At 45.5% G+C, this 72,089-nt stretch overlaps 1 protein-coding gene across 1 annotated transcript; it reads right to left on the minus strand.

Moving 5' to 3' along the window:
• Positions 1–30,122: 30,122 nt before the first annotated feature.
• On the minus strand, positions 30,123–49,176 carry LOC138568718 (vomeronasal type-2 receptor 26-like). The gene is made up of 3 exons (XM_069646501.1): positions 48,976–49,176; positions 41,677–41,800; positions 30,123–31,042 (listed from the first exon to the last, which is right to left on the minus strand). Exons 1-3 carry the CDS (start codon positions 49,174–49,176, stop codon positions 30,123–30,125), a joined length of 1,245 nt encoding a protein of 414 aa, XP_069502602.1.
• Positions 49,177–72,089: the final 22,913 nt, after the last annotated feature.

The raw sequence follows: 72,089 nt of genomic DNA on the forward strand, positions 1-72,089 counted from the left end.
AGACTAACATATAAAGGTCGGTGTAGTAAGGCCGTCCCTGGTGAATGAATAAAAATGGCGCTAGTTGATGGAAACTAGAGCCTATGTCCGAGTAAAAAAAAGGGGCCAGGACGCACGGTTGGTGAAGCTAGGGCTGTAAGAACTTACCAACTGAGGCTGAGTATCAGATGAAAGTAGCGCTTCTGGTCGTGAGACGAGAGCGGTGCACGAAAAATGAGCTGTCTCCAGCTGGGGGAGCTAGGAGGTGCTATAAACTGCGCATGCGCGTAATCGGACCGCAAGGAAGCTGATCGCGCGCATCTGCGGTGGATGATACTAGTCAGCGGGGCATGCCAGACCCAGGGGTAACAGGGCGCAGTGGCAAGGAAATACGAAACTTACAGGTTACATCATGGCAAAATGTACATTAAAATTACATTGGGTTAGAGAGATCAGGCATACAGTAATTACAGCAAGTATACAAGTTCAAGGGGGTCAAGATGCTCGTAGGAAGTAGAAGCCCCCGGTCAGCAAAGGTCAGTCGAGGTGAGGAGTTGAATAACTTTTTTCCTGAAGCAACGATAGGGCATGTCTGCTCTCAGGTCTTGTGGTAGAGAATTCCAAGTTTTAGCCGCCTTTACTGGGAAACTGTTTCCTCCGATAGTGTTCAGTCTAAAGTTTGGTATTGTCAAACAGTTGAAGTTACCAGCTCTGGTGGGTCTGGAAGATGTTCTCCTATGGAGTTTGTCAGACAAGTAACTAGGGGCAGAGTTATTGAGGGCTTTGTGGGTCAAGGATAGCATCTTGAGTTTTATTTTGTTCTCTGTAGACAGCCAGTTGTGATGTCGTCTGGTGGACGAGATATGGGACTGTTTGTTAATGCCTAGTGCCGCTCTCAAGGCATTATTTTGTAATGTTTGTAGTCTCTGGGTTATTTTTTTATTAGCTCCAGAGTATAGGGCATTACAATAATCTACTCTGGAAAGAATTAAGGCTCTGGCCAGGATTAGACAACTCTTGTTGGAGAGGAAAGGTTTACTGGCTCTAATCAGTTTGCACGTGTAGGCCGTGGAGGAGGCAAGGGATTTTAGCTGTTTGTCAAAAGATAGGGTAGAATCAAGATAGAATCCCAGGGTTTTAACATCCTTGGATACTTGGATGATGTTCCCGTCTATGTTGAAGGAGGCAAATTCCTGTCCTAGTTTTTTGATATTGGCTCGGGTACCTAAGATGATCAACTCTGTCTTATCATCGTTTAGACAAAGGCCGTGAGTAGCCATCCATGCCTGGATGATAAGGTATACCTTGTTCACCAATTCCGTGTCCTTAGCATGATCCCCAGAAAGCGGGAGGAGGATCTGTGTATCATCTGCGTAGTTAGTATAGGTGATACCAAGATGATCCAGATCGTCGAACAATGGCTTGGTGAAAATGTTGTATAGAGTTGGGGATACGCAGGAGCCCTGAGGGACACCACACGAGATCGGGGTGGGATCTGCCTCCGCGGAGGGAGAGAAGACTCGCATCGTTCTCTCGCTCAGGAAAGACTTGATCCATCCAATAGCTTCTGCCGAGAAATGAGCGGCGGAGTCCAGGTGGCTACAGAGGACTCTGTGATCCACCAAATCAAAGGCCGCTGAGAGGTCCAGGAGTAGTAGGAGTACTGTTCTCCCTTTGTCTCTTAGCTCATCGATTTGGGACTTCAAGTCTATAAGGGCAGTTTCTGTTCCGTGTAGGGGTCGGAAGCCCGATTGTCTTTCTCCTAATAGGTTGTGTAGTTCCAGGTGCCTTTGAATTTGGATATAGGCAGCTTTATCCAGAATCTTAAGGAGAAACGGTACCGTCGTGATAGGGCGGTAGTTAGTAGGGATGAGAGGGTCTAATGTCTGCTTCTTTAGGAGAGGGAGAACCCAGGACTGTTTAAGGTTGGCCGGGATCGTACCTAAAGCGAAGGAAGCGTTGATCAGTTTAGCAATAAAGGGGGATAATTCTCTGGCAGCGTCTTTTATCAGCTGTGCTGGGCAGATGTCACCTTTACAGTTTGAAGGTTTAAGCGACAGGATAACTTTTTCTACTTCCAGGGTGGTCATTTTGGAGAAGTGGAAGGTGTTACTATGCCCCAATGAGTTCTTGGTATGAGGCGGATCCTGAATTTTGAGTGCATTTTTTTTTTGCTTGATTTTATTTTGGAGTGTGATGATTTTATTGGTAAGGGCTTGCTGGATATCCGTACACCAAGGTTTGTCCTTGGTGCAGGTGTCCTGAATGGCAATGGGGGACTCAAGTTCCTTTAGAATCGAGAAGAGCTCTTTCATACTGGAGTTGGATTTCGCTATGCGGTCATCATATGAATTACGTTTTGCTTGGCAGACTTCTTTTTTATACAGTGAGGAGAGAGTGGAACGTTTGGCTTTGTTGTCCGCTGATGGGCAAAGCCTCCAAGCGGTTTCACTCTTTCTTTTTAAGATACGTAGATCTTTTAACTGTGGAGTAAACCATTTGTTTAGATGAGCTTTCGGCTTACTCGGTCTAAGCTTGAGAGGGGCCACTTTGTCTAAGGTAGTGAGCATGATGGTGTTAAATTCTTGCACTAGGATACTGGGGCTTAGGTTCTCTGATAGCGCATTAAGGGTTGGTAATATAGCTGGGATTACTTTCTCTAGGGTGATGCATTTTTTATTTCTTGTTAAGCAAGGAGGTGCTGGTGGGGGGGCCGTGGGGTTGGGTCTGGCGGTAACTAAATTAAAGGACACCAGGGAATGGTCTGTCCAGGGTAGGGGCATTATAGATGAGATAGACGTTGTACAGTTACAGTCAGCTATCCAGTCCAAGGTTCTTCCCTTCAGATGCGTAGGCTTATCAACTCTTTGAGTTAAGCCGAGTGAGTGAATAGAATTGGCTACCAGTGTAGCATTAGTATCTGTAGTATCATGGAGGCCTAAGTTAAAGTCCCCAAGAAGGATCGATTGAGAGCAAGGTTTAAGGTTATTTGTAAGTAAGATGTGGAGGTCATCTTCGAAAGTGCCTAATGGACCAGGAGGTCTATATAGGAGGTGGATGATAAGGGTTTGGTTATTATTTAGTTGGAGTTTAGCAGCAATATGTTGCTGTTATATATTGATTTATCTTCAAAAAAATCCATGAAAAGGTTTGCTACATCAGGTGCAAAAGTGGCTCCCATGGATGTGCCGTGGCATTGTTGATAGAAAGTTTTCTCGTAGATAAAGTAATTTTCCATGAGAGCAAGGCGAATGCATTCGAGTAGGAAGGCAGTTGGAGGCTCCATATTGGTTCTGCGATTGAGGTAAGTCGCTAGGACATCTATACATTCGCGCTGGGGGATACTGGTGTATAAAGATTCGACATCTAAGGTGACCAAGAGGTCGTTTTGTCCTACGTAGAGGGTCTCTAGTTTCTTTATGGTTGATGTTGTATCTTGTACATAGGAGCGCATTTGTCCGATAAAAGGTCTTAGGAAGTAATCAATGTAGATGGAAAGTGGTTCTAGGATAGATCCTATTCCAGCTACTATCGGTCGGCCTGGTGGGTTGGTGGCGTCCTTATGGATTTTTGGTAACAGGTAGAAAGCTGGTAAAATTGGGTTTCGATTTATCAGAAAAAGTTTTTCGTCATCGTCGATCCAGCCTTCTTGCCAGGCATGGCACATCAAGCTCTCTATTTCGGAGAGCAGTCTAGTAGTGGGGTCGATAGCAATCTGTCTGTAAAATTTTTTGTTTCTCAGGTGTTTCTGAACTTCTGTATCATATAATGTATTGGCCCAGAGGACTATGCCTCCACCTTTGTCGGCAGGTTTGATAAGGAATTCTAGATTGTTTTCGAGGTTGTTGAGTGCCGAACGTTCTTTTTTATCTAGATTATCTGGGTATCTGATTTTTTTGTCAAAAAGTTGGTTTACTTCCAGAAGGATACGATTTTCATAGGCCAAGATTTCAGGGCACACCATGTGGGATAGTGGCGTAAAGGTGGAGGGTGGTCTTAGACCTGTGGAGTTGGAAGGGACTTGCTCTGGTTTATTCATGAAGAAGTATTTAAGCCTGATGGTTCGGAAGAATTTTCGTAATTCGACTTCGGTTGACATACCTTTAACTTAATAACACTTACTCCCCTGTTTGCGACTCTTTCCATCGCGCATGCCCCGCTGACTAGTATCATCCACCGCACATGCGCGCGATCAGCTTCCTTGCGGTCCGATTACGCGCATGCGCAGTTTATAGCACCTCCTAGCTCCCCCAGCTGGAGACAGCTCATTTTTCGTGCACCGCTCTCATCTCACGACCAGAAGCGCTACTTTCATCTGATACTCAGCCTCAGTTGGTAAGTTCTTACAGCCCTAGCTTCACCAACCGTGCGTCCTGGCCCCTTTTTTTACTCGGACATAGGCTCTAGTTTCCATCAACTAGCGCCATTTTTGTTCATTCACCAGGGACGGCCTTACTACACCGCCCTTTATATGTTAGTCTTTACAACATCCCACTGCAGTGACTTAATCGTGCACTGTTTATTTATTTATTTATCAATTTCTATTTCTATTTTATTTTGACCAATATGTTTTCGGTTGTGCACTTTAGGACACTTTTCCCTTAAGTAACTTTGTCACCACCATTTTTTCAGTACCATCAACGTTTGGACACGGCATTCAACTGCCTCCGCTTTACAGCCTCGCATTTCCTCTTTTGACTAAGGTAACCCTTTAAATTATATGATATGTTCGCCATCCTGTAGAATTCTCTGCACTCAGATAACTTGCCGTTATCCATTTTCCCTGTAGACTCCGGCTACAGCGTTCCGCCTAGCTCATTACGCAGGCCTTCTTCAAAAGATTATCCATTCTGATCGTTCATGTTGCACAAGGTAGGCTCCGACCTCGCAGTTTTTGAGGCTCCTTTCCCCCCTTTCCCCTTTTTTCTAAACACTATTTTAACCTTTCCTATCCTTTTGTAGATACCCACCCCCTTGAACCACGTCCTGATGAAAGTCCGGACCCTTCACTAAACTACACCACAACGCTCAAGTGAAGTCATATTTCCATCCCGGACTGGAAACATATTTATGTGTCGGCAACCAATACTACTATATGTTCAAAGTAGTAATGCAAACCTTTTTTTCCACTTAATATGTTACTAACCTCCACCCATTCCAAACTGTGATGTTTAAAAACAATACTAATGTTGTGTTGAGGTTTTGGCTCAAGAAACCCTTAAATAGGTTTTGTGTTTAGACCCATTGTTTTTAAAAATGTGTAAATAAATTGTTGTTTTTGCTGTAATCTCCTCAGCCTCTCTACTCTTTCGCCAGCATTTATACACTGGCTATCTGCTTCCTCTCAGCCTACCTTTCTATATGGTCAGACTAGGGGTAGCCTATGACTCTTCCTTTTTCTTCCTATACTATTAGCCTTTTTGAGTCAGGCCCCCCTTCAACAAAAAAGAAGGCTCTAAGCCCCCCCTGTTTCTACGCATTTAAACACATGCAACAACCGTGCGGTTCACACATTACTGGTCGCACATGCATTACCATGATGTCCCTGCACACATACATGCGTACATGGCCTATGTCACACATGCAGGCAAGTATCAGACAACCAGCACACTGCAACATGCCCTGTCTTACACAGCAATGCTTGGCCACTTACCGCTCAACTCCAGACGGGTCTCCCTCTCAAGGACCTGGGCGTGGAGCGCTGGGTGTACGCGTTCCAGGACCCTCATCTGGATGGAACTCATGCGGCCCCGGCCCCCCTCCACGAGGCGCCGGGCCTTTATGAGGGTCCTGGACTTCAAGTCCTCCCAGCGCTTCTTGACCTTCTGGATGGTGCGGGTTGCCACCCCCTCCGCGTTGATGGCAACCACACAGTCGGCCCAGATCCTCTCCCGTCCTTCCTTGTTGGCGCGGGACGATCCAAAGAGGGCATCATACTGCCCCAGGACTTGGTCCACCAGGACACCAACTTCGGTGGCAGTGAAGCTGGTGCCCCTCTGCCCCTCTGGCCAGGGGTTGCCACTGGTGCCAGATGTTGATGTGCCCGACATGGCAACCCCAGGGGCAGGAGTGGATGGGCAACTGGGTCCTGGGGCTGGGCTGTGGAGCGATGTTATCCGAGTCAGGAGTCTTCTGCTCCAGCAGGGGTGGACACAGCAACTGGACCCCTGCAGATGGCTGATGTGCAGGCACCAAATGGCAGGGCACGGTGGCAGCAGGCAGGCAGCAGCAGATGGCACGTGGGAGGCTGCTCGGGGCACTGGGGGGCAGTGATTTGGCCTTCTGGGCAGGAGCGTGGTCTTCCGTGTGTTTTCGCGTGGCCAGCTTGATACGGAGTGATTTGGCACGTGAAAATCCTGCACGTCAGCGTGAAATTCAAGGAAAGGGCCTTAGCGCGTAGGCGCGTCAGCATGCGTACGCGATTTCATTGGACCAAAGGCCCTTACAGCGTAAGCGTGTCTGTGGCGTTTCGCGCACGGGCGTTGCCCTAGCAGGGCTTGGATTTCCCGCGTGCCTTTACACTGCTCTGTACGTGCTTTTCGTGCGTTGCGTGTGTTTTCCATCCGTTGGGGTTCACACGCTATTACTTCACAGCGGGTGTTGGCTACGCGTTCTTCTACACGCAAGGCAGACGGTGAGTGGTATCCCGCTCCCCCCCAGGCCTGATCGCGTGAAAAACTTCACACGAACCCCTGGAATACACGCGCCCAGGCCAATCGTGTGTGAGAAGCTTCTCGCGCAGCCCTGTAATACCCGCACGCAGCCCAATCGCCTGTGGAACTTCACACGCACCCCTGAAATACACGCATACGCTCCCCCAGGCCTGATAGCGTGTGTAAACACCCGCGAGCCCCTGAAATACATGTACCCCGCTCCCCCAGGCCCGATCGCGTGTAAAAACACCCGCGAGCCCCTGGAATACACGTACCCCGCTCCCCCAGACCCGATCGCGTGTGAAAACACCCGCGAGCCCCTGAAATACACGCGCCCAGGCCAATCGCGTGTGAGAAGCTTCTCGCACACGCCTGAAATACACACGCCCAGGCCAATCGCGTGGGGAACTTCACGCGCACCCCTGTAATACACGCACACGCTCCCCCAGGCCAGATTGCGTGTAAAACTTTGCGCGCACACCTGAAATACACGCACACGCTCCCCCATGCCCGATCGCGTGTGTAAACACCTGCGAGCCCCTGAAATACACGTACCCCGCTCCCCCAGGCCCGATCGCGTGTAAAAACACCCACGAGCCCCTGAAATACACGTGCCCAGGCCAATCGCGTGTGGAACTTCACGCGCACCCCTGAAATACACGCACACGCTCCCCCAGGCCCGATCGCGTGTGGGCCTTCTCGCGCGTGTAGGACTTTGGCGCACATTTTTTTCCTGCGCATGGACGCTACCGCCTGCTTTCGTGTGGCGGACATGTATGGGCCTGTGCGCGTCTTTGGCCGTGCTCTGTTTTTCCCTATTCGATTCCATGAATACATGTTGTAGGCGAGCGTGTGGGCGTTCTGCGCACTTGCCTCCTGTACTTCCCCCGTGACGCCCACATTTTCACGAGTTGTTCCCCATTCTGCGTGTGACGCCCCTTGTTACGCCTACTTTTGTTATGTGCGCCGCGCTATGTGCGAATTCGCTGTGGCCTTATCGCACATCGTTCGTTGACCCGTGCGCCAGCGTGCGCCAGCATGCGCCGCGCACTTTCTCAGCGCACATCCCACATTTCGCGCGTGCACGGACTTCCATGAATTGATGTGCAATGTTTTCTGTGCGATAATCGCACTTGCACTGCGATTTTCGCTGTTTCTCTGCGAATCGCACGTTTTCGCACGCGTGCGCCGTCTTTTCGGCGCACGTTGATTCCATGAATCGGCCTGTAGGTCTCCATTAAAAAGATCAAATAAAAAAGCATTAATAACTTTTAAGACCACAATTCATTAATACACTATCTTAATGCTCATGAAGTAATTTTATCATGCGTAAACATTGGTAGGGGGCTTTGCAAGCAAGATGATAAAGCCATCAACTGTCTTCACAGGAAATCCCAAGGCTCATATCTCAGATCTTTAACATACCATTTGAAGCAGTTTAGACAATGGGTTGTAAGAGCTTCACAATGAATAACCAGATGTCTAATTGTTTCTACATTTTTGCCACTGTAGTGGCAGTTATCATTATCACAATGATCCCTCTTCCACAATAAACAGCAGAACTCAACACACCACTCTTCACTATAGAAAAGATCGAAAATATAATTAAAAAATGTGCAGGAACCTTATTACCAGAGGTGACCTGCATATTTCCTTATCACAAAGGATGAGGTTCTCAGCCCCTTGTAGACAATAGCTATGGGTGCGCTTGCCTGACAAACAGGCTCCCACCATGTATACAGGCTCTGGACACTAATTTTACCAAGACAGGCCTCGAGAAGAAAAATGCCTTTTTGTCCCTCTAAACGTGATAACAAATGTTTAGCAAATGGAACAGTTTATATAGCTGCTATCCCGAGTTCAAGAGGAAATCTTCAAAATAATTAGTTATAACTCATCTGTGGATCCCTTATGTAGGTGAATGTTTGCAGTTTTTTTACACATAAAAGCACATTGTATTTCGGAATACTGTATAGGGGTCATTTTAAATCTGGAGTAGCAGCACAGCATGGTGTAACAACAAGGCATAAAGACATGTATATGATATGATATGATGAGTCATTTATAATGCCCCTGTACACGACTGTTTCTTGGCGTGACAAGACAAGGTAGGGAGACACAGGGAGGATAAAACAAACAATCTTACCAGGCTTTGTGTTATTCAGATCATGCAAGTGCAGAGGGGGGGGGGTGCCAGGGGGAGGAGGAAAGGGTGGTGCGGTCAGGGAAGCAATTGCTCTGAGTAGAGAACTGGGGGTGCCAACAATGGGAAGTGCATAAGGGGGTTGTGTGGGATGTAGAGTTACAGCTGCAGCCCCTAAGTGCGCAGCGGCCCAGAGGCAGTGCAGGTGCTTGCAGGCCGTGGAGGAAGCCTGGTGCCCGTTGAGTTCAGAGGGTGGCCAGGTGACCTGCTAGTGAGTCAGACAGGTGGTCAGCAACAGAGAGAAAGAGAGAAAGCAGAGGCAAAAAGGAAGGTCTTGAGCTGCTTCCGGAATCTGAGGTGGTCGGGCTTGAGTTTGAGAGGGGCAGGGAGGCCATTCCAGAGAGAGGCCCCTGGAGAGGAGAGGGATCTACCTCAAACTCTCTTCTTGGATAAGCATTTGACCGCCAGAGAGTTAGAGGTAGCTGAGCGAAGGGCTCGGGAAGGAAGATGTTTAGGAAGAGAGAGCTGGACGTAATGGGGGCCCGGCCCCAGACAACCTTGTGGACATTGCAGAGGGTCTTGAACTTGATCCTTGCAGCCACCGGGAACCAGGGGAGAGATTTCAGGGCTGGAGAGATACGATCCCTGTGCTTGAGCCCAAGGACAAGTCTCACAGACCGGTTCTGGATTAGGTGCAGAGGGCGGAGAGTAGAGGAAGGCAGGTTGAGATAGAGGCTGTTGTGGTAGTCCAGCCTAGAGAGAACCATGGCTCTGGAGATATTGAGCTTCTGGGGAAAAGGGAAAAAAGGGAGAAAACCTCTGAGGAGGTGCAGCCGATAGTGGTACTTGTTCGAGAGGTCTATGATGTGAAGGGAGAAGGAGAGAGTGGAGTCGAAGATGACCCTATTTATTTTTTGCATTACAGGAATGTGCTGGGAGAGGGTCCAAAGAGGGGAGCCACATTGAAAGATCGAAAGCGGGATGAGGGGTCCCAATGAGGAGGATCTCTGTCTTGCTGGCAATGAGGCAGAGACCGTTGCAGGCACACCATTCCTGAATTGCGGATAGACAGTCCAGAATGAGTGAGAGAGCAGAGACGGCAGAGGGGAGCCTGAAGGAGAGCTGAGTTTCATCTACATAACACTGAAAGTTAGAGGATAAGGAATAGATGAGGTGGGCCAAGGGGCCACGTTTAAGTTGAAAAGCCAGCGAGAGAGGTTGGGATCCTGGTGAACAACACAAGTCGAGAGAGAAGTGGTCGAGAGAAAGGACCCCAGTTGGACCTGAGAGGGATGGTCCAGTAGGAAGGAAACTAACCAGGCAAAGGCCTGATCCATGATGCCCAGGTTCTCACAGGATTGATCAGGATGGCATGGTTTACGATGTTGAAAGCAGAGGAAAGGAGGATGAGAACAGAAGGAAGGCGATAAACAAGATTAGTGAACAGGTCTTCACGGGTGTTCAGGAGAGCAGGTTTCATGCTTTTGGCAGCCCTGAAACAAGACTAATGGTCATTTAGACAAGCAACAGATTCAGTGTGGAGAGTTAGCTGGGAGATGGCCAGCTTTTCCAAGAGTTTGCCCAAGAAAGGAGTGATAAAGGTTGGGCGGTAGTTTGCCAGACGGGAAATATCGGTGGATGGTTTCTTCAGGTGGGGATGCACAAGGGAGTGCTTAAGGGGGAGGTTAAAGTTCCAGTAGCAAAAGAATGATTGCAGAAATTGACCAAGGCTGTGGTGAAGGCGTCAATGTGGTCCTTAATAATCCTGCAGGAGCAGGGGAGCACCTGCTTGGATGACACTTTCATAGATTGGACTAGTATAGAAACATAATCAGGAATGATCACAGGAAAACAGGAGAAAAGTGAAGGACAGAGAGAGGCAGCCAGAAGAGGGCCAGGAGAGGGAGAGGGGGAGGAAAGAGATGAGGAGAGGACAGGATGTCCATGGTTTTAGTAAAGAAGTGAGAGGCCAGAGACATGCAGGAGAAGTGGAGACTGCAACAGGATTGGCCAGCTCTTTACAGATTTAGAAGAGTTGAGCCATGTTGTTTGATGCTGCATAGATGGAGGCTTGGATGTAGGCTCTCTGCTTGGATGGTACATAGAGTCTGTATTGTCTTGGGATCAGGCGACAGGCCAGTTTGGCAGATGATGTGCCCGATGCCCTCCACTTCCTCTCAGGCACCCTACACTTGCGTTTTAGGGTGGCGAAGTTGGAGTCATACCAAGAGTTGCACTTGGAATTAGGCTTCAGGTGGATTTGCATGACATGGGCAAGGACAGTGAAAGTGTTAGTGATAGAAAGATGCAAGCTAGGGAGGGTTGTGTCAGAGTGTGAGCCAGCCACAGGAGTAGGGGGAGGAGAGAAAGTAGCAGCAAAGGCCTCTACTGACACCCGCTTCATGCGCCTATGACCGGAAGGTTGGTGGCAGTGCAGGAGTAGGCTTCACCTGGGGGACAGAGAGTGTGAGTGTAACGCTCACCTGATTCCCGTAGAGGCGCCGGTCTTGACTGGGCGTATACCGTATCTGCAAAGGTGATGTGTAACACACGGCTGGCTCTTTGGGCTGGACCTCTGTGCACTGTATGTCTGACTTGAAGGGTAAGATGTCTGCAGATAGAAAATATGGGATTAAGGAACTGGGTTATTGAATGTCTCTCTCTTCTTCCCTTTCTCTTCTCCTGTAGAACCCCAAAGGTTAACGCTCTCACCTTAGGTAAGGGAACGCCGTGCTCTCCATCTGCCTCGGGGCAGGGTGCTGTAACCAGTTTCTTCACTGGATAAGGGGAGCAGGCCTCTTGACGTCAGAGGACTGCTGTCCGTCGTTTACTGCACGAACGGTAAGTTTCGAGTAATTCTAATGTCTTTAAAGTCTTTAGTAATGATGTTTCTTGTTTTGCAGGATTCCGGCGATGGCGGATGACGGGCTGAAGTGAGTTGAAGATGGAGCCCGTGTGATGAATAGAAGCGCCTGGAAGCACGTAAGTAAGCGCTTGTTGCCTGCTTCACGATGCGCTCTAACTGTCTTTTTATTTTGCAGGTACAAGTTCGGAGCGGCTGCAGGGTGCCGGAATACCCACTGGGTTAGATGTGGAAAGGAGTAATGGCACGTGAGTATTAAAGTTCCCCAATGTCTTTAAACGCACCTTGTTTTGTCTTTCAGATGCGGGATGCAGCGCCGAAGGCCTCCGGAGCGTGCAAAGAGTTGGCAAGCTTTTGTCTTTCAGATGCCGGAATGCAGTGTGAAGACCTCCGGAGCGCACGAAGAGTAGGTAAGCCTTTGTCTTTCAGATGCCGGAATGCAGCGCGAGGCGTTGGTGACAGCCGATAGACCAGGTAAGTGAAGAGCTGTCACTGAAGACCGTAATGCTAACCTGTTCTTTCTTGTCTTTATAGGTGTTGCTGAAGACTGGATTCAGGATGGTAAGCCTTTTTCCTTAGGCCCAGGATCAGATGCAGAAGACACGATGAGCGTTCTGCTGCAGAGGATGCAGAATAACGCAAAGCAAGATTCATCCATCGGGTGTGGTTTAAATAGCCTCCTGTAGTGCTTAGGTTTCTCCTTCCACAGCCACGCCTAGGTAAGAAAAGAGTTCCTGCTTTCCAGAAGAGTTCCAGTGTTCTGAATCTAGGGAGTGGCTCCTGCCCCACCCAACAGGAAAAGTAGTGCCAAACAGAAGAGGATCAGAGGCTCAACTGGCAGGCAAGTAAGCAGCATGGTCTGCTGCAGGTAAGTCCACCCAAGCATTATGAGCCCGGCGCTTCCAGCGCTGGGACTGGCCATATTTATGAGCCTGGTGCCACTGGCGCCAGGACTGGGTCCAAAAGGTCCCAATTGGGACTGGTTGGCACTCGGAACCTGGATTATGGATCTGCTTCCAAGGGAGTTGGGAAAACCCTGACCTTTTGGAAGCAGAGATCATGACAGTACCCCCCCTCAAGGCCCCTCCCAAACCGGGCTTCTCCGGGGGTTTTGGCTTGTCAGGAAATGTTCGGTGAAATTTTTTGATTAGGCGAGGAGCGTGGACATATTCAGCAGGTTCCCAGGATCTCTCTTGGGGGCCGTAGCCTTTCCAGTCAATTAGGTAAAATAGTTTAGATTTGGAGATTTTGGAGTCCAGAATGCTTTTGACTTCAAACTCGAGTTCTCCATCAACTAGGATAGGTTTTGGAGATTTAGTTAGTCGGGTTTGAGGTTGCACGGGTTTTAATAGAGAGACGTGGAAGACCGGATGTATCTTCATGTGCGGGGGCAAGTCCAACTTGACCGCTACTGGGTTTACTATGGTAGTGATGGAATAGGGACCAAGGTATCTTGGGTTGAATGTGCGTGGCCCTTTTAGAGATAGATATTTGGTGGATAACCAGACTTGATCCCCTACTTGATATTGAGGGGCTTCCTTCCGATGTTGATCTGCTCCTTTCTTGTATTGTTCTTTAGCCCTTTGAAGGTGAGAAACAGCTTCCTTAAAGGCTTGGGTAATTGTAGAATGCAGGTAGTCTACTGCTGGTGTTTCAAGATCTTGGAGGGGATCCAACTCCGAGGTTGGAGGGTGACTGCCGTACAAAAGAAAAAACGGGGTTTTCCCAGTTCCCGAATGGACAGAGTTATTGTAGGCATATTCGGCTATCCAAAGGATGTCTTTCCAAGTTTTTTCAGTTTGTTGCAGCATGCAGCGTTAATACTGTTCCAGAGTTTGATTGGTCCTCTCGGTTTGTCCGTCGGTCTGAGGGTGGTGACTGGTCGATAGTCTCACATCAATTTGAGCCGACCGACAGCAACTTCGCCAAAAATGAGAAATAAATTGACTACCTCGATCCGAAATTAGAACCGAAGGAAAACCGTGCAGTCGGACGATGTTTTCGAGAAATTCTCGGGCCAGAGTTGCTGCTGTTGGCAAGCCTTTGAGCGGAATGAAATGCGCCATCTTGGAGAATAAGTCCACGATTACTAGAATCGTATTTTATCCGGAGCATGGAGGAAGATCGGTGATGAAGTCCATAGAAAGCGTATGCCAAGGGCGAGGTGGGATGTCAATAGGGCGTAAGAGGCCTGCTGGTCTTTCCTTTTGACTCTTGTTTTGGGCGCATACTCCACAGGACATTATAAAGTCTCTGATATCTTTTTTCCAAGACGGCCACCAGAAGTAGCGCTTGATCTTTTCTGAGGTCTTGGCCATACCGGGATGTCCTTCCATTAAAGAATCGTGATAACAAGAGATTACTTTTTTCTGTAAATCTGTGCTGGGTAGGTATAATCGTTCTTGGAAATACAATAAGTTGTCCTTTACTGCAAAGTCCTTTCCCTGCAGATGCCAATTCTGTATGTCTGCTGGAGTTACAAGTTGCCTGGCCTTATCCTTAACTTCCTCTATGGATTCTGTGGCGATTACACCCAGAATTCTTTGTTCGGGAATGATTGGTACAGGTTTAGGGTTGATCAAGTGTTCTTCCACTCCCATCCGAGAAAGGGCATCAGCTTTACCGTTCTTTGTACCAGGTCGATAGGTAATTATGAAGTCAAACTCGGCAAAGAATAATGCCCAACGGAGTTGTCTAGAGGATTGGGCTTTTGCGGTTTTCAAATATTGCAGGTTTCGGTGATCCGTAATCACAGTAACGGTGTGTCGGGCCCCCAGCAGATAATGCCGCCAAGCCTTAAAGGCAGACTTGATAGCCAGAAGTTCCTTGTCAGTAATCGTGTAATTGATTTCAGGAGGCGAGAATTTGCGGGACCAAAATGCCACAGGATGCAACTGATTGGTTACCGGGTCCTTTTGTGGTAGAACTGCCCCCATGGCAAGGCTTGAAGCATCAGTTTCCACGATGTAGGGGAGTTCGGGGCGAGGGTGTTTTAAGATTGGTGCAGAGATAAATTTAGTCTTCAAATCCTGGAAAGCTTGTTCCGCCTCGGTAGACCATTCAAAACGTTTGTTTTTCTTTAACAAGGCAGTGATGGGCTGGACTATTCGAGAGAATTCGGAAATAAACCTGCGGTAAAAGTTAGCGAAGCCTAACATGCTTTGCACACCTTTTACGGAGGATGGTGATGGCCATTTGAGAACTGCATCGACCTTCTTTGAATCCATACGCACTCCGCCAGGTGATAATATGAATCCCAAGAATTCAACTTCAGTCACGTTGAAAACACATTTTTCCAACTTAGCGAAAAGTTTGTGTTGACGCAATCTTTCGAGGACCATTTTCACGTGTTTCCGATGTTCAGATTCCGATGAAGAATAAACGAGGATGTCGTCAATGTAAACAACAACACACACATCTATGAGCTCTCTGAGGACATCGTTCATAAAATATTGAAAGGCGGCCGGGGCATTGCAAAGTCCGAAGGGCATGACCTGATATTCAAATAGTCCATACTTGGTGCGGAAGGTCGTCTTCCATTCATCGCCCTCTTTTACTCGTACCAAGTGGTAAGCTCCTCTAAGATCCAGCTTTGTATATATGCATGCTTTTCTGACTTGGTCCAGGAGTTCAGGGATCAAAGGTAACGGATATCTATTCTTAACGGTGATCTGGTTCAGGGAGCGATAATCTATACAAGTTCTAAGGTCTCCTTCCTTTTTTGGAACGAAGAACAAAGCTGAAGAAGCAGGGGACTTGGAAGGACGAATAAACCCATTTGCCAGGTATTGATCCAGGTATTGTCGAAGGTGAAGGTTCTCAGGCTCGGTGAGGCCATTAATTCTACTACAAGGAGGAGTAGATCCAGGTATCAGGTCTATCTGGCAGTCATAAGACCTATGAGGAGGTAGAGAGTTAGCCTGATCCTTCCGGAAAACATCTTGGTATTCTAGGTATTCGGGAGGTAACTGGGGAGTCTCTGAAGAAATTGCTGCAGTGCAACACCAGGTGGAGGGTGACAAGTAGAGACACATTCTGGAAACTGGACCGTTCTTGCTCGCCAATCGATCAGAGGATTGTGTTTCTCTAACCAAGGTATTCCTAGAATAATCTGAAACTGAGGGGCCTTGATCACATCGAACACGATCTTCTCATGGTGTCCATCTTGACTTACTAGCGTCACCTCTTGAGTGGTATGCGTTACTGGCCCGGAGGCTATCTCCGTACCATCCACCGTAGTAATGACGTCCTTTACAGCCTTGGGACAAAGAGTTAGATTCATCCTCAAAACCATTTTATGATCCACATAATTGCCGATGGCACCGCTGTCGACGTAAGCTTCAATTGCATGTAATTGATCCGGATTATCAGGGCTAATGAGGACCATAGGTATCACGAAATGCGAGGTCACGGAACTGGTTTTCACGCTCGGCAAGAGGACCTCTATTCTTGTCGGGCGAGGTTGTTTCCCTGCTCAGAGTTTGTAACTTTGGTAACTGCAGCTCCTACTGCCTTCTTGGCAGGTTTCACCGGACAGTCTCGAAGAAAGTGCCCTGAGTTTCCGCAATAGAGGCATAATTGCAACTGTTTTCTCCTTTCCCGCTCCTTTTGTGTTAGAGGACCTTTCAGACCCCCTATTTGCATGGGTTCCCCGGGGTCTACTCCTTTGGAAGGAGTTGGCGGTTTGGAAAATACTCGAGCATCAAACTTGGAACGATCGGCCTTCCTGTTCTGCAGTCTGTGATCTATTTGAACGACTAAGTCTATATAGTCCGAACAATCTTGTGGGGGATTCACTACTTGGGCTAACACATCTTTGAGCTCTCCACGTAGACCTCTATAAAACAGCGTAATCCTTTTGTCCTCAGGCCATTGAGTTTCCACTATCAGTCTGTTGAAAGACGCAATATAAGCCAAAAGGTCTTGATTATCTTGTCGCAACGAAAGAAGCTCATTGTCCAAGGCCTGCCCCTGTGAATGTCTTGCGAACAGTTTTTCCATACTGAGCTGAAAAGCTTGAAAATCATGGAGGACCGGATCATCTTGGTTTACTAGAGGGATCGACCAGTCCGCCGCATTGCCACTAAGGTACGAAAGCACGAAAGCTACTTTAGCTTGATCAGTTGGAAAGGCTGCTGGCCGGCATAAGAAATGCAACCGGCACTGATTGATAAATACTGCAAACCTCTTTGGGTCACCAGAAAATCGTTCGGGCGGAGCCAGAGGTACATTCCCAGGTAGGTTGATCTGCACTGGATTCATAGAGGATGTAGAAGGAAGATTACCCCCAGATGCGGGTAACGGGGTCTGTCCGGCTTGTGACTGTAGCAAATGTCTAGCGAGATCATCTGTTCGCTCCTTGGAAACAATCAGTTCCCTTCTTAGAGCGTTCGTTTCCTGACGGGCTGCATGCACTTCTGCCCTTAGTTCCCCAAGTAACTGCGCTAGCTGGTCTGTATCCGAGGTTTCCATAGCGCCTGGACGGGAGTTTTGTGGTAGGCTTTGCGTTCTGTAACGCTCACCTGATTCCCGTAGAGGTGCCGGTCTTGACTGGGCGTATACCGTATCTGCAAAGGTGATGTGTAACACACGGCTGGCTCTTTGGGCTGGACCTCTGTGCACTGTATGTCTGACTTGAAGGGTAAGATGTCTGCAGATAGAAAATATGGGATTAAGGAACTGGGTTATTGAATGTCTCTCTCTTCTTCCCTTTCTCTTCTCCTGTAGAACCCCAAAGGTTAACGCTCTCACCTTAGGTAAGGGAACGCTGTGCTCTCCATCTGCCTCGGGGCAGGGTGCTGTAACCAGTTTCTTCACTGGATAAGGGGAGCAGGCCTCTTGACTTCAGAGGACTGCTGTCCGTCGTTTACTGCACGAACGGTAAGTTTCGAGTAATTCTAATGTCTTTAAAGTCTTTAGTAATGATGTTTCTTGTTTTGCAGGGTTCCGGCGATGGCGGATGACGGGCTGAAGTGAGTTGAAGATGGAGCCCGTGTGATGAATAGAAGCGCCTGGAAGCACGTAAGTAAGCGCTTGTTGCCTGCTTCACGATGCGCTCTAACTGTCTTTTTATTTTGCAGGTACAAGTTCGGAGCGGCTGCAGGGTGCCGGAATACCCACTGGGTTAGATGTGGAAAGGAGTAATGGCACGTGAGTATTAAAGTTCCCCAATGTCTTTAAACGCACCTTGTTTTGTCTTTCAGATGCGGGATGCAGCGCCGAAGGCCTCCGGAGCGTGCAAAGAGTTGGTAAGCTTTTGTCTTTCAGATGCCGGAATGCAGTGTGAAGACCTCCGGAGCGCACGAAGAGTAGGTAAGCCTTTGTCTTTCAGATGCCGGAATGCAGCGCGAGGCGTTGGTGACAGCCGATGGACCAGGTAAGTGAAGAGCTGTCACTGAAGACCGTAATGCTAACCTGTTCTTTCTTGTCTTTATAGGTGTTGCTGAAGACTGGATTCAGGATGGTAAGCCTTTTTCCTTAGGCCCAGGATCAGATGCAGAAGACACGATGAGCGTTCTGCTGCAGAGGATGCAGAATAACGCAAAGCAAGATTCATCCATCGGGTGTGGTTTAAATAGCCTCCTGTAGTGCTTAGGTGTCTCCTTCCACAGCCACGCCTAGGTAAGAAAAGAGTTCCTGCTTTCCAGAAGAGTTCCAGTGTTCTGAATCTAGGGAGTGGCTCCTGCCCCACCCAACAGGAAAAGTAGTGCCAAACAGAAGAGGATCAGAGGCTCAACTGGCAGGCAAGTAAGCAGCATGGTCTGCTGCAGGTAAGTCCACCCAAGCATTATGAGCCCGGCGCTTCCAGCGCTGGGACTGGGCATATTTATGAGCCTGGTGCCACTGGCGCCAGGACTGGGTCCAAAAGGTCCCAATTGGGACTGGTTGGCACTCGGAACCTGGGTTATGGATCTGCTTCCAAGGGAGTTGGGAAAACCCTGACCTTTTGGAAGCAGAGATCATGACAGTGAGATGGGAGTAGAGCAGAAAATGGTCAGTCCAAGAGAGAGGAGTGGTGAGAGGGTTAGAGGGGAATATGTCAGAGGAGATGAGGACATCCAAGTTGTGCCCGGCAAAGTGTGTCGGACCAGAGGGTAGAATAGAGAGAGAGAGAGAGTGTGTTGCAGAGATTGGGGAAAAGCCCAGAGGAGGGATTGGAAGCATCCAGATGGATATTGAGGTTTCAAAGTAGGAGAAGTTGAGAGGTAGAGGCAAGGAGAGAAGATGAGAGGTCAGCCCATTCAGAAATGAAGAGGGTGACCTGGAAAGGTGGCCTCTGGATGGTGGCCACAGTTAGAGAGAGGCTATGAGAGACAGAGAGCCTGCAGACCAAAAGGAAGAGTAGGCCTGCATATGGGTGACAGAGGCAGGGACCTACTCCGGAAATATCAGGGCTAATCCACCTCCAGGATGGTTGTTTGAGAGAGGATCTTCTGTCCATCAGGGAGGAGAGTGTCAAAACATGTGATAGAACTGACCATGAACCATGTCTCGGTGAGAGCAAAGACATCCCAGGAGGATAGCTCAGCTGCAAAGTGTTTGCCTTGGAAGCAAGAGGACATGAAGCAACACAGGTTCAATCCCTGGGTCCACGCTTAGACACCTCTGGGTGTTTAAGCGCGTTATAAATACGCAACTAAGACAAAAAACAATTACGCAACTAACACACAACTCCTGTAACAGCGCCTCGATGCCTGCGGGCTGTGTGAGCGCTTTAAAAATGCAAATATATAAATATAATATAAGGCCAAGTTCTTCTTCGAGGAGGTGACAGATGTCAGAGGAGTGTTTAACGGCAGAACAGAAGTTGAGAGTTGCGATGTGGAGCAGGTAGTCACATTTGAAAGACTTCCATGGAGGGGTACAGACTTAAGGTACACCCTGCAGAGGTTGCAGAGGGGCCCGAGAGTGGGCTCAGGATGAAGAGGAGGGTACCATAGAGGTGGTGGAAAAAGTAGCAGGAGAAAGGAGGAAGTTGATAAGAGTTGGAAAGAATTTATAAAAAGGAGGAGATTGGGCTGAGTGGTATAACTTGCTATAACAGCCTTTTGATTTTACAAATGATTTGCATGTGGGGTGGTATCCATGAGGGATTATAGCTTTTGAGTAAAATAAATGAATACAAATCGGGGAGACGCAATGAGGGCAATGTTTTTTTTGTTGTTGCAGGAGAACTCTTGAGAAATGACATGAGGTAAATTCTCTCTGCACCTGTGATATCATGTTACCCATAAATCCCTCAGTTTTCTTTATCAAGCAGGATTTTGTTAGGCCCCCCCTCCCTATGATGGCTTGAGTCAGTACTTGTTCACTGCGAATCCGATGATGAATGCGCATCACGACTGAGGACTGTGTACTCCGGCCCCCTCAATGTTACTGGAGTAAGGTCACAGACTTTCGATCCGTAGATCAGTAGATCTGTGGCCCAATCTGGCATGAACTGGATAGAACATCAGATTGTTGATTAAACACAGATGTTGTTATGGGGGTAAAGGATCTACACCCCTTGGTTGACGAAGTAAGACCAGATGTAACCCTGGAGGAAGAGGTCCACTCCTCTTCCCAGCACACTGGACCGGAAGCACGTCACTGCACATCACTTCCATCTACGAACACTAAGAATGGACTTGTTGATATAGTGAATGGGGCCATTGTTTTGGCTGGAGGTGCGATAAGTGTGCCTGAAGTCCTAGTCATAGGGTTCACGAATCTTCCTTCGTGAGGTGATCAGTGACCTTCAAAAGAGGGCGGGTCAGGTTAGTTAGATGGGATCCCGTTAGTTGTAGGATGCTGTTTCTTTGACTTGCAAGCCAATGAATACATCACATCTGTTTACAAACAGATTCTCTGGCATTCATTTCTTCCTTGTACTTCCAACTCTCTGTTTTTCACCAGCATGAGATTTTCATGATGATGTAAAAGTAATAGATTCTTATGACATTTCCCTGCTGCTAGCACAGGTTAAAAACCAAGTGGATTCTGTAAGTATCCCATGTAAATGTCATCCACAAAGAGGAATTTGATTTGCAGACATCATTTACTTTTTTACATAAATGAGTGTAAAATGGAAGAGTAAAGACAACTGTGTGTTTCTCTTTCCACTAAACATCACCTCATTCTCTTAGGTGACATTAACCTTCCCTCTCCAACTACTTCTCAGAAATCTGAACTTCAATCTTTTCTAAGAGAGCACACACTCCATTCACTTATCAATAAACTACCAACTGGGGGGGAAGGCTAGCTCAGGGGTAACTTCTTTGTCTTGTAAGCAAGAAAAATCAGCACAACACAGGTTTGAATCCCGATCCAGTGCTTGGAAACCAATTGCTGGTATTAAGAGCATTATAAATGAACAATTATTATAATTACATACAGGTCTTTGGATATCTTATTCATCTCCATCTCTCAGCCACTAATGCTCACACCATCCATATGTTATTACTCAATTGTTTCCACCACCTTCTCCTTTGCACCCTCTGACCTTTCCTCACCACTTGCTTCACATATTACTAAAAGGAAATGTAAATCTTCTGCTAGTCCCCACTTTCTCTTTGACCTACAGCTCACTCTCCTCCTTCACACACAATGCCTCTTTCACCAACACTGCCATCTCCCATCCCATCCCTACTATATCACTAATTCTGCTCTCACTTGCCACTGCTTACTTTCACCCCTAAGTCTCAGCATCCTCAACCATGGGTCACCCCATCCATACGCTCTTTCCCACAGAGATGCATTGGCTCTGCAAATGGAGGCATACCCCCTTGCATGAGGACCTGCAACTATATCTCTCTTCCCTGAACTTTCTCAAGTACAATCTTGATAGCTCGGATAAGGAATTCTACCTAATCCTCAGTGAATCTCACCCCAACGTCCTCACCAGCTATAGGGCACCCTAAACTCACTCCTCATTCCTAAATCTATGACTATCAACTCCACTCTCGCAGCTAATTACCTAGCTGAATAACTTTCTGCAAATATTTAAAAAAATTAGAGACCCTCTCATGAACATCTTCACACTCCCTTCTGCTACTCTGCCATCATCCTCTGCCTCTATCTCCCACTTTAGTCACACTAATACTGACAAAGGATATCTCTACCGATGAAGGCTAACCTCTCTTCTGCCCCATCAGACCCTGTTGCTCCTCAACTAGTCAAGCATATTGCCCCTTTAGTGGCCTCTAACCTCACTGAACTCTTCAACCTGTCTTCAACTCTGCTTGCGTTCCCTCTGTTTGCAAAACAGCCACTCTCATTGAAGCTAGATGCTATCTTTCACCATGTGTCTCTCTTTCTGCACCACTCTAACCACAACTTTCAAGACCTCCTACAAGCAGGTTGCCACGCCTGTCACTCCATGGAAACTGCTCTCATGAATGTGTCCAACTGCATAGCCTCTGTTAAGCACTCCAACCCATCCTCTATCCTGATTCTCCTTGACCTGTCTGCTGCTTTTGCCACTGTTCATCACACTGATTTCCTTAATACTCTTTCCTCTTGGGATTCACATTCAAACCCTCGCTTGGATTGAATCATATCTTGCACCTCACCAATTATCTGCCTCTTGGAGAAACAGCACCTCTGCAGGGTCAGACTGGCGGTATCGGTCTTTCGGCCTGTGGCCGAACGACCTTGAGGACCTGGGGGCCGGTTTTTTATAAAGCCACCCCTGGGCTGGTTTTTAAAAAAAAATGAAAGTGTTTGTTTATTATTAAATTTGACTTGCTGCCGGCACGGCGCTGCACCAGCCAGCCAGTGTCACACAGTCACAGTGTGCTGTACAGTGCTGTGGGCCAAGCTGGGACTTTTTTTATTTTTTATTTGTATATTGTCTCAGCGTTTGTACAATTATGGATTGGCTTAGCTGCTGCTGAGCCGACAGTGGCCGCGCCAGTGGCCCGCCCCGAGCAGGTCGTCTTGCTAGCAGCAGGCAGCGCCAGTGGTGGAAACTGGCACTCTGCAGTAGGGGCTGGGGGCAGGGGCTGGGGCTATGCGCATAATTATTTATCAAAGCAAGGTAACAACACACACGTTGTTACCTAGCTTTGATGATTTGCATGCATCATAATTATGATGCATGCATATGGATAATGCATTATCAAGTAGCCTGGGCCCTGGGCTACGGCCGCCGACGTGGTGCAGCCACTCCAGGGGGGCCTGCGGCATGCAGTGCTAGTCGCCAATCGGGCCGGCCCGGCTCCTCTGAAATGCTAATTCAGCTACAACTACAACACCTACTGCAGCCAGGCTCAGCCTCAGACTGGCTGGCTGGCTCGCCTCCTCCTGCCTGCAGGGCTGCTGGCCTGGGGCTGGGGGCTGGGCTGACCTTTGCCCGGCACTAGGGGCACAGGGGCACCAGCCAAATGCAGTCTCATAACAAGTTGCTTTCAACTTTGCAGGAAGTAACAACACAAATTTGTTGCACTTTGCAAAGTTGAAAGCAACTTGTGCCTGGGGCTGGGGATGCGGCTGATCCGGCACAGACTCTGTGCCGCCATTGGACGTGTGACATGTGACCCTCTCTCTCTCTGGAGAGATAGGATTTTAGTTGGGCCTCTCCTCCCTGCCCAGCATGATGATTTTTGCCATGGGCCACTGCCAGCCAGCCACGACACGACACCACCACGGGCTGCGTGCAGCACAGCAGAGGCCAGCCAGCAGACTGAGGCGGTGGACCGCTACTCCACAGCGGCCGCAGGCAGTGCCCGGTCTGAACTTTTTGCAGCAACTCAGTCTGTAGCACTGGTGGCATTAGCAGGCAGGCAGCAGTGTATCATGTATGCCAGCGACTGCCGCTCAAGTCTGGCACCTCGCACCTGCGCAACCACCTCACTCGGTAGCCCTGCGGTGCTCAGCCCAGGACGGCCAGCCCCCACGGCAGCCAGCAGCAGACAGCCCAGCAGGCAGCAACCGAGAGGAGACGGAGAGAGACTCTGCAGCTAGAAGCTGGCCTTTAAGGTAAGAATAAAGTCCAGGCACTGACTGTACTGGCCTGGCAGTTCTTCTCCTCCTCTCACCTACTGACAGCCAGGACGTCAGCTGCTCATGAGTCCTCCCTCCCTGAGCGTGAGTCCCTCAGTGGGCCGGCGCCAGTGTGTGTGTCGTGTCGCCCTGCTGTGACTGGGCACGGGCATGGCACTGGCAGGCACGGCACCAGAGGTCTATTTGGCCTATTTTTTTATTTCATTTTATGTATCGTGCATTTGTGTGCACACATAGAAAGAGATGCATGCTAGACTAGAGTACAGAAATAGGTGCATTGTATGATAGAGTGCATATACAATAAGGTGCAGTACTACTGTAGTGTACTCATGATAGAAGGAATGACAGGCTGAGGCTGTCTGGACTGGCAAGCATCTATACAAAATAAGTGCTGGGTTTGATACATCGACAATCATGCAGCACAGACAGGAATGCAAAACTGCCTTATCGTGCAAAACTGCCTTATCGTGCAATGCCCAAACTGTGCAAAATCAATTGCCTTATCTATGGGATCATTAGTGGATATTGATTGGCAACCGCAAAATAACCTCAAGTAAGTACCAGGACTGGATGAAGTGATTGCACTTGCTCCGTGTATACGGAAGTGGAAAGGGGTGTTCAATGCACTGCATTATATGTAAAGCGAGTAACACATAGCCTGGGCTCATCATGACTTCCACAAGCAACACATTAAAGACCATGTGACATTATACTTTTTCTACAGTTGTTAAAAAGGAAGAGGCAATTAAACCACATTAGGTAAAGTCTACCAGCTTTACTTTGTATAAAAGAGCACAGTCAACTTTTAAAAAGGCAGGTGTCTGTTTCACTCGGACTAGACAGACGGCCTGTATGACGGCCTGCATCCCTAACTGTGTTATCTATCCGTTTTTTTGTTTCACCGGTTTTCCCCAAAGCTACATGCCAATGCAGACCTGGAGCTGGCATCTCGTGTGCCAGCGTTGCGTCACTTCCTCCTGACAGGGCAACCGTGGAATTAAAATAGAAATTGGGATCACATTGGCACTATTAGAGCTCATCCGCTTTGACCTCCAGGGAGTAGCATGCCCCCCCCCCCCAGGTGCTTATACATCAAGTAAATTGTGTTTAAGCACCCCTCTTATCAGTTCAGAAAAGAGGCATCGGGAGCAGCTGGTGCCTGGTACCCAGCCATGCAGCCGTCATCTGCCCTTCAACGTCTCCAGTCACGTTGCTGCCACTACATCTTGCTGCCTGGCATGAAGGGAGTCGGGACCAGTGGTGGACCGCCACCAGGATCTGGCCCCCTATGAAACAGTGCCTAGTCTCACCTGCTGACAGACAGCCCGTCAGCCGCCCACGAGTTCTCCATCCCTGAGTGTGACTCCCTCAGTGGGCCAGCGGCGGTGTGTGGCCGACCCCAGGCCTGTGGTTGTTCCCCCCACCGCAGGTGCCCGACTGGCCGCCCTGCTAATATTACTTGCCCAGGATGGCAGGTCCTACATTGCATTGCCCTTCACTTCTGGTGTTCTTTTGTTATTACCAAGACGTTTATTGTCTGCTATCGTTTTTTACACATTTAGTGAAGAACACACATTTTTTGTAATGATGCTGATGATGATTTAGATGCATGATTATTTTTTGTATTTAGACTAGGTTCATTATTTCGTTTTTCCTATTTCTATTGTTGCCCACTTTCTTTGCTTCCTTTTCTCTTCTATGTCTTGTACTGTGCTCTGTTGTAGGTCTCTCGCGCTGGTGTTTCTTTTTAGTTCTCTATGTTTTCTTCTGGTGGTCAGTGAGATCATCAAGGTTGGGCCACACAGTGTGCTAGCTTGCTTTTCGGATGCACTAACATCATTACATTATTTACTTACTCATGTCTTTTTTCTGTCTCATTATGCCATTCCGGATAGGTGTCACCATCTCACGACATTGAATCACACACCAAACTCGTACACTTCTCCCATATGTGACAGCTTTGAATAGTCCTTGCACCCTTTGGATCCCTTTACAGTGCATCACCCTAGTGCAGATTACCAAGCTGTGAGGCTCCTCGGAAAGAAATGTGATCTAAGGAAGGAGGGGCGGAGCGTTACTTCTTTCACTTCCGTGGATGCTTGACCTGTGGTAGGAGCTTTTTGTGGGGGTAGCTGGAAGGGCATGCGGCTGAATGAGGTGAGGGAATGGAGGAAGCGTCAATATAGAGGGAGGGGGTGGGTGACATCCTGCCCAGAAACTCCTGAATGTGGGAGAGGGACACTGCCAGGCAGGTCATGGCATGGTAAAGGTGAACTGTGACTGGACATGGCACTGGCTGGCACCAGAGGTCTTTTTGGCCTATTTATTTCATTTTATGTATCGTGCATTTGAAAGGTGCTTATACATCAAGTAAATTGTGTTTCAAAGCACCCCCCTCTCTTATCAGTTCAGAAAAATGGCATCGGGAGCAGCTGGTACCCAGCCATGCAGCCTTCATCTGCCTTATCACTTTCTGAAGCATTTTTACAAAACATAACATGCAACAGAAACATGATCCTTCCATAAGTAGCATTTTCTGTAAAGTCTTGAACTGATGCGATTCACAGATGATGCTTTGAGGGCCACTTTTTTTGAGGTGACGGTTGGGCCACTTTTTTGATGCGAGAGGTGGGCCACTATTATTTGGGTGTCCGGGCCTATTTCTTGTCCTAGTCCAACCCTGCACCTCTGAACTCACTCCGATAACTGTTGGTATTCCACAAGGCTCTGTCTTTGATCCGCTCCACTTTACACTCTACACCTCTGCTCCTGGGGTACTAATCTCCTCCTTTGGGTTCTTGTACCAACTCTTCGTGAACAACACCCAAATCGGATTCCCTTTTCATAAATTCTTTCTCTCTGCCATTAAACATTGGATGGTTGTACACTCTCTGACGGGAAACTCTCAAAGAAAAGAGGTGCATATCTCCCCTGGCAAAAGCTCTGTCGCATCTCTTCCTCTGCCTATCCAGTTCCCACCTGCCACTTCCTTTACTCTTCTTCAGGTAGAAACCTCAGCGTCATCTATGACCCTTCCAACACCTTCTCTACTTTCATCTCCAAAAATGAAACATCAGCTCACCTCAACCACCTATATATTAGGAAAACCAGGCACCTCCTTCCTTCCTTTCAACACCACCAAGCATCTCTTAACCACTCTTGTCTTCTCAAAACTAGACTACTGTGCCAGCATCCTCTTTGGTCTCCCCAACTATGTTTTCTGTCCTCTCTTGACAAGATCAATAGTTTTGCTATCGGGACTCTCTTTGAACTCCCCTACTTCACACCAACTTCCTCGTACCGTCATCAGGCTTGGTGACTGACAATGCAAAACAGGGCCAGATTTAATTGAAATGTCTTCTCCTGGTTCACAAATCTATCCATGCTAAGGCACCCCTGTATCTATCCTCCTCTATCCAACTCTACAAGCCCTCTTGTAATCTCTGCTCCGCCTCCTCAACTATACTTGTGGCTCCCCATATTCTATGTACGTCACGTCCTCTCGCTTACGCTCTTTCTCTATTCTCACTCCATTTGCATGGAATTCTCTTCCCCCACACATCCAAGAAACAGTCCACATGAATTTGTTCAAAACCAAACTAAAAGCCTACCTCCTCACCTCTGAGTTACCCTTTTTACCTACCTCTCATCTGCCTGCTTGCTAACACTGTTTCCTCACCTCTAACCTGCCTCTGTCCCTGACTTCCTCTGCCTCCACTCTAGCACTTCACCCATCATGGTCACATCCCGAGCACAGCTGGCCGTACTGCCTACCTGCACTTAAAAATGTCCAATGGTGGTTGTCCTTAATCTATGCATGTCCACTTGCGTATTATCCCCGGTGACTGTTCCATTTACTCCCCTCTACAATCTGGTCAGAATGTCACTCAAACTCACCCCATTGTAAGAAGCTCACTGCTACCCTTCAAATCTGATTCCTTATCTATGTTCTTTTGTGATGAAAAGATCATGGTATATGAATACATACATAAATAAATGTGATTTCAACCGTTTTTTACTGTTCCATTTTCCACTCGGTTTAGTAAAAGTGGAAAACTGCATGCAGGGGACGTAGAGTACATCAGTGCTAGAGTTGGTGGTCCACTGTGTGCAATGACCATGTTTTACAAAATCAGCCCATGTGCCATTCCATGTAAGGAAATCACTCAGCCACAATCAAGAGTGCACAGTTGCTCATGTGTACGGGACAAATGGTTTAGATAATGAGTATTAGATCATTGTCACTCTGTTTGAGAATCAACTTCGGGTTTTTTGGGGGGTTTTTTTGGGAAAACCGAGCGATGTTGGTGTACTGCTTTGTTTGTGTGAAAAATATTTCTGTGCATCAGGCCCAAAATTATTTTTTTTAGCCTTTGCTGCCAATGCCATTATTAATGTCAGGTGTTTTAATGGTGCACTAATTCAATGACAATGTTGTGCTGTGATATACAGTAGTGTCTGTTTTCTGAACTGTGAAAGCTACAGTAGTAAATAATACGGCAGTTCTATACTTTTTTTATTTTTTATATTTGTGTTTTGATTTCCAACTACAATAGAAAGGCATCGTTCACAATTACATACAAAATCATAAAAATGTCATAAAATGATAAAATTATACCGGGGTAAAAACAAATGGTCTTTACAAATGGGAAAGGAACACAGATGAATAATTTAAGTGTTACAGACCTTTCTTTACCCCTATCTTCGACTTTATACATAGGTCAACAAGCATATCCACCAGGTTGGAAGGGAAAGGCAAACGAGGGAGGGGAGGAAAGAACATTTCCTCCAACTAAAATAATCACTATTGTTTTATTTCCTCTTCTCCTCCCCCATTTCACCTAGTTTTTCCACAATTTTATAGAGCAGATAACATAAGGCTAGAACACGGCTCCGTCCTTGTCCCCATCAGTGACCCAGCAGGCTTCCGTGCCCTGTACCATGCCTAAACACCTCTTCCGATCTTCCTCAAATACTGTACAGCCTACGAGCACATGCTTGATAGTTTCTTTAACTACAACCCTGCCACATAGACATAGCCTGCAGCTTAAATCTCTTGTTAAGCCATACCATCTACCCACCCTCTCTTGTGTTGGGAATTGATTAATTCGAAACCGTAGGTATAAGGATCTTCTTTTGGAACATGGGAAAATAAGTACACTGCTAAAACATTAGTTCTTGCTACGTAAAAAATAATGGAAACACGTTTGTCTATTTTACAGCAGGTTGTTTTGGAAGTATTAGTACATTAATTTGCATGAAAAGTACTCTGACGCCTGGTGCCTTTCAGATTCAATCAGTAGTGTAAGAAAAATGCATCTTGAGAATAGATAAACTTGTTCATGTGAGCAGTGTCATTTCAGACTCGCACCTCACCACAGAATGCTTCTGATTTGCAATATATATTTATCTGGGCAGGATGCTGATCCAATAATACATGAGAGAAGGGTAACCAAGAAGGGCCAGATTATAGGAACTTTGCACCAGTGCAAGTGCAATTTTGGATGGTAATAGCACTAGAGCAAACATTGAGCTATTATAAAAACATATTATTTCAATGCATTTTTTCCTGAGGGCAACGGTTCGCTTGAATGCTAATCCAGAATGATAATACCACTAGGGAAAACGTTGTCTTAATGCATACATGCAATGAAAGCACATGTTGTTTGCACTATGGGAATGTTTGCCCTAGTGCTAATACTGTGCAAACTTTCACTTGCACCAGTGCAAAGTTTCTGTAATACAGCCCACGTTTGTTGACCCATCATCGTAGGAAAATCAGCACATTACATTGTGACTGAGAACGCAAATGAGCATGATTAATGCTGCTTTTTTTGCGTGGTGTTTAGGATTGTTTTAGGAACTCTCTGTATCGGTCCATTTTAGGACCTTCTGACAGGATGGAAACATGTACATGTAGCGCAATATTTTAGCATATCTGCGTTACTAAAGCTACAGCTTTCGTGTAAAAACAGCTGGACATTTTCTTTAAGAAATGATGAAAGGATAAATAATTCAACATATTAAAAAAGGCACAGAATGTTTTGAGCAAAGTAAGTTAATACAACTAGTGCTGTTTTCTTCAAGCTTAAGTTATGAATGTTCACACTCTTGGGGAATTTTATGAAATATGTATTTTTTTAACCTCATGTCCCACTTGCTGTGTTTATATTTTGAACGTCTACCCTCATCCCTATTTGAACACATTTGGAGAACATTTCCTACTTGTTTCAGCTCACAAGGAAAATCACACCTGCCATGTAGCTGCTCATTGCACTGTAGATATACAGAATCAGTGTTCTCTGCCAATGGTATCAGAGCATCACCTTGGTTTCTGCTCAGCTGAGTTTAGTGTCTAATATTTCAAATGAAATTACATTTGGCAATTGAGTCAGAGATTTAAGGATAACCCCATACTGAAACCAACCCTTCTTAGATGGGACAAAAAACCAGTGCCATGTAATTTCCAGACTTGAATTAAGAAACACTAAACCATTATGTCTCAATTATTTATATTGCATAACATTGATTTTGAAACTATGTGCTCCCTTGTGTTCATCTCTGGCCTCATGAAAATAATGTACATTTTTGGGGCAAAGATGCAGTAGAGAAGTCCAGCGCCTGATGACAATATTGCAAAAATCTCCACGGCTACCAGATATTTTCTTTTTGTGCTGAGATAGGCCGGGATGAAAGAGAGCCAGACACTGACAAACACCAGCATGCTGAAGGTGATGAACTTTGCCTCATTGAAGGTGTCAGGCAGATTGCGGGCCAAAAAAGCAACCATAAAACTTACACATGCCAATAGTCCCATGAAGGCCAACATGCAATAGAACATCAGTATGGAACCCTCGTTGCACTCTGCAATCATCTTCTCATTGGTAACTTTTGTGTTGAGCTCAGGGTATGATGGTGCGGTCCAGAGCCATATGACGCCAATGGCAGATTGGACCAAGGTGGAAGCAAGTACAATGGAGTAAGAAGTCTTTGAGCCAACCCATCTTCTTAAGTTGCTGTTGGGTTTGGTGGCCCTGAAAGCAATGACCACTGTGATTGTTTTGGCCAATACACAGGAAACACAAAGGGAAAATGATATCCCAAAAAAGATCTGGCGGAGCATACAACTTAGCCTCCCTGGATAACCAATAAAAAGAAAGGAACAGAGGAAGCACATTATAAGGGCAACAAGTAGAATGTAGCTGAGCTGAAGGTTGTTGGCACGGACCACAGGAGTTTGCCGATAACTTATAAAAATCCAGAAGACCCAGATGGTATTAAGGATTAAAAAGATGCCGATCAAAACAAAGATGAAGCCAAGTGGTTCAATGAAGGAAAGGAACTCAATCGCCTTTGGGATACACTGATCTCTTTCCCTGTTCGACCATTCATGATCTGGGCACTTCAGACAGTCAATGGCATCTGAGGGTGATAAAACATGGTTTAGTGTCTATAGAAACCTGAACCTTATGCGATTTAGGACAACAAACCTTGGAAAATCAATGCAGCTGATTCGTCTGAGATAAGCAGGGGATGTCTTTTCAGTCTACAAAGGTTACTCCTGACTTTTCACAGTAAGTCAGGAGTAAGTAATTGTTACCAATAGTAACCAGGGAGTTCCTAAAAAAAGACTTTTTTATGAATGAAATAGCTCTTTTCGGCAGTAAAGTAATACATTTCAATACATTAGAATGGCCTGGTGTAGTCCTTGCCGATTGGTACTAAGGTTGGAGCTGACTTGCTCTTCACTTATCACTTGGCATTTACTATTTTATTCACAATGATGCCATCAGGATTTGTTTCTGCACAAAACTATAACTTGTTTGTTTTATGCACAGTCAAAAGAAAGACATACCTGTGAAATACATTAGGGCAATGCTGATGTGATTCTCCAAAGGCTTTGCACAAAGGGGCACATTCACAAACCATAGATGAGGAGGGGTTCTGTGTTTTAGGTGGCGACTCTGTTTCATGTCTTGTAGGCCCACTGGCTAGCTAGTCAGCTATATGACCTGGGTGCTTTCCGGTTACATCTCGTCCTTCTACCACCATCAATGCTGTAGACATCTCTAATACACACGTACTCCATCCCATTATCATGTCTTTATCTCTTACACGGCGTCCTATCATAGATAAACACACATTTATACTGAGCCCTGCAGCCCCAGTGAATGTATTATAATGGTATTTTCTATGTAGGCTAAATTGCCTTTATACATCATTTACATCAGATTGAGTAATTCTAGATATCTCCAATAAAAACACTGGAGCTGTTTTGGTGACACTACAGTAGGCTGTGCCCACATCCCTTGATCCCAAAGACACTCACTTGTCTCAGAGCTCAAACATTTGTGGCAGGCTCCTGATTGCCGATGGTGCTCCCATGATAATGAATAAGGGTACTTTCATAATGAGGAGTTGACTTTGCTAAATGATTGACACATCTTTCACTTTCCCTCTGAACAAAGTATGAGATGCTGCATTTGACCCCCTCACACATTACACTGACACGCTGTCCTGTCTTAAATTCTACATTTAACCATTACAGGTGAACTTTCACAATCCTGGAAAGATTTCCTTGGTGCGCCTTTACATAACCCTGATCTGAATGACTTCTCTGGTGTATTTGTTTCTGTGATGGCAACTGAATATTGCAGTTGCAAGGTGCTGTTTGTTCTCCCCAAGCTGTGCTCGAAAGTTCCTAATTGACGAATGTGTTTTCAGCCCAGTTTGCAGGATTCATGGTCTAATTCGAGTGTGCTTTCTAGCTGATCAACAAATAATAACTTCATATCCAGATTTTAGGCACGCCACATGCTTTTGGTCATTTGTGGTAACAAAATGGATTCTTTAGGCCCTTGAGTTCCTCTTTAAAAACACAGTTTATAAAAAAAAGTTTATGTCTCGCACTGCTAGATGTTATTATGCTCCCCAAACATATAGCAATAGTGCAATGAGCAGTATATCATGGCAATATTTCTAAAGGAAACACTTTATTAGACCCAGCTGCTAAACAGGCAGCCCTTTCTAGCGCGTATACAAGACGTGCACCCAGAATAAGTAAACAGGTCCTTCTAAAGGCTGGGATGTTGCCTGCACTCTGATAACCTTTGGTGGCATCAACAAGGTCAAACAAGGTCACCTGGTCACAATAAAGGTATTGTTATCCTACGTGGCTCACATTTGTGATGGACTCAGCGATGTCAGAAACGGGGGAAGATAGTTATATTCAGTTGAGATTGGTATGCACGAGACTTCTCTTCCATACCACAAATGCATTACAAACAGCATGCCATCTAACAGCAAAATAACATAGGAAAAACTGTCAAAGCAACCCCAAAAGCCCACCATCTGTCCTGTGGTCCATTTTTCAATCTGCAGACGGATTCATTCAACTCCAGAAATGTAATGGATTGCAGTTTGCCCTTGTAGTGAACAATGTCTTGGGCTAAGTAGAAGCATATCCAGGCTGTAAAGCTGATACTGTGACAGTGGCCACATTTCTAACTAGGTACTTAGTTCCTTATGCCTTGGTTTGGGGTACTCATGTGTACAAATAGTGTCAGGGATATGCAGCTCACAGGTTAGATCATCAAAAATTTATGTACTCCATTGCAAATACAACGGAAGCTACAATGCGCACATCACCCTCAGTCAGCAAGGACAGTAGAAAGGTAGAATGCAAACTTAACAAGAAGTTTGCCAAGATGTGTGTTGAAATGGGCGCACAATGTCCAGGTGTGTCACCGTTAGTGCCTGTTACCATTTGCAGGATGTTAGGCAGAATCCTGTGCACTGCTCTTAGGGACCACTACACACAATTAAGACCACAAGCGGTAATACAAGTTCACCTTTGGTACAAGCTTGTACTACTATGTGAAAGTGGTAGCAGTAGTGGAGCAGCCATGCTTATCTGAAGAGTATATGAGCAGTAGCAGAGATTACACAAAGGGACCACACTTACTGTGACTCAAGCAAACACTGACTCAAAGTTTTATGTAAAAAATATAAGTACATTTATTTTTAAACCATCTGGTACAAAATACAACAGTTCTATGAATTCAAAACCACACGTAAAATACACTACACACAACCAATTCACTTGGTACAGTATAACTCAAGGCAAGTACCCTATGTTTTAACGGACCGGTGTTGTGAAACAAAAGACGTTACCGGGAATACATATGCGATCACTTTTTGACAGTAATGACAGTTCGGTCTTACTAAAGATACGCGTATCCGCGGCAAGAAATGTTACCGGGGCAAAAACACAGTTAGCACCTGAGTTAACCAGAGAGAGTTGGGGGCAAAAATCACAAGCAATAGTTTTGTCAGGGCAGACAGAATCAGAGAAAAATCGTTGACAGAAATACAAGAGTTAATAGGCCGGAGCCAGTGTCAAGTGAAACCGGGTTCCTGTTGTCGAGGATCACACAGTCGGACAGCCCAAGATTCACTGTTGCCAGGAGTATTTAGATATTGTCAACAGAGGAAGCAAAAGTTATAAGAAGAAGCCTTGGAAGAGGAGAAAAGGGATTCACCCTAGTTCCTCAAAGCAGAACACAGTACCTTATTCAAGGGAAAAGCTGGTGCCACGGCAGTTGTTCCTGGTAGTTTCCTGCAGACCCACGGTTCCTGGAGCTTCGGTCGTGGGCGACGAGAAGGAGGACATCTGGAGGGGTCTGCACCACACAGGGATGAAGCCAGCAGCAGCGACGGTGAATAAAAGGTGCGCTCCATTAAAACAGGAGAGGATCTTCAGGTGGCTATCCGGACCACTACAGCAGTGTGCAGCGATTTCGACCACAAAGAGGATCCTCTGGCTGTGGAAGATGAGCTGGTTGACCCCACCAGGCTCAAGGGAAGAAGACTCGGGACTGGATCTTCTGTGGTCCTCGAAGGGTAGATAACTCAGGACTGCAGCAGGGCTTCACCGGGACAGGGTAGTTGCAGCAGCCGTCTTTTTCTCCGCTTCTCTTCGGTTCCTTGTAGTTCCAGTGGCGACTCTGACTTCCATCCCAAGAGTCCTGCCTTTTATGTGAAAATCCCCCATTCACACAGCCTGGCTGTCAATCACGCAGCAGGGGGGGTGCCAGACAACCACCTCAGCCAATCATGGCAAAGTGTGACTTGGGTTTCCTAGGATATCCTGTGCAGGGGGTGACTACACCCCTCCCACACATTCAGCCCACCTAGACACCCAGGCACCTATAGGGGGGCTTCTTGGCAGAAGCCCGCCAAAAGACAGTGAACAAAGGAGGCAAACCAGGTTTGCTGCGCAAAGTAAAACACAAGAATTTCTTTAACAAAAAGAAATGGCGACTTAACCCAACCGGAGCCAAAAGAAAGAGTATTTGGTCAAGCAGGATTATGTTCGAGGCTAATATAATAGCCTAAAACAGTACCACGGTTATATAGTATGAACGCGGTAGAAAAGTTAGGGTAGATACCACAGCCACCAGCCAAGTCTAAATGTTAAAAGAGCAAAACAAGGCTCTAGGAGGTACAGATAAAAAGGGCTAAGGAGTAATGCTTTCCAGTACTCCATGTAAAATGGGGTGTAGTGGATCTGTGGCTAAATGACTAGGTAAAGTTAATGGCAACTTCACCCTTTTCTGGGGGACACTAGTCAGCCCCAGAAATGGAGTCGGTGGGAAGTCTAAAAGACAACCCTGTGTCACTGCACTGAAGGTGCTGTGTAAGACACAAAAGAAGGGGGCTACTGAAGTGGTGTACTCCAGAGTCCACAACCACAAAAAAAGAGGAAATACACATGGCAAAACATGGGTAAGACTGGGGGAAAAGCTCACACTCTTACCAAGTGGACAAAATAACTCCAGAAATCCAGAAAAGCTGCTGGGGGACTCACTAGTTAAGGGAAATTAGCCATTGTATGAGAATTCTCCCTAACACAGGACTATCAGTCCGAATGAGATGCCCTATGCCACTCCCTTCATCACTGGTGCTAAAGACTGTTTGTTCAAATATTCACTTCACTCTTGACATGTTGTAAGATTACTGTCAGAAACTCATCTTCAGTATAAAGTCACTCCAAAGGCTTGGGAAACAAACCTTGCCGAAAGAACCAGAAGCAGCGTGCCACTGTTTGAATCCAGTGTATTTCAAGGAGCACCAGAGAAAAATGTCGTTGGTGCCCAGGTGGAAGGGGGCCTTTCAGGTTCTTTTCAGAAATTATACTGTAATAAAGGTGAAAGAAATCCCTTGATGTGGGCCTGCTTCCCACTGTAAAGTGGGAGAGGCCCCAAGCAATGAAGGGCTGTCGGATGCCGGCCAGTATGACGCTATTTAATGACTTAAGGCAATGGGAATGGGAGATGCAATGTGAGCTTCTGGCAGGAAACATTAGTCTAAGTAATGTTATCACCACGGCCGAAGTGAGGAGTTGACTACGGTGGAGAACATGCTAGAGTCTGGCATGACAGGGAGGAAACTGTATGCTTATGGGAAGTTGGGATTGTGAGGTGGATATTCTCTTGGGTTTTATTGCTTGGGCAGCAAAATGCAATGAGGGCCAGTTTATTTTTCTTCCAACAGATACGTACCATGCCACTGTTACACCCCAAACTGCTGATCATAATGTTAAACTTTCTCATTAGGTTGTTGTTGTTAAGACATGACTCCCACTGAACATTACAAACTCATGTAGCACAAGCCATCACATATCAGCAGTTGACTCCTTTATTGTGCTAATAATTTGAATTTTTCAGAGACTGGGCATCATTTTGAATGTTTACAAATGACGCTCGTCAGGTAAATACAGCACTACGAAGAGCATAAAGTTGCTATACATCTTAGTGTCCATCTCCCGGAAGCAGGCGACATGATGGTGATTCCCAGTCATTGTGATATAGAAAAGGAAATTGGTAACATGAATGGACCATAAGAAAAGGGTACAAGATCCATGGCACACTGCACCTGCCCATGGAGTAGGTTCAGTTAGTTTTCCAGAAAGGGTCTTTGGGTATTGCATTACTCACTCAACAAAGTCTGTGGTGGTTTCCTGATGCCAGTATGACATCTGTACCTAAGAGGGTAATTCAGCCTTGTACAAATGCACCTTATTAGATTTAGTAGGTCTTTAAGACATTCTAATGGATGAGGGTAAAGCCTTTACTAGCTTTTGTTGCAATGCAATGCATGCCAGCAGCAATGCATTTCCTGACTGGATAAATGGCTGGGGAAAGCCATGACATCTATATCATGTGGAAAGAATGTAGATGCTCTCTATAGAGTTACAGCTACACGCCTCATTATTAGTCTGTGGTTTGAGAGGTTTGGGGATCCCTAACTTTGTTAGCCTAAGTGTGGATCCATATTAGTAAACACATCTCAGGAACCTGCGAACCAGTAAGAACATCAGGGAATTAGGGTAGCCCTCTCCTGTATCCTCTGCATGCTGTGGTTGATGATATACATTCCAATCTCCATGCCAGCTGGTCTGGGTTGTAGGTAGGTTGTGTAATGTTCACCCGTCTGACAGAGCAGCATCGGACAGTTAGTCACCTGTTGAAGGTGAACTTTCCAAGGCTACACTCACCTGCTCCTTTTTCCAGAAAACGGAGGAGGGTTAAAGGGAACCTCTCACAATACCGTCTCCATACCAGACTTGACGGATGGCTGTGTGGAGAAAATTAAGCTCTCGCCACAAAACGAAATCACATCAACAATGAGAATGACAAGCTTTGCTGTAACAGTTTGACCTCTTGTTGTCTTTGATTATGGGTGAAATGCCTTCCTGCAAAGATGACAAACACCAGGGACAGTGGACCTTTACTGTGTCATATAAGGTATGTGACTGAATCGAGCATGTGGCCACTGAGAGGTTGATCCTGAGTGTGCGGTCAACCGGTTACGGTCCGTTGAGGCATGCCCCGTTTGTTTTTCACACATACCGTGTCCTAATGAGAAATGATTTTGGAGGCTACGGTTCAGGAGAACAGTACGAACAAATACGCATGATGGAAACAAACATCTTGCTGGCCACCCATATGCATGCATGTGCAACACAAGAATTTAACAAATAAAAATACAGAGCTGTGGTACACAATATCCCACACACAGAACGAGTCCAGCAGAGGATCAGGCACTAAAACAAACACTGCAGGAACATCTAATGGGGGAAGATAAACCTGACCCACCCTTCTTTAATGTTAGAATGTGTTATGGTATCTTTTGAAACCACCTTCTACCCTCCCAAGAGATGAACCTGACTGCTGAGCCATCACTACCACAAGGTTAGCTAGAGTAAGCTTGGGGGCAGGGGAACCCCTCTAGTATAGTTGTGATTCATTGACTCTCACCCACACACAACAGGGCTGATTACAAACTGTCTTAACAACATAGGGTACTTGGGCAGTGCAGCAAAAAAGGAAATCGGATTGCAAATATACTGACATTTTGGTGATTATTCATTTATTGAAAAACCTGAACACTGTATGAAAGGTTGTATATTGTGTATAATATTTGCTCCTAAATTAAGAGACTATGGGCCTCATTACACGGTAGGCAGTAAACCATGGCGCTATTAGCGCCATGGTTCATGCTGGTAATTTACCGGTACCGCCTTGGAGGAAAGGGGAATTACCACCCTATTCCAAGGTTGGGAAGGTGGTAATTCCTCCTTCCTCCATTGGCCTTCCCCATTCCCATTTTTGCCCCATAGGGCATAATGGGAATGGGGAAGGTGCTAATTACGGTACTGCAAATTGCGGTACCGTAATTAGCACCCCGGTCCCTTTGCGGGTCCGTTTTTTAACACCTGCTAAAAGCAGGCGTTATTGTACCAACCCGCAAAGGGACCTCGTAGTAAGGCGGTAAGGGTTTACCGGTACCGATAAAATACCGGTACCGGTAAACCCTTACCGCCTACCGTCTAATGAGGCCCTATGTCAATGTAATATGAATAAAATAAATATTTGTACTAAAGGTGGAGTACTCGCTTACTGCCACAAATACTGCTATGCACAAATCCTTTATAAGTTAAAGGGCCTCATTACACGGATGGCGGTGAACCATGGCGCTATTAGCGCCATGGTTCATGCCGGTAAAATACCGGCACCGCTTTGGTGGAAAGGGGAATTACCGCCCTATTCCAAGGTTGGCGGGGTGGTAATTCCCCCTTCCACCATTGCCCTTCCCCATTCCCAATTTTGCCCCATAGGGCTCTATGGGAATGGGGAAGGCGCTAATTACGGTACCGCAAATTGCAGTACCGTAATTAGCTCCCTGGTCCCTTTGCGGGTTGGTTTTTATCGCCTGCAAAAAGCAGGCGTTAAATTCCCCAACCCGCAAAGGGACCTCATAGTAAGGCGGTAGGTATTTACCGTACCGGTAAAATACTGTCACCGGTAAACCCTTACCACCATCCGTGTAATGAGGCCCAAAGACTTTTCAGGTGAAGCAGCCTCAGGCCAAGTGATGCAGTGTGAATGTACAGAAAGGACAATGCTGCCCCCCAGGAAATTATAAACTCCAGATTTGCTGATTCCTCATCTTTCTGCATAGAGCTCAGGGCAGTAACTCTACCACCACATATCAGTGCTCTCGCAGGGATCCTCCTTTCTCCTTTCCATCTCTTCTCGCTGACTCTATAGTCTTCAGCCATGTTTTTGCTTCTTGCTTGCTGGAGAGTTGTTCATATTCCTGGGGCTGCTTTGATGATGGGAACAGCTGGATTATGTGAAAATGTGTCAGGCTGCTGCCCACACATCCTTCAATAGTGATTTCCGTGTAGAGGCAGGGAGCGCACCAGAATACCGATGAACTAAGAACGCATTGTTGGGACATCTTTACAGGTATTATATTTGCCTCAGTATATTTTCAATATATTCTGGGTATATCTAGTGTTCACATGAGAGCTACGAGGAACAGAGATGTAGACTATCGAATTGAATGATCCCTTCTTGAATTTGGAACATTCTGAATTATTTCGCATGAAATATGCCTGTATGTTTCACTTTATTGATTACTTTCCCATCGCACTGATGCAGTAAAGGCATTTTGGAACTTTAAACAAATTAAACATGAAAAGTTGGTCACCAGTTACAAATTGTCAGAAGATGCAAATTCTTAAGTAGCAAATCGTTTAAATATAACATTCGTAGAGCAAAGACAAGTTCCATAGAACATTTTAGCGTCATTCTTTTAAGTAAATCAGGTACATTTTTGGTTGTTTCCTCACTCTCTCCAAGAGAAAATCACAAGTCCCAGGGCTCGTTATATAAACAATATTCTCCAAAAAAGGACCTGAGATACAGTTGCAAAGGTTTTAATGCAGACATACCCAAGCTTTACCTCTAGGAGTGGATTACAGTATCAGTCAAGTGGGTAAGAGCCCAAGGGTGTCATCGTAGAATCAAAAGATGGCCCTATGCATCTCAACAGAGGTCTGATTGTGGCTGTGATTAATCTCTCCATTATTTACTTATTTTGTATTGGTTTATTTATTGTGCATTTGTAAGGCATCAGATGCCTTGCATCAAGAAATTATGTTTCAAAACGCCCACAGAGCAAGGGGAGGTAACATAGGACATTGAGGCAATAGAATAACAATGATTAGCAAGATGGAGGTGGTCCTACTAAGCCTTGTGAGCATTCGGAACGTGCAAGTGCAAAGAGAGAGAAAGTATATGGGAAGGGGGTAAGTGCTGGGGACTCCATGGAAGAGGAAGTGCCAGGGAGTCAGTTGTCGGCAAAACGGTAAGTGCCTGGCAGGGGTCACTTGGTAGAGTGGATACCTGTCAATAAAATATGTGCACTCCTGTGAGGCAATACAGGCCAGTGGGTGCCAAAAGGCAAGTGCTGAGGGCAAGGCCAAAGGCCCAAGGGCAAGTTCTGGGAGCTGGAAGGGGCTGAGGCGATTTGGCTGAAGGCCCGGACCCAGGACCTGAATTAATATGTACCTGATGCAGGCCAATGATTGTGCTTGTTGAAGGGCAATTCTCAACTTGCCTGCATGAAGAAGCAAGTCAGACTTCCAGACTGAGTATGCAGGCACTTTCAGGAAGCATCATTCCTCTTCGTGGTGATAGATCAGGGACCCTGAGACTTTATGGCCCCTTAACTTGACTTGATTTTGTACCTTTTTCTGGATGATTTCATCCCTAAATAAATGCTCTCCTCTTTAGTATGGACTACCTTGACGCGCCATGATTCATGAGCTTTTCTTCGTAGTTCTGAGGGCACCCAAGAGGAAATGTAGACACGTGTCAACACTCCTGCCAATTAGCATAGTCTCTCCAACTCATCCTTGGACATTATTTGTTTTCCATTTTCATTTCATGTTTATTTGTCAGTTAATCTTCCATAAAACATACAAATTACGAAGAAAAATGCATTGAGCTTCTAAAAACAAAGAAAATGATTGTAGAATCTTTTTTTCCATATCATTTTATGTTTATTTCTCAGTAAATCCTCCATAAAAAAATACAAGTTAGCAAGAAAAAAATACAAAGCACATGAAAAACAATCAAAATGATTATAGGGAACATCATTAAGAAAACTATTTGAATATTAACAAGTGAAAGGGCCCACCCATTTTTAATCAGCCAAATCCTTTCATCATCCTATTGTCCGCCTTTGTCAAGTAAATCACCAGCAATATATAGCTGCAGTTGTTTATCTCATCTGGCAAGAAGAGTCACAGCTTTTCTAATGCTGAACCAGTGCAGCGCTCATTAAATGGGAGTTAGTAGCCATCTCCTGTGTATGGCAATATCCAATGAACACAAGAAAAGTAAGTGGATTGTGTCCTCTACCACTCAATATATGTAGAGGAACAGTTTGCCAACTGATATTCATGGACTTCCCATCCATGGACGTGTTCAAAGGCAGTCGGATGATACAGTTTTATTTCGTATCAAGTTCAGATAAGGGGGAATCCTTCCCACCTCTATGAGATCCCTGTACCTGAACATAGTGGTCATGTGAGTTACTGTTTATACATTATTCTAGCAACATTTTCCTACCTTTCTCCAGTTGCAGAGCTTTTTTACACTGCCTTAATAATCTTGGGGCACACTGGTGATCGCACTCACCTGACTGGTTGGCAATGCTTCCATCAGGGCAGGGTAGACAGTGGAAACAACAGGTGGGACGCCCAGCGGCAACCGATATCCTGTGTCCTGGAGCACAGCTTTCACTGCAAACCGACCTAGGCACCTGTGTGTGTGGTGTATTTATATGTGTGTGAAAGAGAGAGAGATAGAGAGAGAGAGAGAGAGAGAGAAAGAGAGAGAGAGAGAGAGAGAGAGAGGGAATGAGAGAGATGAAGCACTTCAGCATCATTCACACTGCAGCAGCAAAATATCTTATGAGAGCATCTCCCCATTGTCTGCTCGTGAACATCCACAATGCTAGGTGTGTATTTATTTTGTGGACAGTGATAAAGAACCAATGAGCAATTGTTCCCATTGAACCTTATTAAACAATAAATTCCAGCTCCTTGACTGTACCAAGAGTCAATGGGGCAGGGCTCTACGCTCAAGCCTTTAACAAGGGTCCTGAGATGTTACCATCTTGTAAGCCCCGGGGAGCTGGTGTTTGTTGCCATTAGCACCTCAGGTTAAAGTCCCAGCATATTAATAGCAATGTATTGGCAGAGTGGATAAGAGTGATAGTCTGGGCAGTCATGCTGTGTGCAGAGGTCTGTTTACTCACTCTATCATCTGGAGGCGGAGCCTAAATTACAACTACCCTAAAACACTGTGGTGCAGAGCAGTGTAGATCAGAGTGGCAGTCTGGGCAGTCCGGGCGGGCTGAGTGGCAAAGCGGAAGAGCTTCCACTGAGGACTATCAAACATCGTTCCATGCGGCAACTGGCCTCGGTAAGACTACAGCGTGAAACTGTCTTATTCTATTCTAAGACATGTGCCTATGCATGAACTTTCAAAAAGCATACAAAACACTAGGTGTGAAATTGTCATGATACGGGGTCGTAGGAAAATGCACAGCAAATCCCTGTTGCCACAAATTCCCACATGGGGGGAAACAAGAAGGGGTCAGGTGACAACATTGCGGTTGGGGAAAACCCTGACTCGAATGGCTCTGGGAGTCACGATCAAGCCCCCGCCAAAGGAAAAATCCAGGTCTGGAGGACAGACTAGAGACATGACAGCACACAAATCTGAACCGACATGGAACAGCAGCGCCCCAAGTCCTCTAAGTTGAACATGACCATCAAAGAGGACACTAAAGCAGTAAAGACCTCTCACACTGAAATTACAGGCTACTGCCTGCCTTTAAGCAATAAAAAAACATCATCTCAAGCCATAAACACGGTGGAACAGGAAGACATAATTTCACCGACACCTTTGACATCCATAGACAACAAGTCGCTCCGGAAACTATGCATGAACCTAAAACCAAGGATACTTAATACGCACCAACAAGAGGAGTTTATGCAAGGGAGTACTGCGCGGACAAACCTAGAGATATGAAGTTTATTCTGGCACGAGTTGTGGACATTATCTTGGCAAATAGCCAAGGAATGGAACCCCCCCAAACAAAGTACAGAACAGCAAAGCCAAGTCATATTCCTGAGCGACAATGGGACACCCCCTTCCTTTTCTTCTGACTCCCTGCAAAAAGGCAACGCTTTTATGGTCCTAGAAATAAGTGTGAAAATGGATCAGAATCTCTCACATAGACAGAGTATTAATTCCTTGAAGAAGATTCTGAAATAAAACACACACAAGACGACTATAAATGGAAGCGAAGAAAAACAAAGAGGCCAGGAGGATCTCAAACTCCTTAGCATTGGCAGCCTCATGAAATCAAGATCTACAGTGCATTCAAGATGGGATTGCTATATTCTAACACAAGTGAAGAAGAGAAAAAGAGCATTGCCCACGAGCAAAATAACAATTAAACACACTTTAGATATATGGTGTAAACCTGTGTCAGAAAAACTACCAGCTCATATGAGGAATGATGAGGCTAAGCAATTAGGTGAGGTTTTGACAACAACCCCCGCATCAAAAAGGGAATACAACTGTCGAGGAATCAGTCTGACAATAAGGCCAATACAAATCTGATATGGGAGCCTACAGCCAAAAGTAAAAATGCCTGTGGACAAAACCTTTATATCTGAGATACAAAGGGAACAGGAGAAGGAGAGCGAAACCTGGTACTCAAGAATGGAAGTTAAGGGTCAAAAGGCAACCGTTACAGCCTCGACAAAATACTTGGCTCTCACTGCTCCTTACAGAAGTTGCTACGTCAAACAGTAGCTAATTTCTATCTCGTTCTAAGCTACTCCAAATGATGCACTTGACACCAGATCTGAGAATAATTACTTCCAATGACATCAAAAAAGTGGAACTACCAAGATTGGGAAGTAGCTCTAATTGGGCAATCTTAACTTTTGTATCTCCCATTATTGTTTACACTATCTCCTATTACTCGGAAACCTATTACTGGGACTCCAGAAGCAGGTGAATGCACAGACCTATGATCCCTCTGGACCCTTGCAATATCCTCAATACCAAAGAAAAGGATGCTGGGAAGATAAGACAAGTGAGTCCCAGGGAAGGTTGACACAGAGCATCTATAATTGACCGAAGGAAATCAACGACCATGGGCTGAGTTTCCTATCTTGGAATACTAGGGGCTTTAACTGCTTCATGGCAAAAATTGAGTGCCAAAAAATCGTATGCGTGGCTGATATGTTTGTGCTAAAAGAAACATGGGCCTGTCATGGCCTCTTCATAAGTGGTGTTTCTCTCCTCACTCAACTGGAAAAAAAGGGAGAGAAGGTTGCCCGTATGGCGGTTTATTGCAGAGGAGCGAGAGTTCAATTTGAGATCACACCCTATACAAACTCTACTCATTAAGAATATCTTATGGCAGCGGTCATCAGTAGTTTTCATTCAACAGTAAGACATTGATCATCACCTTATATGATGCCCCAGGGAATTGCATCACTGCAGAATTACTTGAGAAAGTGGTCCAGATACTTAAATGGCGGTCTGGGCAGAGCAAAGGGGTGGAATGTGCCATCATAATTTCAGATGTTTTCAATGCCCACTCTGTTCCATTGGAAGAAATTGAACTCTATGTTGGAGGAGATGGTATAACATCTAGGACAATGAGCTCATATATGAAGAGACAGACAGTCCTAATGGAAAAAGAGAAGAAATGGGTTATGGTACTTAGTGCTTTTGAAGTGTACTTGTTACAACCCCATAACCCATCTGATGTCTCGGACTGCTCCAAATCGAGAGCTAGAGGTCAATATTCTTGCCTAGATGCTATCTTCATGTCCACTAACCTTGAAAAGCGCAGCTTGAGATGTGAGATTAAATTCAATGCCATAAGTGATCATGCTTCACTCTCAGCCAGGATAGAACATGAGAGGGTTGTGAATAAGAAGCCCTTGACGGCCCTGGCCATGGTTAACCTCCAGGGAAACAGAATCCAGTGGACAGCTATAATGTGGCATTGGCAAATACAATTCTGATTGAGGCAATAGAGTGGGATTTCTCACAAAATAGAGAGGAAAAATCCAAACTTTAAAAAAAAGTAAGAACAAAATACAAAGCAAACATCAGGCAAAAGAAATATAATAAAAATTCCAACAACTGGAAAATGATATATAGATTAATAAGGGCAAAAGACACAAAACTCTTCTGGCAGCTATTAAATACCCATATAGCAACGAGAAAACCTCAAGAATTGGCGAATATATCTGACGATCCAAAGATATGAGATATTAAAGAGAATAACCCAATAGACCAGGATATGTTGGAACGTAAGAACAGGCCAAAAATGGAAACAGGTCTAGGGTGCCTGGACTTTGACGTAGATAATATCCTACAGATAATATTGAGATAAAAAACCTCTAGAGCACCAGGCCCTGATAATCTCCCCAACATTGTAATAAAAAAAGAGCCCTGGAAGTGGGCCCAAATGATCTACAATGTGTTTAAAAACATAGAGAACAGTGCAGTGATTCCTGAAAGTTGAAAATCTTCCATTATTATACCGGTATACAAGAAGGATGCCCGAGATGACCCAAAGAACTACAGGATGCTGGCATTGTTGGATGCCAGCAGTAAAATATTTGTCAACCTCTTGTTAAGGGAACTCAACAGATGGATCAAGAGCAAGGAAATCCTGACTATGAACAAAACAGGTTTCCGAACGAGGCTGCAGTACGAGACATTGCATATGGGTGGGTGGTCAAATTAATAGCAGCAGAGATCATGAGAACCCCTGCGGGCCCAATTATATGTTGCATTCGTCGAATACTCAGGGGCATTTGACTGTGTCATTAGAAACCGCCTATGGACAAAACTAGAGGCTTGGGGAATAGACCCCCTGGTGTTACACGTTATCAAAGAACTATACACGTACACAAACATACTGGTGAGAACCTCTCAGGATGGCAGTGTGACAGAACTAATTGCCACAAATCTAGGCCTAAAATAAGGCTGTGTACTTGACTCAACTCTTTACAACCTTTATGTGTGTGAGCGACTTAGGTGTATACTTTAAGAAATGCATGAACTTTCCACCTAATTTAGCGGGCATAGCTGTACCTTACTTGTGGTACGCTGATGACACAATCCTCATGGATCAGACCCCAATAGGGCTCCAAAGAGCTCTGAATTGTCTGGAAAAACAGGCAACCACTAACGGGTTGAAAATTAACCAAAGTAAATCCAAATTTATGATTCTTGGAGGGAAATAAATTGGTTTCTGGGGGGAATCAAACTAGAAGTGGTAGAATCTTACATTTACTTAGCTAGCCCAATACTTATGACACCAAACACACACACATACAGGGAGGCAATATGAATGAAGACCATGAGCAGAAGGCACATCATGAAAAGCTATGCCTCAAAAAAGTGTGGTGGAAGTATGAACGCCATGCGTGAAGCTTATGTGAAAAGTGTAATTCCAGCAATAAAGTATGCCTTAGAAACCCTCCCCTTACAGCACGTACAGTGGCTGGATCAATTGAAGGGGAAAATGTTAAGATCAATTCTCAGAGTTCCACAGACAGTGCCGGTTGAGGCCTTGCACTTGGAATTGGGTCTAGCATCCCCATTAATGTACTGGAAAATCGCCAGTTATCTATTATATTTTACTTCAACATATGAAGTGTGAGAAGTACTTACCCTAAGAAATTCCTTGTTGGAACACTCCATTTGGTTGGCAAATAGAACTGACAAAATCAGGGGAAATTTGCCAGACACCGAATTATGTAATACTGCACTTGACTATATAGGTGCTTAAATTTGGAGTTACCTTTTCAGGGTGAAACGTAACAATTTAAAGTGAAGCTCAGAACAAAATCTATGTTTCACAATAAGGTGGTAAACGTTGATAAACTAAATACAAAACAAAGATACTTCGATTGTATAAAACAGGGATTCCCTCTAAATGTGCCCCAGCCCTATCTGGTAAAATGGACAAGTATGAAGCTATCATGCGCTTAAACATGCTACCTTCTACTAATACGCAGGATCTTGGGGGTGCATTCCGTGGGAAAAGCAGAAGTGTAGGCTAGGCAGTAAGCAGATACAGACGGAACTGCATGTCCTTTTAGGATGGGAAGTGCTGGACATATGGGAAAAGCTATGACCAATTTGTGACAGACGGCACTGGCTATAACAAAGACCAATTTTGGTGAGAGTTATTTATGGCCAATATATAACCACGGCTGCATATCAAGTTTGGATGCAATATGTGGAAAAAGTGGAAACCACGTATATAAATAGTAAGAGAGGATCTTCTAAAACAACTATCCTAACAAGTGCCAGAGGATGCCAATAAATATGCTTTCTCCCTCCCTTGACAATAGTTTTCTATGAGTTGACCTGATGAATGAATACTTTGTATTGTATTTCATTATTGAATTGTGTAATGTTTATATTGTTTTTATGAATGCATTTCTCTATTTTTTAACTTTACACACTGTAGTATTTGATGTTTTCTTTTCTTGTATTGAAAAAATGTGGTTTTTATGATGTGCAAAAGACAAAAACAAATTTGTCATAAGCACTTAATAAAAAACAAAATAGCAATGTATTTGTTTGAAACAATGGGCCCTTTGTTTCAAATACTCACCCAACATGGCTGCCATGGAAATAGAAGAGAGGCTCCAAGCTATGCCCTTCTTCAATTTCCTGGGGCATGAGAGCAGTGGGACAGTTGTACGGTAACACCAAAAGTGGGAGGTGGGAATGGAGGGCATGCAGCAGCAGAATGCCAGGGCTAGAGAGGGAAGATGATGTGTTTTTGAGAGCAGCAGTGAGCTTACTCAGAATGCGGGCTTAACCATGAGATGCAGCTCACGTTCCGAGCAACCTGATTGACAGCCACACTTGCCCCAGGTGCTAAATAAACATATAATCTTTCTCCCCTGCCATCTCATTCAAAATGAACTTTCTGCTCACCTGCTCCAAACACATCTCTTCTTCTTTCTCAGTCTCTGTCCAGAATAGGCAATTATAATACAAAAATGTCTTTCCTCATACAAACATATGCCACAGCTTTATGAACTAGCAGGATAAACCACAGAAGTCTGACAGTTTAGGCAACCTGATGAGATGTATGCCTGAAACCTGCAGTTTCCACAATGCTAGGGTTGCATTAGTCCACTGGCATATGTTACTGGAATGAACACGAGAGTGATGTTGCTAGAGGGCAGATGACTTGCATGCACAGTGAGATCATAGTCCATTCCATTATGCCCAAATACCACTCCACCACCTGCCATCCTCTCATCCGTTCTGCTATTGTTAGCAGGGTGAATAGGGGAACTGCAGGGAAGCTCATGTTATTGCGGAACTCCAGGCTGGCAAAGAGCCCTGTCCTTTCTGACATTAAACCCGGCGACATGAAGCCAGGAGTGACTTGAGGCAGAGGAGTTTGCCATGACTTCACTGCCAGAAAAGCTGGCCTAGAGGACAGGTCATCAAAGTGCTGCAGAGGCCCGGAAGAAAGCAATGCATGTCCCCCAAGTTTTCAGCAGGAGTTGCATATGGTATCCCTGCTGTCCCCTTCCTCGCTATGCTTTCATCCCGTCTGAAGCGGATGTTGTACTCTGCAAGCAGATGGGCCAAGCCAAATCAGTGAACCCTTCCACAAATGCACAACACAAGAAAGGTTTGCAGCCAGCGCTGTTTAGGCCAACTCCATGAACGACTAAACTTGAAGAAACACATGCCTACTTCGTGCACACCCAGTTCTATGTATCTTTGCGATAGAATAGTAGTACAGACTGGTCCTTACTGTGTAAACCTGTGTGCTCATTATAGACCTACAAAAGAAAAGAGATTGTTCACAAAAGTAATGTTTGCCTTGTTGATGTTGTCCAGAATTCTGACCTGTGTGTACTTTCCACCCCAGTGTATAGCGCTGCGATTAATAGTGAGCTGATGACCCGTGGGGGCTTTGGCATCGTAGGTGCCCACTCTCAAATAGCTGCTGGTGTCACTGGAAGTCATGTGCCAGTACAAAAGATCAAAGAAAGGTTGGGAGTCTCCCTTTGCATTGAAGAACGACTCGTTCCCAGCAGAGTTCTTCATCCGTGCGTTCTTCACATAATGCAACAGCTGCACACATACAAAAAAAAAAAGTTACAAGAAACTGTCATACAATCCGAAAAATAAATACATGGCTTAATATGGGGTAAATTAATGGTAATCTATGAAATTGGCCTTGCATTGTAAGGAATTTTGAGTTCATTCTATGGCAAGACTGGAGGCGAGCATTATGCTTCAACTTCTTTAATTTACTACTCCTCAGCAGTTTCAACAAACCAATAAAACCCATAACAAAACATTGAAAAAAGTCTCAATAGTATTTTCTTCTTTTGGAACTACAATCCCCATAGTCTCTGTAGTCCATCTCATCTCAGCTCAGCTATGACCACTTCCTGCCCCTGAGCTCCTCCTCTTCTTTTACTGCTCTACAAGCAGATAAGTACCAAAAAATGGTACCTCCTTATGAATGACAAATGTGTGTGAGTTTAGCACATGTAAGAGGTAGCGTGTTATTATAAATGAAATAGACAGCTGGCGTATTGCTAGGCATGCCATAGATGAGAGGTACGCGTAAACTGAGCGCATTCATTGTAGTGTTTTATTTTATACGAAGTATATTTACATTATAGGCAAGCAGATTGCAGCGTTTGGATTCCGATCACGCCGCTCAGATACCCCAGAGATTAGCAGCCCCGCGGAGCGCACGCCCTGTGCCGCATACTCGGCACTTCGGGGGTGGCTAGGTGCCCGCGGGGCTTCATGCAGAGCCCTCGTAAGAGGGAGAGCTGCCGGCATGCCCAGGCCCCCACCTTTGTGGGGGCAGAGCCAAGATACAAAGCGCCAGACCTGCGCGTCGCATTAGCACTGCGACGCAGAGAAACAAAGAAGCCGGGCCCGGCTGTGAAAGCTCTTTCACAGAGCTTAATTGATGTAACGGGGGCCTGGAACCTGTTGTAACATTCAGGCTTAGACTGGACTGGCAGCCCGCATTGCAATTGCATCCCTCGTACTGAGGAGAGCACGCTGTGCAGGGAAGGGATCGACACACAGAGGCACCGAAGCTCGTGCCTGATAGAATATACAGACAATCTGCACAGCAGAACAATACAGAGCCCAATTGAAGGGATTTATATGACAGCCCATCAGAGGCTTGACGAAACACAGAGCCCAGGTGCAGCCACATACATGCCATAAAGAAAAAAAATAAGAATATATAATAATAATAAACAATAATATTAAGAGGATTCATTCCCACATTGAGAACAATTATAGAAGTGGGAGATCCTCACAGAGGCATTGATCAGGACATCCAACTAGTGAAGAGGGCGTGCACAATACACCTGCATCAGGTATTACGGCACACAGCAACCTTCCTGAAAAGATGTCGGAATTTGAGTGGAGTGAAAAGGAGCAGTCGCTGGATTCAGTGGCCAGCTTCAAGGAGATGCTGGGGAACTCACTAGTGGATGCTGTGGCACAAGGGGTCAAGCCTCTTCCAGAGAGGCTGGAGACATTGGAAGCAATACTGCATCAGCCCAGAGATGGCACCAGAAGGGGAGAGCGCACGCCCACAGAACCCTCTGAAGCAGGGTCAAAGGGGAGTACCAAGGCCCGGAAGAGGAAAGCCTCTTGCAACCCCCAGGGCCATTTGGATGGGGCGAAAGAAAAGGCCCCGGAGGTTGTCGACACTTTCACAAAGCTCAGGGAAGCATATTTGCAGCGCCAGACACTGCCGAACCTCACGACCCCCACTCCTGGGGAAGAAGATGAAGGAGAAGAGAACCCAGGCTTGGAAGGTGAGCCAGTAGAAGGAGAACCTCTCTCTCAAGACGAAGATGAGTTAGAGGAGGAAGAGGAAGTCAAGTCCAGCAGAGGGAAGAGAATCCGCAAGGAGAAACACCTCGAGGAAGTGGAGGAGGATATGTTTGATCCGGACAGCATCCTGAACCCGAGGCCATCGGACTGGCAACCATCACCAAGGGTAGCGCAGTACATGACCATGAGGTTAAGAAAAGCGCTAGACAATGAAGTCCGACAGCACCTTCGAGCAGAACACCCAAGACCAGACCTCCCAGACAAAGTAGCCGAAACACCAGAGCTAGACCCCAAGATGCTGAAATTCGTGTCTAAAACAAGCAAAGATCCCGTAAGGGTATCAATATGTCTTGGAGGAGCTGCCAAGAAAAAGTGCTATACATAGCCGGTCCGCTCGCAAAGATCATGGATCTTGCAGAGAGAGCCAGGGATACAGGATAAGACACCTTAGCTGGCTGGGCCCAAAGAGCAGTCTGCTTACTGGGCAATGCCAACTGCGCCATCACGTCAGAATGCAGAAGAGGGCTGTTACAGAAAATTGATGCCAAACCTAGCAACCTCGCATCATACGAGGCAGGAGAGGCAGCGCAGGAGCTACTCTTCGGAGAAACCTTCGGGAAAGAGATGGGCAATTTCGTCAGTACCTACACCTCTTTGGAGAAGGCGCAAGCCTCAAGTCGCAAGATCTTCCCTAACAGGGTTTTTGCCGGGACCAGCCGCTATAGCCGCTACAGGGGTCACTCGACTGGTCAAAACCAGGGTGGTAGAAGACCCCCGAATCCCAGAGCCCAATACTGGGAGAACAGGCAGCAGGATTCCTTCTTCCCATCCAGAGGGCGTTTCCCAAGAGGACGCAGAGGAAGAGGATCCGGGTGAGGACAAGAATTCACTCAACGTGAGAGCAGCGCATTACCCTCCAGTAGGGGGGAGAACTGGTATGTTCTGGAGAAATTGGTGCGCACTTTCCAGCGATGCCTAGAAATTGTAGAGCCACCCATACAAGAGCGCAAGCCGCACCAGCAGCGATTAGAGCATGCAGAACAGAGACTGCTAGATCACGAGCTAGATCAGCTGGTGCTGAAGAACACCATAGAGAGGTGTCCGATAGACCCCAGCTTCGTAAGCAACATGTTCCTGGTGCACAGAAAGGAGAAAGTGCGACCAGTCATAAACCTCAGGAAGCTGAACGGCTGGGTAGTATACCGGCATATCAGGAGGGAAGGCATCCATCAGATCCGGGACACCCTCAGAGAAGGAGATTGGCTGACGAGACTGGACCAGAAGGACGCCTACCTGACGGTTCCAGTGGCAGAGGAGTTGAGAACCTTCCTAGCTTTTCGCCAGAAAGAGCAGTTTTGGCAATTCAAAACAATGGGCCTCATTACGACCCAGGCGGTAAGTTACCGCCTGGGTCATACCTTTACCACCATGGCGTAAACTATGTTTACGCCATGGTGGTTGGTGGACTTACCGCCCCATTCCGAGGTTGGCGGGGCGGTAAATCCCCGATCCCCATTTACCCTTCCCCATTCCCATTTTTGCCCCATAGGGCATAATGGGAGTGGGGAAGGCGTTAATTACGCCACCGTAAATTACGGTGGCGTAATTAACATCAAGGTCCCTTAGCGCCATGGATTTTAACACCTGCTAAAAGCAGGTGTTAAAACCTCCATGGCGCTAAGGGACCTCGGAATCAGGCGGTAAGGGTCGGCGCTGTTTACGCCGCCGTAAACCCCTTACCGCCTGAGTCGTAATGAGGCCCAATGCCTTTCGGACTTGCTTCGGCGCCTTGGGCCTTCACCAAACTAATGAAACCAGTAGTGGCAGCGATGAGGGAGAAAGGTATAAGATTGATCATTTATTTAGACAACCTCCTACTGTTAGCAGAAGACCAGGAGGCACTCATGTATCAGACAGGATGGGTCCAGGACCTGCTGTCGTCCCTAGGATTCCTTGTCAACATAGAGAAATTGGACACCAAGCCAGCACAGAGGCTAGACTTCCTGGGCTTTGTCCTGGACACCAGGTAAGCCACGCTGGAGCTCCCAGCCCGGAAAATACGCAACATCAAGAGGGAAATAAGAGTGTGTCTTCAGAAAGAAGTAGTTTCACTCAGAACATTGGCGAGAATAGTGGGGCTGCTAGCAGCGTCCATTCAAGCCATATTTCCCAGACCATTGCACTATTGTGCGCTGCCAAGATTAAAGATAAGACATCTGCAGCAAGGCTTGAGGTATCATCAGTTGGTACCTTTGGATCAAGAATCCGTGACGGAACTGGAATGGTGGTTGAAGAATATGGACTCCTGGAATGGGCAAACCATTTTCGGAGATCGACCAAACCTGATCATAGAATCCGACGCAAGCCACTTGGGTTGGGGTGCAAGATGCGGGGACCTACAGACAGGGGGGAAATGGAGCGAAGAGGAACTCTGCCTCCACATAAACTGTCTGGAGCTGTTAGCAGGGTCCTTTATGATCAGAGCCTTCACGAAAGGGAGGATGAAATTGTCCGTCTTGCTAAAGATGGAAAACATATCGGCAGTTCGATATATAAACCATCTAGGCGGCACCAGATCCAAGATGCTAGCAGAGCTGGCAAAGGATTTTTAGCATGTCTGCCTCCACTCACAGACATCAGTAACAGTGGAGTACCTGCCCGGGACTCTGAACGTAGTAGCCGATTGGAACTCACTATACCTCACGGACTCCAGCGATTGGAAGCTTGGTCCAGTAGTGTTTCAGAAGATGAACCAGAAATGGGGCCCGTTACACATAGACCTCTTCGCATCCCGGTTAAACGCCCAGACAGCAGTATACTTCAGCTGAAGGCTGGACCCGGGAGCTTGAGGCACAGACGCATTCCTGGAAGATTGGAGGGACAGCCCGCATTACGCTTTTCCCCCATTCATGATGATGAGCAGAGCTCTATCAAAGTGTCAGAGGGAGAGAGCAGAACTGCTGCTAGTAGCACCATTGTGGAAGTCACAAGTGTGGTTCCCGACGCTTATGGAGCTAGCAGTAGACCATCCTAGAATTTTACCGCAAGGAGAACAACTGCTCACGGACCCCGTTGGGCCGTATCATCCTCTGAGTGTGAGAGGGACACTCCCACTCATCGCGTGCAGGATATCAGGAGACGTAGGGCGCTCCCAGGCATTTCGGGGCAAGCTGCAGAGCTCATCGCAGAATCCTGGGGCCTGTCCACTAGAAGGAGCTACGATGCGGCTTGGGCCAAATGGATTAGCTGGTGCAAAGGAAGAGGTGTTAATCCCATTTCGGCACATGTAGTGATGATACTAAACTTTCTAGCGCAATTGCTACAGGACGGTCGTTTTTTCCGCAAAATAGGAGTATACAGGTCCGCGATATCTGCAGGACATATGCCGATCGAGGGAGTACCAACAGGGGAACACCCAGCAGTGGTTAGACTGATTAGAGGGGCCAGATTTAAAGCGCCCCCAGAGCCTAGATTTAAGACAGTCTGGGATGTATCGCTCGTCCTTGAACTATTAGAGTGCTGGCCCATAGACCGATAGTTATCTCTTAAGCAATTATCAGGTAAACTGACAATGCTTCTGTGCCTAGTGTCCTGCAAGCGCGTTTTGGATGTGAGAGCGCTGGAAGTACATAGAAAGTCCTTTGGGTCAGAGGGAGTGACATTTGAAATAGTGAAGAGGACTAAGAAAGGTACTGCTTCAGTACACTATCCATACTTTCCGAACAAGCCTGAGTGGTGCGTAGCAAGCTGCGTCAAGGAGTATGAAAGCAGAACAGCCAAATACAGAGCTGTCAGTACTACGCAGACTGGGCAGACTGGGCAAATGATCGCACGTTTAAAGAGTTTTATTTTAAGCCGACTGAGAGTTTAGCGGTCACTGTGTTGGGAAGCTTTGAACAAGCATAATGCTCGCCTCCAGTCTTGTCATAGAATGAAGATTACCCCTGCTAACTGCGCAGGGAGTATTAATTCTATTAAAGACTAGGAGGCGAGCATTAAATTCCCGCCCAAGTTATGTATTGTGTATATCGTACTTGTATATTGTAATGGATAATACTGTATATGATTATGGCAATACATGGACACCACCCTGAATCTTCTGCTTTGTATTGTTCCTAGGGGAAGAGCAGAAGAACAATTGAGATAGGAGACTAGCAACTGTAGTCGCCTGGAGTCGCGGAGGATCGACATTTGGTTTGGAGTGGTTTTAAGTCTTCGCTCTGTTGGCAGCACATAGTGTGGAGTTTTGGAAGTGACTCATGAGTGCGAGTAAAAGAGCGGAGGAGCTCAGGGGCAGGAAGTGGTCATAGCTGAGCTGAGAGGAGATGGACTACAGAGACTATGGGGATTGTAGTTCCAAAAGAAGAAAAGACTATTGAGACTTTTTTCAATGTTTTGTTATGGGTTTTATTGGTTTGTTGAAACTGCTGAGGAGAAGTAAATTAAAGAAGTTGAAGCATAATGCTTGCCTCCTTGTCTTTAATAGAATTAATACTCCCTGCACAGTTACCAGGGGAAATCTTCATTAAAGTGCATGAAACTTCAATGTAAGAAATTAATTTTGAGTATTTCTCCTTTAGCAATATATGTTCTTTTCTACGGTGTTGCCTCAGTGTATGTCACCAAACTATTTACTCTAAGTGCGCTGGTCCGGATAGCTAGTACACTTTTCACTTCTTTCATTTCATCCTTTAGTAACCTCACTGTTAGGCTGAATTATATGCAGTACCCTTTGGGAACACCACACACAATTAAGACTACAAGTGACAGTACAAATTCACCTTTGGTACAAGCCTGTACTACATAGTAAAATGGTAGCGATTGCTGAGCAGCCAGACTTATCTCAAGAGTAAGTGAGCAGTATCAATCAATGGTTACACAAAGGACAGCAATTACTATGATTCAAACAAACACTGACTCAAGGTTTCTGAGTAAACGAATAAACATTTAATTACTCATCAGTTGTAAAACATTTCACTAAAGTAAAGCAGTTGAAAAATCACACTCTTAATACACTACACCACACCCAATAGATTCTGGACAAGTTAGGCTCAAAATGAAGTGTGAGCAAAATGGCACTGCAGCAATTTAAAAGGGAGGAAAAGACAAAGTTATCAAAAAACAGTAGCAGCACCAACAAGTAATAGGCAGGGCAATCTAGAAAAAGGAACTACAGTGAGGAACTCAATTCAATAGGTCTGGGCCAATGTTAATGGATCACAGTCTGTTGCTCAAGATCACACAGTTCAGGGTAGTTTGCGGTTAAGTCTTTTCCAAGAGTTCAGGACGAAGTTGGTCGGCAGAAAAGTTAGTTTATTTATTTATTGATTTATTTATTTATTTACTTTTTATGTTTTTGTTTATTAACCCAATTTGGTTTTTTACAAAAGAAATCCCTGTTGAAGTATTTTTTCTGTCTTGTGGAGGCTCCTCAGGTCACCACTCTGGATCACCGAGATGTATCCTTTTTCGAAAGATTACTAAAAGTCAGATAGTCGGAAAGGCTATTTTTTCAGGTGCCGGATGGGAAGTGACTCCTGGAGCGGTGGCTTTTTTAAGGGCCAGTTCCAAGAATTTTGCTGCCAATCTCGACCATCTGGTGGAGTCACCTGCAATCAGCCGGAACCATATATTTTCTTCGTCTAGGACTGACGGCTGTGTAATGAGTGGTTCCAAGTAAGCATGCCTTTCCAGCGCTAATGCTGTGCACGATGTAAGGAGGTGACGGACTGTCTCCACTTGATCCACAATTCTGCATAAGCGTCAGTTCGAAGCTGACGCAAGAGCTCTGGTTGCCAAAACTTCCCTGGTGTGAAGTAAGTTCAGACGAGCATGCATATATACTTTCCACAGCTCCCTGTCAAGGAATTTTTCGCAGTACCTCAGGGTGGCCTTTAGTTAGTTTAAAGAATGGACAAGGACAAGCCCTCGGATTGGCAAACGGTTTCACACACTTTCACCGCAGCTGAACAAAACGGACAACCGGATTTGAACAGTACCTTAAATGGAGAAGAAGCCTGTAGCTGAGGCCGACGTTCCTGGCAGGTCCTGCAGAATCACAGTTCCTGAAGCGACTGTCGGATTGACACAAAATAGGAAGTCTGGAGGGTCCTGCACTGCCCAGGGAAGAAATCAGCAGCATAGCAAAGCAACAAATAAAAGGTATGCTCCTTAAAATGCAAGCAAGGTCCGTTCCACCTGGTTATCCGGTTCACTGTAGCTCTATACAGCAAATTAGACCAGAGAAGGGAGACCTGGCAAGCAGTTTGGTAAACTGGTTGTTCCCACCAGCTCAAGGGGAGAAGATTCCTTGCAGATCTTCCCTGTCGTTGGAGTATAAAGATTTGGACCTGCAGCAGGGCTTCACCGGGCGGTTCAGTCGTTGTAGGGGTCCTCTTCTGTTGGCTCCTCTTCGGTTCTTTCGTTCCAGTGGCGACTCTGCCTTTCCAGCCCCAGAGACCTGCTTTTTATGCAGTTTTCCCCCATTCACACAGCCTGGCTGTCAATCCCACAGCAGGGTGGCTGTCCCCCCGGGACTATTACCACAACCAATCAGATCAGAGTGCAACATGGGTCTCCAAGGAGACCCTGTGCAGGGAGTCCTAACCCCTCCCTCACATCCTGTCCCCCCCAGACATACAGGCCCCTAAGGAGGGCTTCTGTGTAGAAGCCAGCAAAAGGACAGTGAACAAAGGAACTAAACCTGGTTTGGCACACAGAGAAAAACACGAGAAAGACTTTTACAAAAAGAAATGGTGACTAAACCCAGCTAGACCCATATAAAAATGTATATGGTCTAGTGGCTTTATGTTCTATGCTACCAAGATGGCCTAAAACAATACCAGGGCTATTTAAGATAACCGCGGTAGGAATAATAGGGTTGTTACCACTGCCACCAGCCAAGTCTTAATGAAAAGGGAGCGAAGCAATGCTCCAAGAGAAACAGACAAAAAAGGGATAAGTATTAACCTTTTCCAGAACTCTATTTAAGATAGTTTGTACTGGGTTTGTGAGTTTTATAAGAGACTAATAAAGTCAATGGCAACTTTACATGTTCTGGGAGACAGTCAGTCCCAGAAAATGGAGTCGGAGTTGGGAAGCCAAAAAGACAACCCTGTGTCACTGCACTAAAGGGGCTGTGTAACACACAGTAAAAGGATGATGCCTATGGAGTAGGTGAGGCTCCAGAGTCTATGAACACAAGAAAATGTTAAATACACACAGCAAAACACATGTAAGAGTGGGAAAAAAGGCTCACACTCTTACCAGGTGAAAAAAATAAATCATAGAAATCCAGCGAAGCTGCTGAAGGACTCAGTAGGTAATGGAAATTAGCCATTCTGGAGCATTCTCCCTAACACCCATCACATTAAGCGAGTCAACCAATGATTTGCGGGTTTATGATTCATTCATTCTTTGCCTTGGTGATTGTTTTTTTCTTTTTCTTCAATATGTTAATGTAACGTTTCTCTTTTTGGGGAGTTACTTAGTTGGCCTGTTTATTTATTTTCCTTGACCCTGATTGTCATGTTTTCCTCCAGAGTCAATTTTCCATCCTCATATCATTTTCTGATGAATGAGCAGGGACATGTTTTGCAGGTATGGAGATGAGATTGTTCTTTGCATCAAATCATCAAATAATTTTTATTTAAAACCGCCATAAAAGAGTACACCAGATTAAAAAATACAATAATACAATAATACAATAATACTAGAATTTATGACAATAAAAACATGTACAATAATTTTCAAGAAGTTGGTTTGACCTTCTGATGACATCTTCATTCAATGAGAATGCACCTTCTAAGAATAGATAAGCAGCTGGAGCGTCATCTTTATTTGACATTAAGCAGAGATAAGGAATCGCTTCATTAACTGTTCTGCATTTGTTTCTTCTAAGTAATACGGTTAAAATCTTGAACCTATGTATTAGGCTATTGAACAAATAAATTAAATAAGCGTGAGGTCAGCCAGTGTTACATTATTACAGGCACAGAGGGCACTCAAGGAAAGGCCATTTCAGTGAATCAGCTCAGCACAATAGGTCTTGGTGGGCAACCAGCCCTTAAGCTAAATAAAACACTCCTCGCACGGGGGCATGTGAGCTAGCGAACATAATTAGCCCTTGACTCATGGAAGCAGTGCACAAAATAATGGGAAACTGAGTGTTTCTTGATCTGCAAATTGTATCACTGAGATCTTCTCTGTTGCATGAATCTCTGTCGGAGCAGGGATTTGTCCTTCTTTGATCTTTTGGCGAAGGAACTGTATAATTTTAGGAGGCAAAGTGAACTAAATTCCTTCTTCGCTTGACTTAGCCTGGAAATTTGCCAGCAGATTTCAGACATCACTAGTTCCTTAATGATATTGTGTGTCAAGTGAGGCTTTATATTTAACTATAGTCTAGTCCATAATAATAATGGGTACAAACTGATTAAGTCACTTACATAGTGCAGACCTAATTCCTGATGTAATAGATGAGTCGGGGCACTTTCTTTCATCTGAATTGATGCCGCAAGGGAGAGCCCCCAGACCTCAGCCATGTGCATACTAATATCAATAGACCTGGCCTGATAAATTGGGAGTGTGGAATCGGTAGCCAAACTGCCCATGTTTGTGTCAAAATGAATAATGGCACTATTAGCCTGTGCAAATTTAGTGGCAGCACTGTTTGTATGGCCATTTCAGCTTAATCCACTATTGAACACTATCCCAAGATAGGTACATTTAGGAACCCCACTCTAGTATACGTCAAGATGCAGAAATGACCACTGGACTTGCCCACACACATAATTATGGATTTGTCAGCATGCAAGGACATATCTCTCAAATCCAAATATCTGACATAGCCAGCAGTACGTTTCTGCAGGGCTGTAGGGGTGTGAGCCAGTAGACCAGCTTTGTCCGCGTAAGAGGGGACACATATATGTTTGCCTGCTATTGTAAGTGTGTCCTTTGAAATTTCGTTTAGCTCTAGAGAAACTGTGCTGATGTAACATTGAATAGTAATGTTGCCAGCACACACCCTTGCCCTAGTCCACGAGACACATTGAAGGGTGGAGTGACTTTGCCCGTGCTATCCAATTGCACCATAGCACTGAGATTGTGATGCAGGGAAATCAGCAGATTGAACAGTGGCCAGGGCATGCCCAAAGAGTGCAGTGAGTGCCACTCCTTTTGCTGATTCACTCCTAGCTCAGGTCCATAAACCCCATGTAAACCGGGCATCCGTAACCTCGGACATACTTGTCCAGTATAAGTCTGAGGTTTTGGACCTGCACCAACGTCCAAAATCCTACTCTAAACCTATATTGCTCTTCTGATAAGATGTTATCTGTCTGTGCTCAGTCGATTATGCGATTATACACCACCCTACCTACCTTGTTCTATTTCCTAACACTGTGAATGGTAGACAGGTATCTTTTTTTCTCTTACTAACGAGTATCTCAAAACAATAGGAATTTCACCTGCTGCTTAACATAGTCTTTCCCACTCTTACTCTAATCCTGACTCTTAATTCTTCTTCTATTCATCAATTCACCATTCTTGTGAATGCAGCATAATCCATCCTTAACTGAGCTATCATTGAGACCATGTGGCCCAGCTCAGTATCAAATACATTCCGACCAGCCTTTCTGCACAGCCATATGTCAAGTGTCTCATATAATGAATTGTTCTCTATATCTATGCCCTTTTATATGTTATCACCCATTGTGGTAGATCTTCAGGATGATCCAGTTGTGACCCCCAGAATTAGCTCTCACATTTCACTTCTGAGACAAATTGCTTGATTTAAGGCATCCAGCACATGATCAAAGTCCCCATTGACCTGTTTGATTTCACTCCTAAGCTACTCCTATATGATTCCATATATAACATCTTGTAAAACATAAATACATACTATAGTGATCACTATTGATAATCCATTCAGCATGTTTTCCTGCCAAGAGGTAGGTTCTTGAGAATTTTGTGTGGCGGAAAAGTAGAAGGTCCTTCTTTGTTTGAGCTTAGCATTTTGGTTGTATTTTATTTTAATTTGGCCACTTAGAGCTCTACTGCATATTGGTTCTGTTTTTACTTCGCTTATGAGGAATTGTTGATGGCTTCAAACCCTTCCTCTGCTCAGGGAGGTGGCAAGTCTTTACATATATATGTTATTGCTGAAAAATTGGTTAATCTTTGAGTATTTTGGATCCTCCTCACACACATTTGACATTAGTCTTCCTTCATGCTCTAGTGAGTTCTCCTTGCTTCTACTTCACACTACAATGGATGAGATATCTTCCATCTCAAAGCAATGTTTTACAAGTGCCTGGATATTTTTAAGGATTGCATTTGAATTACCTCTGACATTGTATGTATGTGGCTGCCTCTTATAACTGTAGAGGAAACAGCTTTGTGATGTGTGTTTGCTCTTCTTTAACTATGTGTTATTCTTTCTTCTGGACCCTTTCTTCTGGCACTTTTATGAAGGATCTGTGTCAGATTTAGAATTTAATTTCTTTCGATTATCGATACTAGCTCTATCCTCAACCTATTGCTTTTTGACGTTCCATGCATTACTAATTCCTGATCCCTTTACTTCCTTTAATGTAGAGTACATCTCAATGTTGTTCCATTCCGTCAGTTCAATATAGAATCGTTTTTTTTAGATATCTGACTTTTGTACCACCCATTACATTTATAACATGCTTAATATCCAGTGGTTTCTAAGGTACACCTTACTTGTCATATTACTCTACCAGTGGGTTAATTTATCCATATTCAGAGTTGTCCCGTTATGACAGATTGTGAAAAACATGGAATTAATTTAAAAATCAGGCATACAATTAAAAAATATTGGTAACTCATACAAAGAGATTGTACAATGGTAAGCATGTACCCAGACCCATGTTTGCCTCCGACAGAGGCCAAACTATTTAATACAATATTGTTGCTTGGATTTAAGGGATTGTATTAATGATCAAACCAAACAAGATGTGTATGCCAGTATGTGCCATGCACACAACTTTATATTGGTGTGAATTCCTGTAAAATCGCAAACCATATAGGAGAACACAATCCAATCTTATGACAACACCACTAGTCCAAAATGGCATAAGCATAGGACACAATTATGAAGTCATTGAATGGTTGTAAACATTAGATCTTGAAAATAAGCATGAGGTCACCCTCTGAACTCGGGCCCAGGCTCCTGCATGTCCAGTTGCCCTCTCACTGCCTCTGGGCCCCCCAGGACAAGGCCTAGTAAGATCATTATTTTGTTCTCCCTTGTTTCCCCCTCCTTGTCTTGTCGCGACTAGAAAAACTTGTGTACAGCACTTTATAAATGCCATATCATATCATATTTTAGGGATAGAAATGTGCCTTATATTGGTACCTAGAGAAAGATTCAGCAGTCACACAATGACATGTTAAAACTAAATTGAACTCCAAAACATTGGCATGGTGCTACCAAAGATGCCCATGGTAACAACATCCAATGTCTACCCATGGTCAGTATGGGAACTGTATGAAACCTATGAGAATAAATAGTACAGACATTTGTAAGACTCAAGTAATTTGCCTGAGGCTGCTGACATGCAGTTGGAGGTAGACCCTAAGAACGTGCATAGGTCCAGTAATTTGGGATGCGGGTGTGACTTCTATGAAGGGTTTGAGGCCTGAGATTCAGCGAACAGTACAATCATAAATAAACCCTATACACAAGCAAATGAGCCTGGGTCTGATGCAAAGTCTCATTCAAACACTATTTAGGTGCCCTCACCTGCCATGGTTGGAAGGTCTGTGGATCTGCACATGAGCTGTGGATGAAAGGACCTTCTTGATGTTTGCATGCAATCAGATCATCCAGGCCATGTGCCAAGGCATAAATGGCATTATAAGCAGAATAAGTAAATCTGGTATCATGCAGTGAAGCATCAAGTCTTTCCTTTCCAGTGCAGAGTGTACTTGTGTCTGCGGATAGTCCTGTTGCATTCAGCTCTTCTAGCCAAGTGCAGCTGAATATCTGCTCCAAGAGGTTTTTCATGAAAATGTCCCCTGCGTTCTTAGAAGGATGGATTCCATATACAAATTCCTTAAAACCGGAGATTTCTCTGTTGTACACTGCCATTCCCAAAGTACCATTCAGCATTTCCCATAAATCTCTTGTGGTGAACAGCGAGGAAGGCATCAAGCTTGTAATGCCAATCCACATTTTGCCTGACACCCCCAAATTAGATATTTTCTTCAGTACCGGGATGATGTGAATTTCGAACGCGTAGCAGACAATCACAGTGGCCGTGGACCTATACAGGACACCTGTGACATGGTCCAAGGAAGCTCGGCTGGCATCTGTGGGCAGGATCTCAAAAAACTCAATGCAGATCTGCTTTTTCTCTGCCTCTTGCTTCAGAATCCGGCTGCCCTGGAGGGAAATATCATTTTTAGAAACCAGGATTCCGATCCAGGTCCACCCAAAGAAGAGCAGAAGCTGCAGCAGTGCCATAGGCTGGGCCTCGACACTGGTCACTGTCCGGAGGAAAGACGGGAACTGGATTTTGTCACTCAAGATTGGGAGTGCTGCAGTGCAGCTGATCTGTTTGAAGGATAAAGAAAGATGTCCAATTGTTTAGTTTCTGTTTGCAATGTATTAATAAGTGCCAATCCACTCCAGAATGTCTGTGTACATAGAGCAGGTGTGGGAATGACATCCTTTAAATGTGTTTAGCGAGCACAATGGAGAGTTTATGCCTAGACGTGTTGTCTTAATGAAAAATATCAATATCTCTTTTCACATTGGTCTAAGATTTGCTACTGTGTCATATGAATGAGTCTCTGGCCTTAAATTCACCAGCTTCTCCTAGTCAAATTTTACGATTTTTAACAAATGAAAATGTCAGAGATTTGAAAATGTGGCTTCTCTAGCAAAACAATAGCTTTTTGTTAGTCCCTATTTACAAACCAGCTCACTCAAATACAATGGGCCTCATTACGACCCAGGCATTAAGGGGTTAACGGCGCCGTAAAAGGTTGCGGCGCCGTTAACCCCTTAACGCCTTACTACGAGGTCCCTTTTGCGGCTCCCGACCTTAACGGCTGGTCTTTACCAGCCGTTAAGGTAGGGACCTGCAAAGGGACCTTGAAGGTAATTACGGTACTGCAATTTGCGGTACCGTAATTACCGCCTTCCCCATTCCCATTGAGCCCTATGGGGCAAAAATGGGAATGGGGAAGGACCAATGGTAAATGGGGAATTACTGCCCCGCCAACCTTGGAATGAGGTGGTAATTCCCCATTTCACCATGGCGATTCGTAAGTTACCGGCGTTAATCATGGCGCTAAAAGCGCCATTGGCTAATGCCAGGGTCGTAATAAGGACCTGTCAGGATTAGTCAGGCGAGTACAAAGGCAGCGAATATGGCAAGGGAAATGTGCACTAAATCACACAGTGAATAGCTTCGAATTAAACTACGTGCACACAGGAACAACGACTCATGTATGCTAGAACCCAGGAGTGCAAATAGAGTGTGACAACAAAACCAATATATGAAAAGGGATGTGGGGTAAGCACCTGACCGCGAGGAAAGTCGGCAAGCGCCTTACCCCCAATTGCTGTTCCAGGTACTGACAGCGCTAAACCCACGTGGAGGGCAAGCAATGACAGGATCTGTGAACTAACACTCTTGATGGTATTAAATAAGGGAACTAAAGAACTGTACTCACGAGGACGAGATAAACCTCTTGAATGTCAGCTAGCCCACGAATCCTGTTGATGAAACTGGGACCCAGAAAGGCTAGAACAGCAATGGGAGGAAAACTAAATACCTAAGTTGGAATAGTGATTACAAATTAGTGAGGAAAACATAAGCATTCACACAGGAGCTAGCTACAACCGCACACCACATCTAATAATCAAATGGGAAATAAATGCAGAAGTGCAATGGAAAACATGGAATGGATCCCAATAGAAAGTAAGGATCAGGAGCAGGGAAAAACGAAATAACCAATGCAAACTTCTCCTTACCCCTCCAAGGAAAAGACAGGAAGCTAATCTAAGAGGAAGGCTAAGGCATACGGGTTTACAGCAGCAAAGGACAGAGTCAAAGAAATATAGAACACAGACAAACTGGGCTGCATCTAAAAGGGGAAAGCACTGAGAAATGCTGCCTGCAAACAGAGGAAGACAAAAAGGGAATCAAGGGAGCAGAAATCAATTAGCGCATGAATCCGAGATTCAGGGCGGAGGAACAAGAAAACAGGAACTAGGAACTAGGTACAAAGGCAAGGAACAAGGAACAAGGGACTAGTCACAACAGGAACACTGCAAACGATGACCAGTGCTGGACTGAAGTAAGACTGAGGCTTTTAAAGCTGCTTAACGAGCACACGCCTCAGGTGTGCTGATTGCTGCACCTGCAGCCACAGCTGTTACCTATCCTCCACCCAACCTTGTCCTGCAAGGGTGGAGGTGGAGCAGTGGGCCAGGCATTCTGGGAAGCATAGTCATTTGGTTAAAGAAGCATGCTGGCTGCCAAAAACCTGGAATGGATCCGGAAGGGAAGTAGCTTGGAAAATAGGGATTTAGCGCTCCCAATTCATCACAGCACTGTAGCATAAGGTTCGGAGGAAAGGTCCAGTAGGGAATAAACCCCAAATCATGCCCCCAAGTGGTGGGAACGGGAGCGAAGGGAGCGAGTCGTGACAGGACCCATATGTTTTACTGCCCTTAAGACTAAACATTGTGACTTATAAAATCCCCTAATTCCACACACTGGGCCTCATTACGAGTTTGGAGGTAGCCATGCCGTTTTTAGCGGCATGGCTAGCACCAAACTCGGGTACGGGTCCCGCAAAAGGGGACTTACCGGGCCATTCCAACCTTGGGGGGCCCGGTAATTCTCTTTCGTGGGACTCGGACCCGGTACATCCCCATTCCCATTTGAGCCCCTATAGGGCTCAATGGGAATGGGGGGGATGCTAACAACGGGCCCCTTAATGACGGGTCCGTTGTTAGCATCCTGGACTGCTAGCGGGTCCCGCTCTGCACGTCTGGGCTGGCCAGGAGTCCAGAGTGGGACCCGCTACAGACCTCGTAATGTGGCGGACCCGAATGAACGGTGCTGGTCCCTTATCGGCACCGTTCATTCCGCAGCCGCCAGCCTCCTAATGAGGCCCACTGTTACGGATGTGCTCATGCTCCCAGTTCTTTAAAATTGTTATAAGTGGGAGTTATTAGTTCATCTGATTCTAGTGCATTTCCTTCATTGATAGATCCTCAAATCCGGTCCTTGAGAGCTTGTCATGCAAGTATTTCATGACAATGGTTGTTGAAGAAAATGCATCTAATTTTGATTCAATGGGCCAGATTCTCAAAACTGTTTTTGGCGTAAGTGTGGAGATGTGCTAGTGCATCTCATTATGCCAAAAGTAGTACCTTAGAAGCACTCATTCAGATGCGCTTGTATGCCCTTTTGCGCATTTGCATCATGCATTTGTGAATTTCCCAGTCATGATTTTCTTTTGAAACGTGACAGCCGTGTGTAAAAACAGGGCTGCCACACTAGCATTTCTTTCGATCAGATGGTTATTTCAGGCATTTCACCAAGACGGTTACTTTAATGGCCCATCTCAGTGAAATGCGTTCCCATCAACCACATAGTTGCTCGGAGCCTGTCATGCGTTAATGTCGGGAGCATATTTGAGGCGGCTGGACAGCGCATTGCTGTGCTACAGCTCAGCCCCTCCAGCAATGCACAGGTCACTTTTGCGAATAAGTTGACATGAGCATTTCTTAAGGCAGCGCAAATGAAACAAGCACATTCTCTGCACTCCTTTCATTTGCGCTGCTTTTTGTGAATCTGACCTAATGCATTCAATTGTACTTTATGTGGATATTCTGAAAATAAGGATTTTATCTTCCTTTCCAGCACCAGAGTTGGTGACATCTATGGCAAACGAGAGCATTTGAAGCTTTCTACGTTAGGGACACACGCACTCTTGTCACTCTCGTAAATTTAGTGGGCAGGGAGTTTTTCAAAGCAGTGTTAGGCACACCTGCATTTTATTCAGCCGGGAAGGATACGAAAGCAGTCATGGGCACATATGAACTTTCTTGGAAGAGGAATACACCAAAGAAATATTTAGAGGAATCCTACACCCACAAAATATAGGTGTGCCTAAGAGTGCTTTGTCATATAACCCTGCTAGAAAATTCACTTGTGCCTAACGCTGCCTTTTCAGACCCACACATTTACAAATATCAAGTGTGCCTATGTAGTATTTGGAAGATGTGAATTTCATTGGCAGAGGACTATGTCGAAGCTTCTTGGGCAAAGTTTTTGCAAGTATGGGATTACCCCAAAGCATTTTTAAGAAGACTTTGGGACAAACTTCTCTGCTGTCTCTCAGAGTTTTGAAAAAAGTGGTCAGAGGAGGTGGGCAAGTGCTGAAGTTGAAACTGAGGAGGAGCAAGCAGAGCAATTGGAGAGTGAAGTGAAGAAAAGAAGGGAAATTGAAGTCCACTTAGGAATAAAACCATTTTTAATCATCGAGCAGGAAGTAGAGGTCACTGTTTTGGGAAAGAGCCAGGATCCTGGTACAAGAAGGAGGCACATGAGATACATCTTTGTAGTACCTAGAAGTTCTTATGGGTTGCCAAACCCTACCAAGGTCCAGCTGCATTCTCTTGCTGCATGCAAAGTCTAGAGTACAACAACACGTGGACCTGGAAGTCCATGGGAATGAACTCCCATTGCATCAAGTATGAGACATCAGCAACTCTATAGAGCTAGGAGATACACACAAAATGTCATGGACACCTAAACTCCCAAGAACTGTCAATGGCTGTGAACTGTAGTAGGGAGTAGTGTGAGAAACCTGATGGAGTCTCACTTACAAGTCCCTGGGGATCTGTCATCCAGGTGGCCAGGACACGGCCATCGCTATTGGATCTGGTTCCTGGGGGTGAACCAGTTCGACAGAATCATATGCAGTACCCTTTGGGAAGACCACACACAATTAAGACTACAAGTGACAATACAAATTCACCTTTGGTACAAGCCTGTACTACACAGTAAAGTGGTAGCGATGGCTGAGCAGCCAGACTTATCTCAAGAGTAAAGTGAGCAGTATCAGAAGTTACACAAAGGACAGACAGAAATTGCTATGGTTCAAACAAACACGGACTCAAGCTTTTTGAGTAAAGAATATACATTTATTTACACATTCATTTGTAAAACAGTTCACTAAGTAAAGCAGCAGAAGAATCACACTCTTAATGTACTACACAACACCCAATCAATTCTCGACAAGTTAAGCTCAAAATGAAGTGTGAGCAAAATGGCACTGAAGCAATTTAAAAAGGGAGGAAAAGACAAGGTTATACAAAACCAAACAGCACCAAGTAAGGAGGCAGGGCAATCTAGAAAAGGCTTGCTACAATGAGAATTCAAATCAATAGGCCGGGGCCAATGTAAATGGTTCAGAGTCTTTGCAGAGGATCACACAGTTCAGAGTAGTTTGGGTTAAGTCTTTGCCAAGAGTTTGGAACAAAGTTGGTCGAAGGAAAAGTTATTTAAAAGAGTAGAGAAGGACAAGCACTTGGATTGGTGAAAGATTTAAAACACTTTCACTGCGGTCGGATGGAACGTACAACCAGGTTTGAACAGTACCTTAGAAGAAGAAGAATGCTGTAGCTGAGGCAGAAGTTCCTGGCAGATCCTGCAGGCTCACGATTCCTGAAGCAACTGTCTGACTGACACAAAGAAGGAAGACTGGAGGGCCCTGCGCTGCCCAGGGAAGAAACCAGTAGCAGAGCAAAGCAACAAATAAAAGGTGCACTCCTTAAATCCCAAACAGGGTCTGGTTCTCCTGGCTATCTGGTTCACTGCAGCGGAATTCAGCAATTTCGTCCAGGGAAGGGTGTCCTTGCTTGGTGTTTGGCGAACTGGTTTGTCCCACCAGCTCAAGGGAAGAAGATTCCTTGCAGATCTTCTCCGTCGTCAAAGTGTAGGCGATTCGGACCCGCAGTAGGGCTTCACCGGGAGCTTCAGTAGTTGCAGCACTCCTCTTCCTTCAGCTTCTCTTTGGTTCTCTCGATCCAGTGGTGACTCTTCCTTCCAAGTCCCAGAGACCTGCTTTTTATGCAGTTTTCCCCCATTGACACAGCCGGGCAGTCAATCACACAGCAGGGTGGCTGTCCTGGCAGGACAGTCACCTAGCCAATCAAACAAGAGTGCAATTTGGGTCTCCAAGAAGACCATGTGCAGGGGTCCTAAAACCCCTCCCTCACATCCTGTCTACCCAGAGTCTTGGGCGCCTAAGGAGGGCTTCTGTGCAGAAGCCCGCCAAAGGACAGCGAACAAAGGAACCAAACCTGGTTTGGTGCGCAGAGTAAAACACAAGAAAGACCTTTACAAAAAGAAATGGCGAATAAACCAAGCCGGAATCAAATAAAATTAAATGGGGTCCAGCGGATTAAAGTCTGAGGCTACTAACATAGACTAAAACAGTACCAAGGATCTTTTCATAGACCGCGGTAGGAAAAATATGGTAGATACCACTGCCACCAGCAAAATCTTAAAGAAAGGGGAACTAAATAATGTTCCATGAGAGGCAGACAAAAACTGATAACTATTAATCCTTTCCAGTACTCCATGGAAGATAGTTTGTACTGGGTCTGTGAATTTAAAAAGACTAATAGAGTCAATGGCAACTTTACATGTTCTGGGAGACAGTAGTCAGTCCCAGAAAATGGAGTTTAAAGTGGGAAGCCTGAAAAAGACAACCCTGTGTCACTGCACTAAAGGTGCTGTGTGACACAGTAAAAAGATGATGCCTATGGAGTAGGTGAGGCTCCACAGTCTATGAACACAAAAATGTAACAGACACAGCAAAACACATGTAAGAGTGGAAAAAAAGGCTCACACAGGTGAAAAAAAGAAACCCTAGAAATCCAGCAAAGCTGCTGAGGGACTTAGTTGGTAAGGGAAATTAGCCATTCGGGAGAATTCTCCCTAACACCAGAAAAGGTACTTAAACCTTGGGACAGCCTAAAAGGCTCCTCTGTGTCACTGCACTGAGGGTGCTGTGTAGCACACACGAAAAGATGATGCCTATGGAGTTGGCTAAAAGTCCATAATCAAAGAACACACAAGTAAAACACCCATCAAAATACATGAGAGTGAGGGAAAAAAGGCTCACACTCTCTCCAGGAAAAAAAATCAATTCCTCAAAATCCATCAGAGTTGCTGCGGGTCTCTAAGGTGAAGGGAATTAGTACATTTATGAGAATTCTCCCTAACACTGATATTGCTAGTAACATTTGTGGATCTGAGCCGGCTGATATTCGAGAGGGGTCTGAGCTCAGAAGAGGGAGATCAAGGGGTGAAAAGGCACCACCCAATGTACAGGCAGTAAGGACTTTTTGTTTATTATTTTGGAATACATCAGGTCCTCAGAGGCAAGAGACTTTTGTACAAAAGAGACTTAACCACCAAGGGGTCTGATAGCTGAGAGTAGAATTGTTGGCGTGTGCTGGGAAAGCTAGAGCGTGTGCTGTGCTCATGAGTCCCGCCTTGTTCCGTGCTGAAAACGAAGGGAGACCTCCGGCTAACACATCCTGACTTATCATCTGTGAACACTTCTTTCTTGTAAACTTTATCCCAGACTCTTTGTTTGTATTTAGCGTAAGGATTGACAATAGGTTTTTTGTAGTATAGGCCCTTTTATTATGACAAGACGCCACTAGGATTTCCTTATTAATATTTGATGGTTGTAGCTTGCTCCCATCTTAGTTTTAGGTTTAGATTAGGCGTCTTTCCAACCCACATATAGGGCCTCATTACGACCCCTGCGCTAAACCATGGTGCTATTAGCACCATGGTCCATGCCGGGGTCCGCCATGGTGAATGGCGGAATTACCGCCCCATTCCAAGGTTGGCGGGGCGGTAATTCCCCATTCACCATGGCCCCTTCCCCATTCCCATTTTTGGCCCATAGGGCTCAATGGGAATGGGGAAGGCGGTAATTACGGCACCGTAAACTACGGTGCCGTAATTAGCTCCTAGGTCCCTTTGCGGGTTGGTTTTTTAACGCCTGCTAAAAGCAGGCGTTAAAGTGCAACCCGCAAAGGGACCTCGTAATCAGGTGTTAAGGGTTTAATGGCGCCAACACCTTTTACGGCGCCGTTGACCCCTTAACGTCTGGGCTGTAATGAGGCCCATACAGTTTATTAAACACCATTGAATTGTGATCACTGTGTCTGTCTTTATAGTTGCCACCATGGGTCCTTACAGTAGGGAGCCCAAATGAAGACTTACAAAACTGTTGAGCCCAAGAAGAAGCCTTGTTGTTGTTGTTGAACCTTGTTTGGAGTTGTTTATCATCGCTGATATGGCCCAATCAGGTCACTATCTGCAATAAACACTAATCTAACTAGCCCCCATGTTTGACTGCTGTTGATGCTACTCAGCTTCATGACACATGTTGTCAAAAGATGTATCAATGGGGGCTGACTTGGAAGCCCACACATGTCTCTGAACTCCATGGTTGCAGGTCTGATAGACATCCAGAAGTGTCATGTGCTCTTTTAATGCAACTTTAGTGTCAGCAGGTTTTGATGTGCATAGCATAGATATTGTTTATATATCAGCAATTGACTGGGCCCTGATTTCCACATGTCTGAGACTTCAGCTTCCAAGGAGAAGTAGGGAGAAATTGCCACTAAGCTTGGGATGGCAATTAACAATGGAAAACATGCTGTTTCTGGAGTAGTGTATGAGAACCTTTGGGACATAGTAAAAGTCTTGCACTTCACTCCTGAGAATGACACATTCCTCATACACGAAGGACAGCTGTTTGGTGAGATTTTCCTCAAAACAGTTTTACCAGCTGGCAATCAGGGGAGAAAGGGTTTGGGTTTCCCCATTAAGCATCATACAGACCCTCAAAGGTGGAACCCTCAGATCCCCTTATACTCAAATAGGAATATGCAATAACCCAGATGAAAGGATCATCCCTTAGGTCTGACTCCTGACCAGGCCATATCAGTAGAAGGGGCAAGAGTACACGGGGACCATATTTTTAGTAGAGCAGAGGCTTGGTTTACTGAGGTAGAACAAGATTAAAAGGGACCCCAAAAAACAACAGCATTGCTT

The sequence above is a fragment of the Ambystoma mexicanum genome, chromosome 2q (assembly GCF_040938575.1).
Source record: "Ambystoma mexicanum isolate Mex_15411 chromosome 2q, UKY_AmexF1_1, whole genome shotgun sequence".
Classification (NCBI taxonomy): domain Eukaryota; kingdom Metazoa; phylum Chordata; class Amphibia; order Caudata; family Ambystomatidae; genus Ambystoma; species Ambystoma mexicanum.

Bases quoted from the DNA above. Each gene is read 5' to 3' on its own strand.
- LOC138568718 (XM_069646501.1), bottom strand. From the start codon at position 49,176: ATGAAGAACTCTGCTGGGAACGAGTCGTTCTTCAATGCAAAGGGAGAC. The intron at 41,801-48,975 runs GTCAGAATTCTG...CCACACACACAG, and splicing joins GGGGTGGAAAGTACACACAG to GTGCCTAGGTCGGTTTGCAG. The intron at 31,043-41,676 runs GTGAGTGCGATC...TATCACCCTCAG, and splicing joins AAGCATTGCCAACCAGTCAG to ATGCCATTGACTGTCTGAAG.